Below are 72,089 nucleotides of genomic sequence, written 5' to 3'. Positions count from 1 at the left end.
GCCCCCCCCCCCGCACGACTGTAAATAGTATAATTTGTCTATAAAATTGTTATAAGTACACCTCTGCATAACATAGCACACCGGTCTTTCCTCGTCTCCCACCGTAGTCACATGCTTTCTTTCCTCTTTCCCTCTTACTTGTCTATCCTTCCTTCCACCCTCCCTTCCTCCTTCCCTTCCTTCCTGCCTCCCTTCCAGTTCCCTCCTTCCTCTTTCCCCCTGCCTGCCTGCCTTCTTTCCCTCCTGCTTATCTATGCTTCCTTCCTTCCTTGCACCTCCCTCCCTTCTGCCTGCCTGCCTTCTTTCCTCTTTCCCTATCCTCCTATCCTTCCTTTCTCCCTCCCTCCTTCCCTGCCTCCCTTCCAGTTCCATTCTTCCCTCCTTCCTTCTGCCTCCTTCCTGCCTGCTTGCCTTCTTTCCTCTTTCCCTCTTACTTGTCTATCCTTCCTTCCACCCTCCCTTCCTCCTTCCCTTCCTTCCTGCCTCCCTTCCAGTTCCCTCCTTCCTCTTTCCCCCTGCCTGCCTGCCTTCTTTCCTCTTTCCCTATCCTCCTATCCTTCCTTTCTCCCTCCCTCCTTCCCTGCCTCCCTTCCAGTTCCATTCTTCCCTCCTTCCTTCTGCCTCCTTCCTGCCTGCTTGCCTTCTTTCCTCTTTCCCTCTTACTTGTCTATCCTTCCTTCCACCCTCCCTTCCTCCTTCCCTTCCTTCCTGCCTCCCTTCCAGTTCCCTCCTTCCTCTTTCCCCCTGCCTGCCTGCCTTCTTTCCTCTTTCCCTATCCTCCTATCCTTCCTTTCTCCCTCCCTCCTTCCCTGCCTCCCTTCCAGTTCCATTCTTCCCTCCTTCCTTCTGCCTCCTTCCTGCCTGCTTGCCTTCTTTCCTCTTTCCCTCTTGCTTGTCTATCCTTACTCCCTCCTCCCCTTCTTCCCTCCCTCCCTGCCAGCAGCTCCTCCAGCATCCCAGCTGGAAGCAGCAGCACAACAGTCACCGTTACCAGGGGCGAAGGGGTGGCGGTGGCAAGATCGGGCGACCGCCGCCCCTTTGTCCCTTCCCCAACAGCGGCTGTTGCGCTTCCGCTTCCAGACGGAATGCTGGCGGTGGAGCTACTGGGGGGGAGGCGAGCTACCTGCATAAAGACGCCGCCGAGGGCATGGCAGAATATATCCCGACTTGAAGTGGCAGCGCTGGGGACTGCTCAGAGACTCATCAGAGCCGCGGGCTGGAGCTGTGCAAAAAGTCTGCTTGGGCTGGGTGGGGGGGGGAAGGGAGGGAAGCCTGGGACAGCCATGCTTCCCCCCCTCCCACCCCCGCCCGAGCAGGCTTCTTGCACAGCTCCAGCCTGCGGCTCCAATGAAAATCCACAGTGCGAAGTGCTGCCACTTCCAGGCGGGATATATTATGCCTCGCCCACGCCGCCGCCGCCGTTGCACCCAGATGGAAAGGGAGCCTTCGCGCCCCTCTTTACGGAGCCTCGCGCCCCCCCAGGGGGGCGCGCCCCACTATTTGAGAACCGCTGCACTAAAGTGAGAACAGATGCAGTTTAAGCAGAATGACCAGAGACTCCCTATAAAAGGTTCTTCATTACAAGGAGTGGAACAATTCCCCCATTAGAGCTAAATGCAGCTTTTATAGTCTCAAAAAAAAAGGTTTTTTTTCCCCCTTTTCAGATCAATCACGGTTTTGAGTCCCAGGTTGTGAGTGATGGAAATCCTTTCTTCTACCCAATGCTCCCTGCTGAGGGAGCCCATTACCCAGGGATGGTGAAGCTGCTCCTCGATTTCAAGTGGACCTTGGTGGGTCTCCTTGCTCCAGACACTGAGAAGGGAGAAAGGTTCATGAGGACGATGACTTCCATGCTGGTCAGGAATGGCATTTGCCCAGTTATATCACAAACCTTTTCTCCGGTTTCTTTGAAAGCGAGTGTAGACTTGTCTTTATACATGAGTTGGAGAAAGATGAATGTCTTTATTTTTTGTGCAGAGCTGACTGCAAACCTTAATGTAGGTCTTTTCACTTTACATCAGATATGTGAAATGATTGCTGAACCTCCTAGAGGAAAAGTCTTGATCACCACAATTCGCTGGGACTTCACTGCTTATATGTCAAAAGAAACCTTTCTTGTTCAATACATCCATAGCATATTTTCCTTTCCTTTGATGACTATTGGAATTGAAAAGTATGGCAGGATTGTGAAATTAGACTCTCTCATCACACACTTTTTAAAGACCTCCTTCCTTTGTTCCTACACCAATGATGCCTTTTCAGTGAAAGTCTGGAGATGGTGCAGGCAGAGAGAACAACTGGGAGCTCTCACGGAAGAGGAGATGGACATAATCCTGACAGAGGATGACTATTTCATTTACAACACAATCTGGGCTGTGGCACGGGCCTTAAATGCAGCCTATATATCCAGATCCAGGAGGACATTTATAGGTCGCAAAAATCTGGAAATTCCCATGCTGAAGGCTTGGCAGGTACTTATTTTCTCTTCTGACAATTATATTCTATTTTATTCTGATATTTTTATTGCATCCTGTATTCTGAATATAGAAATTAAATTAAACTCCAATTTTCCATTTGCTCTCCATTCTGCAATTCATTTCACCCTGCTAACTTCTTTCTTCTTTGGCTCTTTTTTTTAACAAGCAGAACCATTACCATGTCACACACAGTCTAAGGAAAGTGACCCATGTATATTAAGTTGTCTAACCTCTCTGTCCTCTCACTTCCTGGGCTGCTCTTCTGCTCCAGGGCAGCCTTTACCCAGAATGGGTCTCATTCTTTGGCTAAGAATCCCTTTGATTTTCCTTTCCCAGCACAAAACTCTCAGTAGAATCACAGATAATAATGGATCTCATCAAGCAGCAGCATATGGAGAAGCCTCTTTGGGCCAAGAAGCTAAGCAGGCTAAGGTCATGTGAGAAGATGAAGAGTTGGGTTGGGGAAAAGTCTAGGTTCAATAAAATGTAAGGAGATGAACTTCATTGGTACCAGAGATCATCTTTCATAATGAAGATCTGGGGTTTCTTCACTATGCCAAGTGACCCATCTTCCCCTCAATTTAGTTTCCTAAGCAAAGCCTGTCCCAAAGGTCCTTTGTCAAGAGACAACTGGACTTTCTGGTTTTTCTTTGAAGACATTTTGCTTCTAATCCAAGAAGTTTCTTCAGCTCTGACTGGATGATGTGGAATAGAAGGATTTATACCTCTTGCAGACAGTTCTTTAGGGAACAATTCCAATTCCTTTGTTGTGATCTTGAGCCAAATATCATCCACATACAGTGCCTGTAACACTGAGTGGGTGGAATTCCTGTGAAAAAGTCTAGGACTGTGGTTTCTACCTCTTCCATGTAGGGATTTGACACAATGGGGAACACAGGTGAACCCATGGTGCAGCCATTGTCTATAGAAACCTTCCTTGTATCTAAAATAGGTAGTGGTCAGGCTGAGGTCCAGTATGGCACGTATGTGGTTTGGGCTGAGGTTGGTTCTGTTACCTAAGGGGCTGTCCTCTAGCAATCAATTCCTGACAGCTCCAGTTGTTGGAATGCAGGTGAAGAGGGAAGTTACACCACGTCACAAACACAGGAATTGGAAGTGTTCACCAAATATATCAACTTGGTGGGAAGATACATCCATTTCACACAGGAAGATGCTAAGGAAACTAGTCTGGCCTTCCTGGACTATGAAGTACACATTGAGGAAGACAGAAGCCTTCACATTGAAGTTTACAGAAACCCCCCCACACACAGATCAATATTTACATTTTAATTCTCATCACCCACTGGAGCACAAAATGGGAGTCATTTGTGAAAATGGGAGTGAGAATCTCCATAGACACTAAACACAACTACTAACAGAGCAAAGCCCCCCATCTTGATCCTCAAAATGAGAACTTATTTTTCTCTTCCTCTGTCTGTTGACCTGTATAGCAGTTTGCAGCTTTGTTTCTGTGTTGAGCATCTGATTTCATTTTGGCTTCATTGGCAGAATTCCTTCAGTGTCTTTGTGTACAACATCCATTTCCTTTTGGATTTTAACTTTGGACCTCATTAGTTCACACTGGATGTAACCTTTGCTGCATTTCCCTTTGGCTTTCCAATCTCTGCAGTGACAGCCGTGAATGGAAGAGATAAAAAACATCATTGTTATTTTCCAAGTCATTCTTGCTTTTTCTAAGGTGTTTATTCTATATCACTCAGTACAGATCCTTTATGCCAGCTCAAATGGAGAGGTCTCGCCAGAGAGCTTCCTGTGTCTATGTAACATTGCCCATTTTCTCTTCCATTCCAGCTTCATCCTTTCCTTCGAACCACTCAGTTTTATAATAATTCCATCAAAGGGGTATATTTGGATGAGAATGGAGAGCTGGTAGAAGACCTGGACATTATGAACATGGTGCTTTCCCCCAATTTCTCTATCAAGAAACGTGCCGTTGGGAGGCTAGAAAGAGTGGGATCCTTGGATTTCAAGTTGATGATGAACCAGAGAGCTATTGCGAAGATGGAAATTTATGTATGTATTTATTTTTATTTGTTTATTTATTTCATCAGGCATGAATTAGATAACAGATATAAATATGATTATGAATACATGAAATGAATACGAATACAAGGAAATATTAGGACAAGGTTGGTTATGCATACCCCTTAAGGACCTCTAAGGAATGGGGTGAGGTCAATAGTAGATAGTCTAAGGTTAAAGTTTTGGGGGCTTGGGGAAGAAACCACAGTGTCAGGTAGTACATTCTAGGCATTGACAATTGCTGAAGTTGTATTTTCTGCAATCAAGTTTGGAGCAGTTTACCTTGAGTTTGTATCTATGGTGTGCTGTTGTGGTTGAAGCTGTAGTATTCATTGACAGGCAGGACATTACAGCAGATGATTTTATGTACTATGCTTAGGTGTAGTAGATGGTGAAGTTCTAAGTTGTCTAAGCCCAAAATTTCAAATCTGGTGGTATAAGGTATTCTGTTGCAAGCAGAGGAGTGGAGGACTCTTCTCGTGAAACATCTCTAGACTCGTTCAATTATATTAATGTCTGATATGCAGTGGAGTTTCCAGACAGATGAGCTTAACAAGGTGGGGAAAAGACTTTATTCTGCTCTTTCTGAAGGTCATTCCAAGATGATAGCAGAATTGGAGCAGGGACGGATTTGAGATGTCATCTCAGTTCTTCCAGAGAGGAAACATCTTCCCATTAGATGTCCAGGTGTCTATGAGGAAATATTGAACAGTTGATCAAAAGTCTACAAGGAAGCTATATTTATATCATTGGACAAAGTGATTGATTTTGCCAAAGCAGAAATCCATTCAACTTTCTCTTGAGTAGGCACATTAAGAACGTAAAATAAAAGTATAGTGGGAGAAAAAAAAATAGAAGAGAAGATAAATAGGCAAACAACAAGTAGCTTTGATGGACTCTACATTTCTTGTAGGCTTCGAATTTAGCAAAGCTAAAAATTTGGAGACGCCCAAATATTTCCTTTTCCCTCCTTTAGAAAATACAATAAATCATGTTGTGGATGTTATTTCTTTCCTTCTCCCTGCCCAGCCCCTGCCCTCTTCTAGGTGTGTGGAAAGCTGTCCTCCAGGGTTCATGAAGGTAGCTCAGGAAGGGAAGCCCATCTGCTGCTACAATTGTCGTCCTTGTGCAGAAGGAACCATCTCCACCATGGAAGGTGAGTGACAGCAGGAGAAATGGGCAGATTTGGGGAGAATCGGAGATCCTGAGACTTTCCATGAACGGGCACTTTGAAAGGCTTGGCCAGACCTCTTTGAGTCTTGATCAAGATATACCTGTTTGCCATAGTGAATTGTAAGAAACGATCTTGGAGGTTAATGTGATATATAGGTCAAGCAAACAGGGATACAGATCATGGATACAGGATGAGTCTCAGTTAGAGAGATGAGAGAGATGATGTGAGAGAGGTGACATCTCTTACTCTTAATCTTTTACAACACACCTTCCATGTTTCAAATTACTATTTATGTCATTGCTCTCAGTAGTGAGAGTTTCTACATTCCAGATATAATGATCAAAGTTTGATTGGGTATTTATAAGAGGATTGATCAGATTCTGGCAAGTGTCCGTGGCTGATGGGTATTTGAGGCAGCCACAGTTTCAGTTTGCAACCACCTGCCTTGAATCAAAGGATTTACTTCTTTGCCAAAGGAGCCTCATAGGGTGTCTTGGCTGTGCTCTCCATTCTACTTTCTGTGGGCAGGAAGGGCTGGGCAGCCTTATACAAGAATCATTTCACTGCCCTACAATAGTGTCCAAAATTGTGGAAACCTTTTGGGAAAAGCATATTTTTGAGGTTTGATGGCTAATAACACTACTTTGTTTGGAGTAGTACCGTAAATTATATATCAATGGAAAGATAATTTAATCAAAAATGTAATGCAACAGAGTTTGTTTAATTATCTGTATTCTATGAAAAGTTATAGCCAAATAGAGCCAGCAATAAAACCCAGTTAATGGAAGCAATCATTCAATCTTGGTTTCACATGATAACAGCTGCAGAACTAAAAGACTTGGTTCGCTCCATGGGAAGATGTTGTAAGGCGATAATTCATGCTAAACGTTTCCCAAATAAGTATTAACTGACATGGTGATAATTTTTGTATATCTCATCTTTTTCAATGGTGATAATTATTTTTATTTTTTTATTTTTTAAACATTAAAAAACATTAAAAAATCACATCGATTACGTACAGCATGTTGTTTGGTTGCAAGCTTTGTGCATCCGTATTTACAGTTACATATACAGTCATAAATTTTTCATCCAATATGAATAGGTACCTCACTTTCATTTTACATCATATGTTCAATTACAGTTAATATTTCTTCCTTTCAGCAAGCCTAATTCCTTTGCATTCTTAATTATCTATTTGATAACAATATACCTTTATATAATCACTTATTTTTACAATGTAAAAAGACTTTTCCAACGATTTATCTTTATACGTCACTACTTTCAATTATGCATAATCCCGCCAATCATCCATCAAGTTTGCTTATGTTCATTGTTGTCTTTGTACATCATACATTCAAAAAAAAAATGTTATTCCTTCATTTTTAAATAAAATATTCTAAATGCTCGCTTCATAAATATACCAATCTTTCATTACTTCCTTATTAAACTATTTATCAACAACAAAATATCTTTGTAATATACATCACCAATCACCAATCGTCTATTAAATGTACACAGATTCATTATTATCCTTATCCTTCATTTTAAAACAAAATATTCTAAATTATTCAATTCATATGTAAGTCGGTCTTTCATTGTATCATTATTAATCAATTTAACAACATAATTGTATTATTACTTATCTCCTTCAATTAAAACATAAGTAAAACATTTTTCATTTCCAGGTTTTTTTGTCCAACCACTGATAAAACAAGTCCCATATCTTATAAAATTGCTCATCTTCTTGTTCTCTGATTTCAAATGTCAATTAGCTCATTTCAGCACACTCCATTATCTTTCGAATCACTTCCTTTTGTTTTGGTATTGTTTCATTTTTCCAATTTTTTGCAAATACAATTCTAGCTTCTGTTAGAATGTTTATAATCAAATATTTCAAGTCTTTATTGTAAGTTTCTGGTATAATTCCCAATAAAAAATGTCTGGTTTAAGATCTATGTGTTTGTGTATCATTTTCTCCAACCACATGTGAATCTTAGTCCAGTATCTTTTAGCTTCAATGCAAGTCCACAACATGTGGTAGTAAGAACCAGGTATCTGATGACATTTCCAACACTTTTCAGATTTATCCTTAGACATTCTTGAAATTCTCGTTGGGGGTAGATGCCACCTGTAAAACATCTTATACAAATTTTCTCTATATGCAGTTGACATCGTCATTTTATAATTTTGTGACACAATTTCGGCCATTTCTCTAAATCAATCCCATGTCCAAAATCCCCCCCCCCAAGCTATCATAGTTTCTTTAACTTGTTCCTCTTGTAGTTTAACCTCTAATAGATATCCATATAAATTTTTAATTACTTTTTCATCAGTACCTGTTAAAATTTTGTCTAATTCAGTCATTTTGTTGTAAAGAACTTTTGATTTTCTATCTTCATTATATCTAGAGTGTATCTGCACATATGAATACCAATTCATTTCTATTCCTTCTTGTTTCGACTCTTGGATTGATTTGAGTTCACCCTCTGCATTCAATATTTCAACATATCTGTTTGTTCCTTTTTATATATTATTGGATATGAAAAAGCTTCAAGAGTTGATATCCAGACTGGTGTGTTTAAGTAATGTAATCTTTTAACCTTTTCCCAATTTAATAGCAAAGCCTCCCTTATATAATGTCTTCTAAAATAACCATGTGCTTTAGTTCCCTTCTACCATAAAAAAGCATGCCATCCCAACAGTAAATCATGACTCTCTACATTTAGTAATCTAGAGTTTTTTAGTGTTATCCACTCCTTAATCCACATCAAGTTTGTTGCTTGATAATATAACTCCCAGTCAGGTAAGCCCAATCCTCCTCTTGTTCTAGCATCTTGTAGCAACTTAAGTTTTATTCTTGCTTTTTTCCCTTGCCAAATAAACTTCAAAACTATTTTATTTAAATCTTCAAAAAAATCCTTGCCCAAGCTGATTGGAATTGTCTGGAACAGATATAGGATTCTGGGTAAAATGTTCATTTTAATTGTAGAAATTCTTCCTATCATTGATAGTTGTAAATTTTCCCATTTCATCAAATCAGTCGCAATTTGTTGCTTTAGTCTAATATAATTGTCCTTCTTAAGAGTACTACATAATTCATGCTAAACATTACCCAAATAAGTATTAAGTGACATGGTTATAATTTTTGTATATCTCAGTTTTGCTATGTGTTTCAAGTTTCTTCTTTATAACTGCTATTCTAATAGCAAATCCTTCATCAAAGTTATTCAACTACATTCTTGATTAAATTTCCATTGATATATAAATTTATGGTACTACTCCAAAAAAATGGTGTTATTAGCCATCAAACCTCAAAAATACTGTACATTTTTCCCAAACGTTTTCCACAATTTTGGCCAGTAGTGTATCTGTTCAGGTGGCCCCTCTTTTGGGTCAGCCTCAGGTGACTTCCATTCATATTTCTTGAGGCTGACATTCCACAGGTACTGCTGGAGGCTCTTCTTTAAAGTCTTTATCTGAGTCCTGGCCCATGATGAGGAGAGGAGAATTATACATTGAACACATTTTGATCTCCTCGCTCCATATCCAACTCATCTTCACCTCCAATTAACGTTTTTTTTCCGCATGGCAAAGGTAGTGTTTATCCACTTCAGCTGGCATAAGCCACACTAGGCAATCCTCCACATGTACTTCATTCCATTGTAGGCAGGATCTCATTGGTGCCTTAAAGCTTTGGCAAAAGGCTGGGCTCCAATTTTCAAGAGGCTCAGCAGTGAAAAGGTAACATGGCGGAACTGCCTTCCTTAAATTCCTCCTCCCTTCTTTTTCTCAAGAAGTTCATTGATGAAATGCTGACATCAAAAAAGAAAAGTAATGTTAAGATGTTCTAGATGGAGGGAAATGAAGAAACATTTTGATTTCAACTAAACAGTCATTCATACCAACAACTATTTTATCCAAAACTGCATTTTGATTAAAGAACATGTTAAAGGAAGATCCTTTTCTTTTTCAGATGCAGAGAAATGTACCAAATGTCCAGAAGATCAACATCCAAACACCAATCGAGTTCACTGTATCCCCAAGATTAAAAGTTATCTTTCTTACAAGGAAAATCTGGGGCTCATCCTGACTTCCATTGCTTTCCTCCTCTCTTTAACCACAGGCTTTGGCTTGTGGATCTTCATTAAATTCATGGAAACCCCAATTGTAAAAGCCAATAACGGGGACCTCTCCTACATCCTCCTGGTCTCCCTCCTGCTTTCCATCTTGACCTCCTTCTTGTTCATTGGCCGGCCAAGGAGGGTGACCTGCCTCCTCCGACAAACAGCCTTCAGCATTGTCTTCTCCATTGCCATTTCTTCCATATTGGCCAAAACGATCACAGTGGTGTTAGCCTTCTTGGCAACAAAACCAGGGAATAAGGTTCAGAGATGGTTGGGGAAGAGCTTGGCCAACTCCATTGTCCTTTCTTGTTCTGGTCTCCAAGTTGTCATTTGCATCATCTGGTTGGGCACTTTCCCCCCATTCCCTGACTCTGACATGCGCTCCCAACCTAGAGAGATCATCCTACAATGCAATGAAGGTTCTGTCACCATGTTTTATGTTGCCCTTGGGTACATGGGCTTCCTGTCTGCTGTCTGCTTCACGGTGGCTTTTCTGGCCAGGAATCTCCCTGGGGCCTTCAACGAAGCCAAGTTGATCTCCTTCAGCATGCTGGTCTTCTGCAGTGTCTGGGTGTCCTTTGTGCCTGCCTACCTGAGCACCAAGGGGAAGTACACGGTGGCTGTTCAGGTCTTCTCCATCTTGGCCTCCAGTGCTGGACTGCTTGGCTGCATTTTCATCTCCAAGTGCTTCATTATTATTTTTAGGCCAGATCTGAATACCAAAGAACATCTCATGTCAAAATAAAATTTAAAAAATGACGTTTACAAATTCATTATTTTTCAAAAATGGCATTTAGTAGTTTCAATTAACAGGTTTTGATCATTTAACATTTATGTATTGAACTTATACGATTCTCATCTTGTCTAAACTCAATGCAGCTTACAATCAATAAAAACAAGTGAAACTTTAAAACCTTCAAATAATAAATAGTATCACTAAAATTGCTTTACAATTGATAAAGGTGGTGAGTGGTGAGGAGGAAGATGCACAGGCGGAGCAGATATCCCTCCTATTCCTAAAGCTACTCCTGTTCCTGTTCTTCTGTATTCCTAAGCAAGACAATAACAAAATACCAAGTCTTATTTTTAGTCATGATAATGTGGGTAAAATGAGTTTCCAGATGAATCAGTTTTTCCCTTAAGCAAATGGGGGCCACACACATTTAAGAAACCTCCCAATAAGGAATGTAGCCTTGCAGCTCCTAGTGACCTGTGGGAAGTTATATCAGAACATTCCCACAGCAATTCCTGAATCTGAAGATGAAAAGGTGTCTTATAACTAAGGCTATTTTTCTTTGAAGATAAGAGAAGGGCAAGAAATAATCTGAGATTTCTTTTTTTTTCCAAAAAGTTTTATTGGTTTTTTAAAACATTTATAAGGAAAAGGATAAGTGGAATGGTTACAAATTTTGGCAGTTGCAAGTGTGGCAGATGCCCCCTCCCTCCAAACTCATAAGATATATCTAAGTGTAAAACATTAATACATAATCATAAAAAATCAGCATATTAGTTCTAGAAAAAAAAAGTTTTCAATCAATTTATATAGATATGATATATAGTCTAGATATGATTTCATTATTACTTTCGGTCTGTTTATAACATTGTGGTTTTCTTATTCATTTTTGTGATCTGAGCTTTCTTGGTGTTGCCCCTTCACCCCCCGCTGGCAGAGCTCCGGCCCCTCCCGTGTCCTGTATGACCGTTGTAGCGTCTTCTGTTTTTTCTAGGTTCGCTTTTTTTTTTCAATAAAGGCCTGTGCCTCTATGGGTGTAATGATTCTGATTCTTGTCTCCTCCCAGAATATCAGCATACCTTCAGGCATCAACCATCTAAACCACACCCCCTTCTGGTATAGTTTATTCGCCAATTGCGAATAGTTTTTCCTTTTCTCCCAAATTTTTTTGGGGATCTGCTTCAGGATGGTTATCTCCCTGTCATGATATGTCAATGCTTGCCCCCTTTGTACACCCAGAATTTCATCTCTTGTGCTTTTCCTAAGGAATTTAATATGAACCTCCCTGGGTACATTGTATGTTCTGGCATATGCTGAATTCACTCTATAAACCAGATCTATCTCCCATTACATCTGCTGTTGATCTTTGTGTATGTATTCAGCTAAAATATTAGTCATAATGTCCCTTATATTTTCCCCATCTGCTTCTATTACATTTTGAAATCTAAGATAAAAGGACATTCTCTCACTCTGTTTTCATTTGCTGGATATCAAGTTCTTTGTTTCCCTTCTGTAAAGCCTCTACCCCCCCTCTCGCCTCCGCCACCCCACCCTCCACAAGGTCCAGTCTCTGTGAGTTCTTATAAATTTGGACTTGATTCTCTTTAATTTCTTCCTTCATTTCTTTTAATTGTTTCTTAATTTCTTCCTGGCCCTGTATAAGTTGCTGGAGCATTTGTTGCAAATCCATCTCTGTACTCTTAGGTTGCATCAGTTCTGTGATCTTTGACTGTGTGGCAGGACTGGATGTTGCAGATGTCGGTGCAGAAGTAGCAAAGCCAGGTTTCCCAGGGGGTGGTCTTTTTGGAGACATGGTTTATAAAACAAAGAGATCAGTCAGTGTAGAGACTGGGCAGCTGGAGAAGTAGAGCAGGCAGATGAGTCCAGGAGGCAGAAGATCCAAACAGGTGGGAGTTTCTTTAATCAGTCTAGCAATAGATGAAAGTTTTTCTCCAAAGAGTTCAGGAAATAACAACCCACAAGAGATTCCTCTGGGTGACACGGAGACAAAGACCGGAAGCCTGAATTTTAAAGGTGGAGTCAGGTTTCACAGTTCATGAAGACAACGGAAGTGTGCCATCTTGCCCTGCCAGCTTTGGGCTCAGAGGCATAGGAGAAATTTTAAAAGTTCACAAAGTTCTCAGGTCATCCATAAGTTCTGGAACTAAGTCCAATGAAAAACACTTTTACTGGGGTGAGGCATCATTAGTTGGCTCTCCCCCCTCCTCCTTCCCCTGGGGACGAGAGCAGAGTTTTTTCAAGCCGCTTGTCCAAGGGGGGGGAAATCCCCCTCCCCTCTAGCCGCTCCTCCCAAAAAAATCCGAAAGATTAACTTTTAAAATTACTGAAAAGTCCATCAACTCAAAAGTAAGGGAATGAAGAGAGGAAGCATCTCACCGCACCGCCGCTGCTTCCTTCAGTTTTGCGTTCTCCGATCGGCATGGAGCGAGACGCAGGCGCGCCCTCCAAAATTGCTCCCCGGTGCCTGGAGCAAAGCGGAGAAGCCCCCACCAGCCGCCACCAGTGCCAGAGCCTTCCGCGAGCCGCTCCCTCTGCAGGACGCCTCTCCGGGGCGTCCTGTGCCCCCCCCCCCGAAGACGGGGGAAGCCCACCGAAGAGCGGGAGTGGGCAAAATTCTTGCCCGTCGCCGTAGCCGCCGGAACCGGAAGTCGCTAATCTGAGATTTCTTATGTTACCCCAGCCTAGTTGAAAATTACAGACCAATCTCACTATATTATGTCACCTGCAAAGTCATGGAATCAATCATTAATCAATCCATTACCCACCACATAGAGACAAACAACTTGCTCTCTAACAAGCAGTTTGGTTTCAGAAAAAGCTTGTCCTGTAATCTGCAACTCCTACAATCCAAAAACATATGGACTACGCAACTCAACCAGGATAAAGCAATAGATTCAATTTAGATAGACTTCTCCAAAGCCTTTGATTCAGTGGTACACGACAAACTACTGTTAAAACTAAAATCTTATGGCATTTCTGGTTCCCTACATAAGTGGATAGCTGCGTTCCCATCAAACGGGCAACAAATAGTCAAAATAGGGAGAGCCCTATCCAACCCTGCACCAATTAACAGCTGAGTCTCCCAAGGCAGCGTCTTAGGACCCTCGCTCTTTATACTTTACATAAATGACCTTTGTGATCATCTCAAAAGCAGCTGCATCCTCTTCGTTGAGGATGTAAAACTATTCAACACCACCGACAATGGTGTTGCCCTTCAAAACGACCTTGACTATGTGTCTGAATGGTTTAACAATGGGAAACTCCAAATCTCAACCAACAAATGCTCTGTCTTATACATTGGCAAACACCAAATACAAGCTAGGCGGATACGACCTCGTAGACTACCCCCACTCTGTCAAGGACCATGGAATACTCATATCAAGTGATCTAAGCCCCAGAGCTCACTATAACGGCATTGCCAAAAAGGCATTAAGAGATGTTAACCTAATCTTGAGAAGCTTCTTCTCTTGCAATATTATACAGCAAACTAGGGCATAAAAAACTTTTGCTAGACTAATCCTCAAACACACCTTGTTTGTCTGGAATCAGCACTATATATCAGACATTAACACAAGTGGGCGAGTCCAGAGGTATTTCACGAGAAGGGAACTCCACTCCTGTCATGCCTCCAAGCCATCTTTTCTTTTGGGACTTCAGGCCTGCCACACTATCTCAATTGTGTTAATGTCCGATACACAGTGTGGAGTCCAGGCAGATGAACTGTATTCAAGAATTGGTCTGGCAAAGATTTTGTATGCCCTAGTTAGCAATACAATGTTACTAGAGAAGAAACTTTGCAAAATTAGGTTAACAACTCTTAATGCCCTTTTGACAATGCTGTTACAGTGAGCTCTGGGGCTTAGATCTTTTGAGATGAGTACTCCTAGGTCCTTGACAGAGTGAGGATCATCTATGAGGTCATATCTGTCCAGCTTGTATTTGGTGTTCTGATTTTTGTTGCCAATGTGTAAGACAGAGCATGTCTTTTCTTATCACCAATTGAAAACTGCACACATGTAACAGAAATGGGCCCTGTCCCAATTCAATCACCCTCACCAAAGGGATGGTACTTGCTGTGTGGAAACTGTGTCTTCTCCTATTTTCTGCCAGATGCTTCAGGAGGCTCCCTGTGCCACAGGGCACTTGTTCTCTTTTCATGCAATGCCAGTTGATCAAAACTACACTCCTCACGAACCCAAGGAAGTGTGCAGGAACATCAACCTCATTGGGGGCTTTCCATGGGACAGTAGAATTGTGATGACCTTATGGGGTAATTAAATGCAGAGACTCTTATGGGCTTGCTATCTCCATAATTGGCTCAACAGTCATAGCAGCCCATTTCTACCTCAATAGTAGAAAACTGGCTTCTTTAGTAATAAAAAGTATGAACCAAACTTCAAATGCTCCTGCTCTCCTGAACGAAGATTAGGAATAGCCAAGAACAGCAATTTTGAAGAACATCTTGGCCATTGACTTTCTATTGTGATTGTGAGGAGTTTCCAGATCCTCAAACTACGGCCCATTGGCTGGATTCGGCCTTCAAAATCAAAGTATCCAGCCTGCAGAGTGGTGGGATTCAGCCCCTCCCCTTGCTCCGCCCCTCACCATTGGCTTTATCTACTGCATCTACTCCAGCTGCACTTCTGGTTAGTTATTTCACTGGTTGAGCTGCACTTCTGATCACACGGCGGCTGCCCGAAGGTAAGGCCGGAGGGTGCTGGGAAGGACCAGCTGACTGAGGGGGGATCTCTCCAGTGCAGCCACATGATCCAGGGCCGGTGTGTGAGTAGGAGAGGGGATGCTGCTGGCTTGAAAAGCAGTTCTGCTGCCAGCCTGTAAATCAGTGCTTTAAAAGTCTTTAAAAATGCTTTAAAAGCAGCCTTTTGGGATGTTTTTCACAGTCATATGATCCAGAGCTGGTGCGTGAGTAGGGGAGGGGCAAGTACAGCAGGGACAAAGGCAAATGGAATGCTAAATTTGCCATGCCCACCCAGTCACATGACCACCTAGCCACACCCACCCAATCACATGACCACCTAGCCATTCTTACCCAGCCGATCCGGCCCCCCAACAGTCTGAGGTACTGTGAATCGGCCCACCGGTTTGCAAAGTTTGAGGACCCCTGCTTTAAACTCACCAACTATTCCTTGCAAATAAAAGTTACCATGCAGGATTTGGAAGATCCAGCTAAGCGAATCACACAACAATCATTCCAGGAGTTTCTAGAATTGGATGATCTCAGCTTGCCTGGGACAGGTGGGCTATGAAACCTGGCTCTAGAATTCCCAATTCTCCTGGCTGCCATTATCCTATTACTCTGCTCAGGGCAATGTTTAGGACTTTTGAGTTATTGTTTCCAGGAGAGTGCAAGACTAAACCCTGTTCTCTTGGGAGATCCATATGGTGACCCCCTTGAGGTCAAATGGGGAGACAGGACTGTGGGAAAAATCAGGTCTTAGATAAATGGAATTGATTCAATCAAGTTGCCATAAAGCACTATAAGTCCAATGTTTCTTATCTCAATACAACAATCCCAAAGATTTGCAATGGAAAATGCTTTCTTCTTGGGGGGTTGGCTTTATCAAAGTGGCTCCTCCTTTTGATTTATGTTTTCTTCCCTGTTTTATTGCTCATTTGTTTTGCTTTTTGTTTTGCCTTAGTCCTTCCTTCCCAGAAGAAGGAACTTGAACTCAGTGACATATAGTAACTTGACACCCTTTACCTCTGAATACTTACATCTGTGTGCTTACATGATTTGCTTCTTATGTGTTAGTCTCTCCTGTCATTTTGAGATGATATGAATACAACTCTTTGTTCTGTGGGGCCTTCTCTCCATGTTATTTCAGGGACTCTCACCAGAGCATACAAATGAACAGTGCAGTAACAGTTCATTACTTGTTTTGTATCCTACATCCCATTCCACAAGTAGTAAAATGCTGAACACCGGAAGGTACCAGAGAATAGAGGAATTTCCCCTCCTTTAAGACAAATAATTTCTTTCCACTGTCAGCTGTCAGAGGTTACACTCTTAACTACATGCATCCAAGATGGGTGAGGATTTTCCCTTCAATCCTCTTCTGGTTCCCCAGAGTTCTGGATGGAGGAAGGGAGGGAGCAAGGAGAGCAAATTGGCCAATAGCTGCTCCCCCACAGCTGGGTCTCTTCAGAACTGAAGTAGCTCAGAGGAGGGGCAGGTTCGAACCTGAGGACACCTTTTCTATTATTATATAGTGGTAGAAGTTGGATATTGAACACTTGGGGGTAAATAGGGAATCAAGAGGTTTTTTCTTTTAAAAAATCATCTGACAATGAGCAAAGGTCAAATACCAACCACAGGTCTTTATTCCCCCCCCCCATCCGAAAAACTGCCAATGATAGACAGGCTAGGTAGTACTAGGAGAATCACACAGCTGAGAAGTGACAAAGATACTTAGATGCCAAACCTCTCAGAAAGCCACAAGCTATAAAGATATCTGCTACAGAAGATTCCTCACCAAAAGGCAGAAAGTCTGTTCAGCACCTCAGCCCAGAGAAGCTGAAATGGAAGGCTAAAAGAGAGGAAGCCACGAAGAGGGTGAAAGTAGATTTGGAGCTTAACTGAAGAGAGATTGCTGAGAAAGAGCATCAAACCCAAATAGAGCTCTGGAAGTTGCAACACTGATTCATCTACACTAAACCTTCTCCTCCTGACAGAACCAGACCTTGGGGGAATTGAAATACCAATTCTGAAAGAACCATGAAGGAGATGAGGCTGAGACCTTCCTAGCTAACTCTGAAGATACCTACCACGCTAAAAGCAGTCAAAAACTGAGGATATGGTTCATATATCTCCTCTCTTAAAGGATTCCTTAAGCCAAATATTGGCTAACTTGCATGCTGAGGAAAAGAAGGGCTACCAATTGGTTTAAAATACAAATAATAACTGTTAACTTATTTTATTGTTTGATTATTTATTGTTATATTACTATTACATTGATTAAAATAACTATTTTTATCGTCTTCAGTTTTAAATAACATCAGTTGTCAAACAGAGGCAAATGAAGCATATAAACCAACAACTGCAATCAAAAATTAAATGTTATAATCCAAAGAACCAATTTCAAAATCAGGTCCCTGCTTTTATCATTAGTTGTTCCTTTGTGTTTAAATCTGGTCTCAGGAGGATAATGTAGCACTTGGGGATGAAGATGCAGCCCAGTAGGCCAGCACCAGAGGCCAAGATGGAGAAGACCTGCACGGCTACCATGGACTTTCCTTTGGTGCTCAGGTAGGTGGGCAGGAAGGAGATCCAGACACTGCAGAAGACCAACATGCTGAAAGTGATCAGCTTGGCTTCATTGAAGGCCCCAGGAAGGTTCCTGGCCAAGAAAGCCACTGTGAAGCAAATGGCAGCTAGGAAACCCATGTAACCAAGGACAACATAAAACATGGTGGCGGAGCCTTCGTTGCATTGAAGGATGATCTTTCCAGGCTGGGAGTGCATGTCAGAGTCAGGGAATGGGGGAGAAACTCCCAGCCACATGGCACAGATGAAAATTTGGACACCTGAACAAGAAAGGATGATGGAGTTGGCTAAGCTCTTCCCTAACCATCTTCTCATCCTGTTTCCTGGTTTTGAGGCCAGGAAGGCCAGCACCACCGTGATAGTTTTCGCCAACACAGAAGACACAGCTACCGAGAAGACAATGCTGAACATTGTTTGTCGGAGAAGACAGCTGGCTTTCCTTGGTTTCCCAATGAAGAAAAAGGGGGACAAAAAGCAAAGTAGGAGAGAGATCAGGAGGATGAAGGAGATGTCCCGGTTGTTGGATTTGACAATGGGAGTTTCTAGGGATTGAAGGAATAGGATTAAAATGAACACTGTGGTTAGGAGCAAGAGTAGGGCAAAGGAGATGAGGATGATCCCCAGATGTTCTTCATAGGACAGGAAGATGGTTCTTTTGGGGATACATTTGACTTGATTCTTATTTGGATATTGATCATCTGGACATTTGGTGCATTTTTCAGTATCTGAGGGAACAAAATAATATTTCTTTTATAGTCTTTCAAATTTCAATAAAACCTTTGGGTGAGATGTTATACTGAAAGATAGGAATGCCTTAGTAAATTGTATATGCACTCCAGACAAAAAATCCCCTTATATAAAAAACTATAAAAACAAGAACAAGAAAATAAAACTAAAAGGAGGAGGAGCCAATGTCGCTACGAGACCAACATGCAATCTCAATGCTCTGAGATCGCTGCTGAAACTTTTATCGCTGGGTGGTCCAATCGGACCTAAACCTCCCAGCAGAGATGCTGAATGGGAAGAATACGTCCTGTTGATCTCAGTGACACCACAAAGTCCCTGATTGATCCAGGAGAAGTTCTTCTAGCTGACGATAAAAGCACAGCCCCTAGGCTGATTCAGTTGGGACGGAAGGAAATGGAAAGAGAAAGTGTTTACAACTGGTGAGGAATTTTTACCATTTTAAAAGAGACTGCCCACAAAAAACTTAAAATTAATTTAAATCTGAGAACAGAAGAAATAAGTGGCGGAATTAAACTTTGAATGGTTTTGGTCAGTGCGTTATCTTGCTTCTTAAATGCTATTTTTATGGATGGAATGTATGCAAGCCCTTTAAAACGAATGGATTAAGTTTTCTTCTTCTATCTTTTTTTATTATTTTTGCAAGCTATGGACTAAAATTTTCCTTCTTCATTACTATGTGTGTTTTCCTCTTTTTCTCTTCTGTTTTACTCAAGAATTTGATTTTTATTTTTTTAACTTGGAATATTAAAAAAAGGAAACAAAGAGAATTCTAACAACAGAGGGAAAGTTAGTGCTGCTGCTCGGAGGCTGGAGGCTTGTATATTGGGAACAAAGCACTTTCACTTTCCTCACTGAACAGTCTGGCTTGGCAATTCAAAGTCTCACAGTTGGTTTATAGAGAGTGATAAGACCAAAGGACGAATTGTTTACACAGGTGTCCTTTTGAACTATGTCTCTAACCAGAGAAAGTGAAAAGAATATTTTACTGTGAATTTATGTTTAACCTTGTAAAAATCCTTCAAGCCAGAGCAGCAGTATTTGTCAGCTGGAAATTATGGCACAACTTCAACAGCAGAAAGAAGCTTTAAGTTTGCAAAAGATAATGTTTGAAATTCAGAAATTATCAAACACATTTGAGAGGACGGAGAAGAAGTGGGAAAATCTAGAGCATCTAACAGTAAAATATGATGAAGAAGTTGGAGATGTTTATCAAGTGGAAAAAGTGGAGGTTAGAGTCCTAAAAATTGGTTTGTGGTTTGTGTCTGGAAATGGAAATAATGGAATACAGAAAGGGGAGTTAGATGGATGGGAACTCTACCTCAGATGGCAAGGCACAGAAGAAGAAAAAACAAAAGAATTTATGGAGCTAAAGAGACAAATTTTATTAGCAACATCATTGATAACACCAGGTTTTGATAACTATCTTTAAAGCGCTCCATGGCTCAGGACCTAGTTACTTGCGGGATCATATTCTGCCCCATACATCCCTGCGACCAATTCGCTCGCACAGAGAGGGACTCCTCCAGGTGCCGTCCACCAGACAGTGTCGAGGGGCGGCGCCTAGGAGTAGAGCCTTCTCTGTGGCGGGCCCAGCCCTGTGGAATGACCTCCCTCTGGATATTAGGACTATGTCTGACCTCCGCTCCTTCCGAGTTAAGCTCAAGACCCACCTATTCCAAGTAGCTGGCCTGGCTCAACCATGATCTAACTATATCGCTCCTGACGGGTTTTTATTAGTGTAATTTAAGTGAATTTATTTATTGGGGTTTTTAAATATTGTGATTTTAATTGTTTTATCTATCAGCTTACCTCCTCCTTGTATACGTCCTATACACGTCTTTGTTATATGTATGTCCTGTCCAGATATGTATTTTATATGTTTTATTGTACGCCGCCCCAAGTCCTTCGGGAGAGGGTGCGGTCAAGAAATAAATATTCATTCATTCATTCATTCATTCACGGACAATTAAATATAAACTGATCAAGGAAACAGAAGAAGGGCATCAAAATTATATGAGAGACTCAATAAGCAATGAGTTGCAAAGAGGAGTCCATGCAAATTTGATTAAGGAGGACTGATTAGAGGTCTGATACCACAAATGGCAGAAGACATGAGATCTTTTTGCTACTGGAAAGATGCAGGTTGATAGATGAACGTGTATAATCTAAACCTGGTTAAATTTAGTGAAATTTAGTGGCAATAGATATGGTTAAATAAACAACTGAGAATGATAATAATGTAGACATATATATTGGTATGACAAGTAATCATTGGATATGAATATTGAATGATACCTATGAAAGGAAGATTAGAAATTATTTGGTTATATATAAAGGTTAATAAAAAAGAACTAAGTTGAATTTAGCTAAGTTTTGATTATAAGGGGGGGAAATGACATGATAATGGATAGAGTTAAATGAAGGAGGGATAATGTTAACAATGTGTGTGTGTGTGTGTGTGTGTGTGTACAACATAAGGAAATTGGATATAAATTGTAAACAGTGATTTGGAAATAAGGATTAGAAATTTTTGTTACTAAATATTATTGATATTTAGCCAGAATAGGCCAGAAGGATATGGTGCTATTGGTGGATATTAGAAATAACAAATGAAATGCCAATATGTGGTCAGGTTTTAAATCTTGGTACATTTTATGATGAAGGACGATTAAACAATTATAGTCAAATGAAAATGGAGGCATGATGATAGTAATATGTATAAAAATATCTGATTTAAAATACCTGAGTTAATACGACTTTTGTGATGACAATGGAAGAGATGCACACAAGATTTTTGTAACCAACTGATACACTTTCTACAGTATGTAAAGAAGGAGGATTCTCTGTGTTGTGTTTGTTTTGAAAATTAATTTTTAAAAAAAAAAACTTTAAAAAAAACTAAAAGAAGAAATATGTGGTACCACAAACTCCCTTCTCTGAGGTAATCCTCCAGATTCTTATCGTTCACTGACTTTACTTTAGGTTTCTTTGTTTGTATTAAGTTTTAAATTTTTGACAGATGCTACACATACATTTTTCCCAGGAATATTTAAACTCAGTTATTGATGATTGACCCACCAACTATGCTCTCAATAAATTCTGTAAAAATCCTGGACACAGGGTAAAAGTTATCTAACATGGTTGGATCCATGGAGAGCCTCTTGAGAAGGCTTGTAATATTGCCAACTTCAGGGGAGATTGTACAGCCCCTTCCCATTAAAAATCATTCTCTACCCTGGATTAGGTAGTATCTCCAAGCTGTAGAAATCCCTGAAAATGTGATTCTGTCAACAGTCCTGGGAATCACTTGGTAATAGAGCCCTGCGTGCTTGTTGCATAGTTGGTAGCATCTTGAGGCATTCCTCTCTTGCTGTCTTAGCGTTTATTTCTCATTATATTAATTTTTAATTATTGCTTTAATTGTATGCCAACAAGAGTCACTTTGTATGAAATAAACAGCCACATAAATTCAATAAATAAATTTGAAAATAAAGAGATCTTAAGAAAGATTAATTCATGAAAGAATTCAAGAAGAGGAACTGAATCCATCCTCTCTAGATTTGGGCAGCAATTTTAAATAGAGAATGAATTCAACATTAGTATCAATGGATATTAAGTATATTCATCTTTTATTAGTTTCCCACCACCACCACTTTCTGTTATCTTTAATCCTAATACAGCATGTTCAACTTTTTTCCCTTTTTCAAAATCAGGACTATATTCCTCTTTTTTGTTCGGTGTTATAACTGTTCCTACATCTGAATATTTAACAAAAAAGAAAACTGAAAAGATAAGAAAAAGTGGGAAGGAAATATCCACTTGACGGTTTTATGATGAGACATCTCTTTGGTTTTTATTGTTCCTTCAACCCAAAATCTCTCCCTCAGTTGTTCCTCCCAATTAGATATTTCAACTTATTAGGATTTATGACCGGAAGTTGACCGGAAGTTCTCCAGCTGGACAGATGTGGGGGTGGGAGGGCTCTGAAGAGCCTCACATGGACCCTGTCTGACAAACCATCTCCAAGATCTTTTTTAGATCAGACCCCCCCCCTGGAGGGGGGCGAAGAAGTGCCAGTGTCTCATCAGACCCAGGGGGACGCAACAGGCCCATTGCATGTCGGTGATTTGCCTTTTGAATCAGAGTAGGGGCAGCAGCATGGCAACATGGCTGAATAAGAAGCTGACTTCCAGCCAAAGGAAATGAACAGGAGTGTGAGGAAGAGATGAAAGACCGGTAAGAAAATTCATCTAACCCACAGTCATAAATCAAACTTGGGAAAGGCAGAGAATCTTGAGAGCATAAATAATATTGATGGTCAGATCAGGATTTTTTTCAAAAAGAAAGAAAGAAAAGGAAAATGGAGGGTTGAAACATTAGTCCCCCCCCTCCCAAAAAAAGCCATTTGTTTGAAACAATTCAGACAGAAAGGAAGAAAGTAGAGAAGTGACAAACCCACTCAAACACAAACTCTAAATTTGGTTTTGGACTTGAAAAGATTGTGTTTTTAAAGTAGTCTAGGAGTGTGAAGATTTACTTCGTCCAAGTGTCTTTTAACTAACATATCTTAAGCAACCCCAATTAATGAGGGGTGGAATGTAACAAGGGAGAAAGATCAAGAAAAAAGCACTATCTCCTCACTGACAACTGATAACCTAATATTGCTGTGTGGGAAATTCTAATTAAACAATTGCCATAAATCAGAACTTGGAAAAGCAGGAGGCAAAGAAAAAACATATCTGAGTTTTGGCTGTATGCAAGCTGGTTCCAATTAATATATTTTGAGCAGCTATAACCAACGAAAGGTGAAAAGTAGCAAGAAAAATAATAATAACAAAATTAAGAACAGGGAAATACGAAAGGTTCCCCCCCCCTTTTTTCTGCAAAAGATTAAGATGGTTCCAGCTTCTCTTCCATTTTCACAGTAGTTGAATTAACTAAATTTAAGGTGGACCAGAACCTCGAAATAAGATTTGTATAACTAACTGCAATTTTGGAACAGGACATTAAGGAAGAACAAAAGACCAAGATGGCTCCCATTGCTCTTCCCCACAGCAGCTGAAGTAGATAAATTTTAGGTGGACCAGAACCCTGAAATAAGAACTGTATAACTAACTGTAACTTTCGAATTGGACATCATGGAAAGCTGGGAATTTGAAGAACTACATGAAATCATAAAAAATATGCATAAATCATTAAAATTATGCCTAAATAGAATTCTGAACCCAGAGAAGCAGGTATTTACAAAAGAAGGCGAAGAAGAAGGGGGAAAAGAAAATGAAGGGGTAGAAACGGTGGGAAATAAAAAGCAGACAAAAAACTCTATGGGCTTGGCAGTGGTATAGGGAAAATTGTAAAAGAGTGATGTGTCCCAACAAAAGGGAATAAAAAGCAGACAAAAGGTGTTTTGGAGGCTGTCAGTGGCATAAGGAAAATTGAAGCAAGAGGTTACGCCCAACAAAAGAAATATAAAATATTTTTTTGATGGTTGCTTAGGGAAAATTGAAGAGGGTGGACATGTCGAAACAAAGAAAAGGGAGAAGGCAGGAAAAGAGAACTGGGACAAAAGACTTACTAGGAAAAAATCAAACAACTAGAAATCGTTATATGGGTAAATATAAAGCTAAGATTATGCCTAAATATGATAATAAAATGGAGTTGCTAACTGGTTGAATATGATAATGGAAAGATAATTAAATAGAGGTTAATATATATGGAATATGGACAAATATGAAACTGATATGGGAAGATTGTAAAGCAGAGGTTTGTGATTCACTTTTATACATGATAATTAAACTGAGTTGCTAATTGATTGAATATGACAATAGAAGGACAATTAAGCATGGGTTAAAATATATGAAACATGGACATATATAGAACTTTTAAGAGGATGAACAAAGTGAGATACGTACTACTTGTTATTCTATATAGTAGATTAAGGGAATTGTAATAAACATTGAACAGCAAGGATTGCCAATATGGAACGACACATCCAAATTGGCAAATAAAAGAGAGATTTCCTAACCAATTCAAAACATCCTTCTTCCTACCTCATCCTTCAAAATCTTTTTCTTATCTCTCCCATTGTGGCAGTAATTGGACACCATGAAAATTAAGAACAAAACCATCAAACTTACATTTGTCTTTAAAATGCATAACGTCACCCACCTTCCTGAGTGGAGATGGTCCCCTCCGGACAAGCACCGCAGTCATAGCAACAAACTGGCTCTCCTTCTCGAGCCTTCTTGACAAATCCAGGCTGACATTTTCCCACACATTTGGACTGAGGCAGAGACTGAGAAGAGAAAGAAGAAATGCCAAAGGAAATATGTTGAGGTTCATTATTCATGAAAGATGGAGGTAGACATGAACATTACCAAAGTAGTCTCTGGGCTTCACTTAGGCCAGTGGTCTGAAATTTTAAGTACTCAAAGAACCATTTGGAACCATTTCCCACAGAAAACACTGGGACCCACAATACCTAGGTGGGTGTGGCCAACTCAATGTCACTCCCACCCAGTCACATGGCCCACACAGCCACACCTACCTGGGTTTTGTTGATCCCAGTTTTTCTGTGGGAAATGGATCACTCGCTCTCTCTTGTTTTTCTCTCCCTCCAACTCTGTCATTTCTGTTCCTCTCCCTTTCTCCCCCCTTCTCTCTTTCTCATTTGCTTATCCCTTTTTCCTCCCATTTTCTCGCTCTATCATTTTCTCATTTTCCTCTCTCTTTTTGTCCCCTTTTCTCTCTCCCCATCTCTCCATCTCTCTCTTCCTCCCTCTCATATTTGAGCATCATATTTGAGGGGCTTTCAAAGAGAAGAGGGAGTCAAGTTTTTTTCCAAAATACCTGAAGGACAGACAAGGAATAATGGATGGAAACTGAACAAGGAGAGATTCAACCTGGAAATAAGGAGAAATTTTCTGACAGTGAGAGCAATCAACCGATGGAACAGAAGTTGCCTTCAGAAATTGTAGGAGCTTATTCACTGGAGGTTTTCAAGAAGAGATTCAACTGCCAACTAACAGAAATGATGTAGGGTCTCCTGCTTTAGAGGGGGGTTGGACTAGATCGCCTACAAGGTCCCTTTTGACTCTTTCCCCCCCTGTTATTTCCCAATTGGACCAACAGAATTTCCATCAAATTTTGTTTTCATTTCATTGGATTCAATCCAAACCTGAAGTTAGGCTCTGGTTAACAGAATTGCCTTCATCCCTAATATTTGAAGACAAGGAACAAGTGAATCTGAAGCTATTAACCTGAAGTTCTTCAGTATATGAGTGTCTCTCTCACCAGTTTCATGGTGATAAATTTGAAAAGAGTCATTAATTGGCAATGATTTGTGTCCTAAATAATAATCTCCCCAAATCTCATTTTTCATATAGCTGAATCAGATCATAACAGCTTCAGCATTATAGTATCTAAAGGATTCTTAGGTCCATAGAACTGAAGGCCCCCCATCTATCTAATATAATTATTAGTTTTACTCCACATATTCAATTCTAAGTGAAGGTAACCACTTTTTTGACTAGGTTTACCACACTTGAAAAGGCTCCTACTTCTTTGGAAAAAAAATGAAAAAAAGACACCAAGATTTCCCCCACCTTGTTGACCAACTGTAGCTCTGACAAAGCATCGTGTTTAATTATAAGTCGCTGCCTTTCAAACGATCCCAAATGCTTGTTGATGGGATCCTCCTTGGGAAGAACCACTCTACTAAGGATCCTTAGATCTGCTGCTAGGTCTCCATTTTGATCCAAGTAGATTTTCAGCAGGGAAACATTGTACAATTCCTGATTCTTTAGAAATGGATGGAGCTAGAATGGAAACATCCAGGAATTTAAAAAGCAGAAATCTTGTTTTTTTTTTTCTTTCTCACATTAGTTTTTTACATTTGAATCTTCCTTCTGTGGTTGTTTAACTTCTAAGTATTGTGAGTTGGGAGAACAAGTGTTGCCACTAGCTTCAAAACTCAATAATAAAGTTTCAGTAATAGTTCTCAATCACTTAGTATATTGACCAAAAGTATAGTGAGAAGATATATGTCAACCTTGAAGCAAACCTGCTGAGGCCATCTTTTGGGCTTCAGGGTGGCCACAAGGCAGAAGAGGGGACAGGGAGGGGGGAAATTAGATATATGGGGTTTTGCCATCAAAAGAAAAAAGGTTTTCCTATGGGAACCAAGGTCATTCCAACTGGTGGCTTAGAGAGGAGGAGTGGAGTAACCAAGCAACCTGCCAGCACGTTTATTAGACAATGTGACTGATGACTTGGAGGACAGGGGGAACTTTCATTTTTATATTAGGTGAAATAAATATGACCTTTCAGAGTCAGCTATCAACATTTTGTCAATATGACCTATCCAATAAACTGTTCTTTGAGGAATCTATCTGCCTCGGAGTTCTGCTTTCAATGGGTGCATTACCTGAAACTTAGGGTACATTTTAGGGAAGGTCACCAATCAATTGAAGAAAAAACACAAATAAGTAGGGTATTCATAAACTCCTTGAAAACAACAAGGTGATTAGGAGAAAGCAAGGATTTGTCAAGAAAATAGTTGCAAGGCTATTCCTCATTCAAGTAGAGCAGGGGGGGGGGGGGGATGTTCAGATGAACCTACTTTATTGTAAGACTATATTATCAATGGGAATGTCCAAATCTTTTAATGAACTTTTTTAACGGTCAAAAAAATTAGGGAGGAACTTGTCTGACTTTCTTTTTCTGCCTGTTATGCAGCTGCTGGTTTCCTCCCCCACATCTTATCTGATTCTTCCCTAGCAGCATCTCTTTCTCTCATCCTCCAAATTCATTCCAACATCTCATCACACTTCCTTATTAACATGTGTGAATGGTGGTGATATTACTTGATTTTAGCAAAGAATCAACAAAATCCTTCCTTATGTGGTGCATGGGGATCTTCCTAATTGAGCAATGTATGACATGATAATTAAATGGATACAATTGTCTTTAAAATAATAATGTCAAATAATAATAACAATAATGTCATTAATGACCCAGTTGAATCATAAAAGTCCTCTTGAAGGAGCCACACTTGGAGAAGAAAAATTTGGGGTGAATGGGGATCTTCTTTATTGAGCAATGCATGGCATGATAATTAAGTGGATACAATTGTCTTTAAAATTGCATTCAAATAAATTTGAATCTTACTGATACAATTGGAAAGTTATGAAAAGCAATTAGACCTTGGTCATTGCTTCTGCTATATTTTCATTAAAAAAGGAAGTAGATGAATCATGATTTTGTGATGCAGAAATTATAAAAGCTATTTTGATCTCCTTTAAAAATTCCCATTTTCCAGAACATAAAATATGATTTTGAGATAGAGGGAGGTGCACATGTAAAATCCAGTTGGAAACTAGTTTTTAACATTTAGGACTTGATATATCATTGCATTTTGTATAACACAAACGAATGGCATCCATAATCTACATCTTTCTCTAAGATTCATTCGTTATTTTTCTCACATTATTCTACATGTGGAATGATTACTGATTATAATAAGCTAGTAGTAATATTTTAATGATATGATAATAACCATATTATTAACTTGAAAATAATGTCATTAATGACCCAGTTGAATCATAAAAGTCCTCTTGAAGGAGCCACACTTGGAGAATAAAATTTTTACCTGTTTTAGGGAAAGACAAAGGAGATGAGGAAGAGATCAAAGGAGCTGCTTTTAGCCTTGAGGAAAGACTACAAGGAGAAGAGCTATGCTGGTTTACAGAAGCTTAAAAATCAGAAAAAGGCTGGGAAGATATTTTTTTTTGAATATGCAAGACATCTTGATTGTAGAAGGGAGGGTGCAGAGCTCTTCTAGTAAGTATGAGATGTTGTGCAGAAGCTTAGGATCTTAAACAACTAAGAGGAAAACGCACCAAAGACTTTGAAAAGGAATTTAGTCTGATGGATCCTTGTTGGGACCCCTTACCTTCCATGGTTGCAGCCTTGGAGCCCTCAACCTCTCTTCTCCCTTCTCCCTTCTCCTCTTGGATTTGGATGCAGCATTTAAGGCATGAGCCAGAATCTTAATGACACTATAAGAATAGCTGTCATTTTCGATCCACATACTATTCTTTTTTTCTTGGGTCACCACTGGTGCTTTCTGGGTGCATTTTCTCCGGCCTTTGACAGAAATGACGTGTTTTGAAACAGAGCAGTGAAAATACTCCTTTTGAAATTCAGGTTCCACAAAGAAATATTCTTTATAGGCATCATCTGTGTGCCAATTCTTTTGCCACTGAAAAGGAAAGCTCCAAATACTATGAACATACTTGAGAAGATGGTAGTTACCCATGAAATAGACCCCAACCACTGTCATGATCCAGACTTTCCCTTCAATGGGTCTTGGGAAACCTTCAAGTATTGAATGGAAGGGAAGAATTCTGTCCCAAATGCCATCAAACTCTATGAAATGAACAAAGACATTAACTTGCCTCCACTTAGAGATGGCATTCCCAAGGGATGCTGTATGTGTAGTTGTTGAGAATTGTTGTGATATAACAACACAAATTCTATTCCGGACAAGCATAGGAGTAAAAGTTCTCATGAAATGCTCTCCCTTCTCTGTGTCTGGAGCAAAGAGGCCAACCAGGGTCCATCTGAAATGGAGGAGCAGTTGGACAATTGCTGGGTATTGGAACCCTTCATTGGGGAACATTGGATGGAAAAAAGGGAATTGACTTTTATCACTCAGAGCCTCTGAAGCAATTTTCCGACTGACCTGAAAAAAGCAGTGAAGAATTCTGTTACATTTAGGGTCTTACCAAGTTTCAATTTTTAGCTTTTAATGAATCCAACTTTTTTCTCATGCACATATTGGAACAGTTTTTTGCTGATTAGTCATAAGGACATATCAAGATACAGAACATAAAAGGCAGAGCATTAACAAAATAGCATGTCAATGTAGATTTTTTAAATATATAGTTCAATAGAAAAAGCATAAAGAATGAAAATAGTATTTTGTCACTCCTGAATTTACAACAATCAGACCATAATTTCCCTCCAAAAAGGGTTTTATTATATGTAATTTTTGAATTTTGAGCACCCAGTAAATACTTTTTTTAATATTAGGATCTCAATAGGTCATTTATCTAATGTGCAATCCAGGAAGTTGATCTCCCTCTTTCTTCTATAATTAACATTCAAGTAATAGAAGTATTACATCTTCTATCTCTGAACCTCCATAAATACAAGTATGTTCACTGAAAGGGATTTGGAAGGTTCAACTCAATACTTGGAAGGTACATTTGTAGCATCTGATGCATTTCAATATCCCAACCTGTTCTGACCCCCCTTCTCGTGTACCAAAGCATTCCGAAACAAGGTCTCTGCAAGATGTTTTATTTCCACACAGTTTAAACCTTGGCAGCAATCCAGGTACAGTTAACACCTTGGCAGCAATCCAGCCAGTCGAGGTACGACACAGATCTGAGAGCGTCTCCAACTCTACTGATAAGTTGATTCCTGCAAAAGGGGCGTGTGCACAAGCAGTCCATTTATAGTCTGGAGAGGAGCCTACTGACCACCAGCTGAGTACAATTACCTCTTCTAACTGTGTAGTTGTTCTTTACGTCTATTAGCTCTCCTCTGCCGAGCATCCAAAACCACCTCCCTTGTCTCCTCCCCACTAATCCAATGCATGACGTCAGGAGTACGCTCCCTTGTCTCCTCCACACTGCTCCAAGGCCTGACTTCAGGAGCATGCTCCCTTTGGCTTTCACCACTGCTCCATGCCTCGGTCGCCTCCTGGTGGCCAACCAGCCTCTCTGATCCCTGCTCGGAGTCGGAACCCTGTCCAGGGTCCTCCACATCCTCCAGAGCCAACTCATAGGGATCCTCACTGTCGGAGTCTGGTGGCAGCTCCAATGGCTCCTGCTGGGCCACAACACCAACCTTACTGAGTAGACCAATGATATTTCTCTGTTTTGCCAACCTTGATTCTTTGAAGTATTTTTTTAAATTTTTCTCCAATTGTAAAAAGACAGGAAGACCACAGTTTTTTTTATATTATTATTAAATTTGTTAGCCGCTCCCTCTCCACAAAGGGACTTGGGGCGGCGTACAATAAATAAAAACACATATTATAAAATTACACATTGTACGGAGGAGGTATAAAACACAATACAATATTATAATAACATAAAAATATTAAAATAAGTTAAATTCAAACCCCAATAGAAATTACAAGTTTAAAAATTAAAAATTGCCAGGAGGAATAAAATGAAACTACGGTTGAGCCAGGCCTGCTAGTTGAAAAAGGTGGGTCTTGAGTTTAGAACGGAAGGAGCGGAGGTCGGTGGTAATCCTAATATCCGGGGGGAGGTCATTCCAGAGGGCTGGGCCCATCACAGAGAAGGCCCTACTCCTGGGCGCCGCCCTCTGGCACTGCTTAGTGGACGGCACCCGGAGAAGTCCCTCTCTGTGAAAGCGGATTGGTCGTAGGGATGTATGGGGCAGGATGCGATCCCGCATGTAGCTAGGTCCTGTGCCATGGAGCGCTTTGAAGATGGTAATCAATACCTTGAAATGCACCCGATAGACCACAGGAAGCCAGTGCAGCTCACGCAGGAGAGGTGTTATATGGGAGTATCTCGTACTCCCCATAATCACCCGCGCGGCCGCGTTCTGGACCAGCTGCAGTCTCAAGGGAAGCCCCATGTAGAGAGCATTACAGTAGTCTAGGCGGGACGTCACCAGCGCGTGAGTGACTGTGCGAAGGGCATCCTGGTCCAATAGGGGGCGCAATTGGCGCACCAGGCGAACCTGGTGGAACGCCCCCCTCGCCACGGCTGCCACATGGTCATCCATGGACAGCCGGGCATCCAGGAGGATGCCCAAATTGCCCGCCTGTTCCATGGGGGCCAGTTGCTCGCCCCCAATGGCCAGTGTTGGAATTAACTGGTTGAACCGGGGGGCCGGAAGCCACAGCCACTCCGTCTTGGAGGGGTTGAGTTTGAGTCGGTTGTTACCCATCCAGACCCGTACAGCTTCCAAACACCGGGACATCATTTCATTTCAACGGCCTCGTTCGGGTGGTTCGGGGTGGAGATGTACAGCTGTGTATCATCAGCGTACAGATGATATCCCACCCCAAAACCACGGATGATCTCACCCAGCGGTTTCATATATGTGTTGAACAGGAGAGGCGAGAGGACCGACCCCTGTGGCACCCCACAAGTGAGAGGCCTCAGGGACAACCTCTGCTCCCCTGCCAACACACGCTGCGTCCGGTCGGAGAGGTAGGAGCAGAACCACCATAGAACGGTGCCCCTTACCCCCAGCCCCTCCAGCCGGTGCAGGAGGATACCATGGTCGATGGTATCAAAAGCCGCTGAGAGATCTAATAGGACCAGGATAGAGGAACAACCCCTATCCCTGGCCCTCCAGAGATCATCTACCAACGCGACCAAGGCCGTCTCTGTGCTGTGCCCAGGTCGGAAGCCGGACTGGCGCGGGTCTAGATAATCATTCTCCTCCGGGTGACGTGGGAACTATTGGGCCACCACACTCTCTACAACCTTCGCTAAAAAGGGAAGGTTGGAGACAGGACGGTAATTGGCTAGCTCCGTTGGGTCCAGGGAAGGCTTCTTGAGTAAGGGTCTCACAGCCGCCTCTTTCAAGGCGGCCGGTAAGAACCCCTCGCCCAATGAAGCATTCACTAGCACCAAGAGCCAGTCTCGTGTAACCTCCCAGTTTGCCAGTACAAGCCAGGAGGGACACGGGTCCAATGAACATGTGGTGGCTCGTAGTTGCCCACGTAACCTGTCCAAATCCTCGATGGCAACCGAGTCAAACTCCTCCCAGAATGGTCTCTCAAGACTCGCCTGGGGCATCCCTCCTAGCCCACTGAGTGGGACCCATTCCCTACGGATTTGAGCGATTTTATCCTGCAGATATTTCCCAAATTCCTCTGCCCTGCCCTGTAAAGGGGCTTCCCGCGGTCTCTGCGAAAGAAGAGAGCGGGTCACCCGAAACAGGGCGGCAGGGCGGTTATCTACGGACGCAATAAGGGCGGCACAATGTCGACGTTTGGCCGCTCCTATTGCCACAAGGTATGTCCTTAAGTAGGTTCGTACCTGTGTTCGGTCAAGTTCGGAACGGGAGGATCTCCATCGGCTCTCTAGGCGTCTCTTGTGGCGTTTCATCACCCTTAGCTCCTCGGTGAACCAAGGGGCCAGGGTGGTTCGTTGCCACAGGAGAGGCCGCAAAGGCGCCACCCGGTCTAAGGGCCCGGCAGCCGCATTATTCCCGGCGGCTACTAGGTCCTCTATCCGGGGGCAGGTCAGGTCTACAGGAGGTGGCCCAAGCTCCATCTGGAACCTTTCCGGTTCCATCAGGCGCCTGGGGCGGAACCATCTAGGACATTCCGGTTCCGCCTCCCCGCGGCGGGGGGTAGCACCAGGGAAGTCAAGTCGGAGAAGTGAGTGGTCTGACCATGACAGGGGAGTAATAGCTATGTCCCCTATTCCCTGATCACTTGTCCACTGGTCAGAGACAAAAACAAGATCCAGCGTGTGACCTCCCTCGTGTGTGGGACCCTGAATTAACTGAGTCAGGTCCATGGCTGTCATGGAAGCCATGAACTCCTGAACCACCTCAGATGCTTCTCCCACCGAAGGCAAGTTGAAGTCCCCCATGACCAAAAGTTTGGGGGTCTCAACTGCCATCGTTGCGATCAGCTCGAGGAGCTCAGGCAGGGCCGCTGATGTATAGCGAGGAGCCAGGTATACAATCAGCAGGCCCAACTGTCTCCCTGGGCCCCATCTCACGACAAGGGATTCACACCCGGATGTCTGTGGCACAGTGAACTCTCTCGGCTCCAGGTCTTCCCAGATAATTACCGCTACCCCACCGCCCCTACCCTGGGCCCGTGGCTGGTGGAATGCACGATAACCTGGTGGGCACATGTCCACGAGGGGTACACCTCCCTCGTGGCCCAACCAGGTCTCTGTTATTCCTGCGAGGTCCGGCTCCCCTTCCAAAATCAGGTCATTAATGAGGGGGGCCTTGTTAACAGCGGACCTCGCATTGCATAACATCAGCCTAAGGCCCTGGCTCTGTAGATCCTGGCCACCTAGCATGCGGGGATTGGTACGAGCGACCGGGCGTAACCAACAACCACGGTCTCCCAACCGACTGCAGGTTCTTAGTCTGTCCTCGCACCCACCCCTCCTCACGACCGTTGGTATAACAGAGCCCTGTACTGGAATGCTATTATCACTCTCCTCCCCCACTCTGCTCCCTCCCCTCCCGACCACATCTGTTTGCCTGGCTCTACTTTCCCTCCTGGCCTGAGTCCCCTTCCCCCCTACCCTGGAACCCCTTAAAACTGTTAAAAAATGATTAATTAAAAACCCCCTTAATTTCCGCTTCCTCCGCCTCTCTGGGTTAACAAACCTGTCATCAAGGTGGGACCTTGGAAGGTCTGAGGGCCATACCTGCGAGAGGGCGGACTCTCGCAGTAGTAGTAGGTCTGACCTGGAATATATAGAGTTCATAGGTAGTCATAGGGGCGAGCTCATTTTCGGGTGCTGTTGTTAAAATCATAAGTTTGTTCGTGAGCCAGGGTTCCCCCACAAAAGGGGTATGTAGATGGTGGTTATCCTTACCCTGGATGGAAAGGGTAGGTTGGTGAGCTAGCAGGCTAGCCAGAATGGTCTACAAGTGGAGCCTCAAGGGGGAACTGGGGAGCAGTTTGTAACACGGTGGCACTAAGGAGCAGTTTGTGGCAGGGCGTTAAGGTAAGCCTTGGTCAGATAGTAAATTGAATAGAGGAAGGAAAGTACCAAAATACTTTATCAATTGCACACTTCAATACATTTTAATTGAAATTTGTTTGTTCTTAAAGAGTTTCGAGACTCTGACAGTTTGCATATCATTAATTTTATAGAAATAAAAAGCATGCCCTTATCTTATCTTATCAATTGTATACATTCCCCATTCAGCTCTCAGGACAGCAGCTGAAATTCTTTTATCCATCCTTAAGATTCTTCTCAGAGGATGACTTTGATAATTTAGGTTAAGGAAGCTGCATAGTTGTGATTAAAAAAAAAAGAAATAACAGTACATTCACTTGTCCCTTTGGTCTAAATGACCTCCATCAATGTTGAGAGAGCCAAGATCCAGTCCAGAGAAAAATACTCCCAGGAAAGGAAAAGTGTGAACTTGCTCTATTGACTCATCATCAAATAGCCCTATATGGCAATGATACCATTTTCTAAAGATCATAACTTTTGACGTTGACTTATCAATAATCAGATAATTGTTACGAGAACAGGAGCCAAGTCTTAGCAGTATATGAAACCAAAGGTCATATAGGCAGCACCCTGGTCTTACCTTCTGGTAAGGATCAGTCCTACTTCTCAGGGCTTCATGGATCCTTAAACAGGGCTGACCAACCAATGAGCCACAGCTGACAAGTGGTCCATGAGGGGTTTGCAACGAGGCCATAGAAACGGACGGCAAGCATCCACGTGCACAAGCGCATCCTCACTTGCCTGAGCAGCGTGCAAGTATGTGCACACATGGTCTATTTAAATGATCCACTTGCACAGAAATGTCCCCTTTAACACAAACACACCCAATCTGCCAAGCTGGGAAACATTGAGGAGCTCTGTCCTAAAACACACTCTCAAACAAATGAATGTAGAACATGGAATAATTGGGACGGAAGGGATCTTGGAGGTCTTCCAGTCGAACCCTCTGCTCATAGAGCAGATTGTATGCCATTCCAATTATAAATGCCCAGCTCTTTTTGAAAACCTCCAGTAGTGGAACAAGATCAGCTTCATGAGCTTCTTCCACTGATTAATTGTTCTCACCCACCAGTGCTTGTAGAAAGGGCTTTGAGCAGGGTCAACATTCTGAGCTCGATTGCAAAAGCAATCAGTTTCCTCCATAATATTTCTTTGTTTACTGTGTCGAATGCTATAAAGGCATCAGAGGCATTCTTTCCTCTGTCTGATATTTTTTTTATAGTTCGATGGTTCAAGGCAACAGAATTACCAAGAGTGGATCAAATCTGCTTCTGGTTCTTCTACAAGGAATGCCCTTTTCATCTACCTACTCTCAACTCTATTCAAGGGGAATCTGGCATGTATTTTAAACACAATATCTGTAATTAGTGTCTTTTTTATTCCCCCTTTTTAGATATACATAGAATAAGACTACATAGAATAACAGAGTTGGAAGGGACCTTGGAGGTCTTCTAGTTCAACCCCCTGCCTAGGCAAGATTTCAGACAAATTGTTATCCAACATCTTCTTAAAAACTTCCAGTGTTGGAGCATTCACAACTTCTGGAATCAAGTTGTTCCACTGATTAATTGTTTCAGCTCTCAGGAAATATCTCCTCAGTACGAACTACAATTATACGAACTACAATTGCCATCTTTGACCCAAATGGGCATGGCGGTTATTATTTATATGTGTAAATGAACCTGCCAGTAGAATGTCCCACCAGTTGGGATATTTCTTGAACTGTCCAACTGTTAGAAAATCCCCTCCAGAGGGAATATTGTTCTCAAAAACATTGAACAATGAATTTGAACATGAGCATTTTAGGGCAAAATATAATTGACATTTTGCCTAACATATTTGTAATTCTTTTACAAAATGGTTAATTCATGTTTGAGAATGTCATTACTTTGGTAGTATCATGAAATAAATGTGAGTTTTCCTTCAGTGCTGCACTTTCCTTTTGTAGAAAGACCCTTTGATTGAACACAGAGCCTCTCTTCAGCTTCACAAGTGTGCAGCAGAAGCCCTCAATGCAAGGAGAAGGGTCTCATGAGTAGATATTTCTGTTTTGACCCATTCTCCTTACGCACTATTATCTCAATCCCCAACCATGAAACCTACAATGGCCATGGTGAAAAGCAGCTCTTAAATTCTATAGTGAAGAAATGGATCTATCACTCACACACCAATAATCCATTCACTTTACCAGATAGAGAAACACAAACACAAACCTGGGCGACTTTGTAGGGGCTGACTAATGTTGACATTTGGATGGAGATGTCTCTGTAAGCTCCATCAAGAATCACCAAAAGGTTGTCCTTTCTTCCACAGCTGTAGTTGGGAACATTGGCTTCTCCAGTAGACAGCATATCTAGGAGGGCGTCTGAAGTGCCAAGGGTGTTATCATAGTTGTCATAGAGGTTGTAGCCAAGTGTGTGATTGTGCAGGAGGTGGTGATATTTTTTAACCATTTCAATATTGAAAATCATCCATAGTATTTTTCTTTTTCCATAAGGTGGACTAGTGAATGACCAGACTCATATTTAATATTAGGATCATCAACAACAAAAGCTAAACAATTTTTCCCTATTTAATCCTATTTTTCTCTACAAGCTAACTGAGATATAATCCAATATTGACCCCAAACCAGAGGCAAATGATAGTCACCCATTAATATTTGTGTGTGTTGAGATTTTAGGATGGAGATAGTTCTCCAAAAGGAGAAAAAAAAATCAGAAATATATTATTATTTGTAGCCGTACTAATTTTCATCAGCCCAGTAAACAGGTTGTAGAATAATTCAGCCATTAAAGTAGAACAATCATAAAAGGAAGAAGATATTTGATAAGGGACACAGAAAATCTATTCTAAAAACAAATCATCCTCTATTCCTATAAAAATGATGGATAGCATATCAATCAGTGGGCATAAAAATATGGAAATGAACTTTGCAGGGGAAACTACAACAATCACTACTTTTTTTTAAAAAAAAAACTTCAATATGGAAGTCATGCATTGAGGATTGAATATAGAAAGGGAAATTATGTGGACTCCTTTCAGGTTTCTCCCAGAAAATAAGACAAAAGAGAGAGGCTGTGGAAATCAAAAGGATTCAAGAAATTAGTCAGGTCCTGTAATATAGGAGTAAGTGAAATAAGAAGGAAAAAAGAAGACTATTAGAACTGCAAATGGAGGGAATGAATCTCCATCACAAAGAATGACTTACAGCTGAATCCAACTAGAAGGAGCCATGTTGAAAGGTAATATTGCAGGTGTTATTTCTGATGGAGAGACAACTATACCAATGAGAAGATCTCCTGGCTTAAAATAGCTCCATGGCTTTTCCCCATCCTGGTGGTCCAAATTCAATGGGCATTTCCTTCTAAGTTTTCCAGAGACTGACTGGGGCATCAGCACCATCAGAAACAGAAGCAGGAGGTCCATAATTCATGGGGTTGAATCAATCTCCTTCCTGTTTCTAAAGAACAATGGGAAGAATTAGAAGCAGTCACACAGGATGGAATATCCAATGGCTTTCCTGGTTCAAACAGAGACAAAGCAAGATACACCTGGAAGAGAGAGAAAGTGCATTGAAGATCACAGCTCCTGCCTGTCCTGTAACTTCAGCCACAAAGAGCATAACCTCTGTTATTTATACTTTTCTAATGCAAGATCCCTTCCATGTTGCTTCAGTCTGATCAGTCACTGGAGAAGAAGGAGAAAAGATCTCAAGGCATGTATGAAGATAATTATAGTGAGAACAAACATCACTTGGGACCCTGAACTTCTTCCATGTAAGGGAGGGCAGCTGGAGAAAATCTTAGTGAAAATATTTTGTCAAGAGTTTTGGCAGCGTGACTATTATTATGAGATTAATGCCAGGAGCAAAACACAGCACACAGCACACAGAGCCTTTATACAGTTAATAGTGGTTTATATACAAATATATACAGACATGCAGATGGAGATAAATGCCTTACCACTCAGGTACGAACACAAGGAGAGTAATGAGATACATGAAGAGAGAGAGAAACGCCCTCTAATGGCCACCTGTATATAGACACCTCACCAGAGTCTCTACCCCACCAGAGTCTTAAAAAGGTGATGCAAGTATTGCTGAATCATCCTCATTGCATCAGCCTACAGATTACAGTTTACAACCTTACATCAGCTGGCAGCTATTAAATCCTCAGTACCTGACATATTTATATATTTCATATTAGCGGAAAACCACAGAGAGACCCCTTGGGGCATTCTTATGTAGTGGCCTTACTTCTCCCTGTTAGGATATGTCCAGAAAGTGATGCTGGAGCAAGAGACTTCCACATCCAGCAAAGTGACTTCTGCTGTTCTTCAGTGTGGCCTCTTCCCTCCAGGCACTGCTAGGGAAAGTCACTCAGAGCTATGGAGTTCGTTGCCACTCTAGGTTGGTGCCATTTAACTTTAGTGCTCCCTGTGCTTTCACTCCATGGAAGCAATCAGGTTACTTGAACCCAACCTAATGTTAAGAGTTTTTTTTCTTTTCTTTTCAATGAAATTTCCATGTGTTGATCCTAAATTAGAGCTGGCTTTATAATTCCTGGTTACTGAAGTTGAAATATCAATTTGCATGAGAGCTGACTGAGTGACAGGAAAGTGACAGCCTTTGGATTGCATCATTGGCTGAGAGAGAAAATTATGGTGTGGATGGAAGTTTTTGTTTTTGGTTTTCTTGACACTCTCTGTGTTGTCTTTCCATATTGATACAATGAGAGCCATTAAATGTTGATGTTTCTTAGTTTCAACAATAAAATTGTGCTGTGAGTTCTGCAGTTGAGATGGTGACAGATTTCTTTCCACAACCACACAGAAGTTGATTTAGGAGGACCTTGTTGCAATTCCTCTGGTTGTGTGGGTGCACTTTCTGTGGTATGACTATTGTGACATTCCTGTCTCTGAGGCTTTATTTGAAACTCCACCCCAGAAGACCTCCAAGTGCTTCAATGGTACAGTTCAGAATCTCTGTGTCCTGTTTTTCCTTTGTCGATTGTTAATGGATTATGTTTCCTATCTCCGGGGGGGATGTTAATATCTACAGCTCAGCCTGGAAGGGAGAACTGGGAGTTTGAGTGAGAGGGAAAGCTGATGAGATGGAGAGGTCCATCCTCACAATAAGGTGCATAGGAGGACCAATATCCCAGGTCCATTCCAGTAGTTGGGAACCTTCTCCTGTGCAAATCTTTGAAGCAGGTCATCATGCTAAAACCAGCATGTGGGGTATATATTTTGGCATGGTGCATTAGGCCTATGTAGCAGTTCTCTTTCCTTAACCTTTAAGTTAAGGGTGTTGTGTGAGCTCATCTGGATTTACCACAAACTATCTATGTGATGACCAATGGAGCATTTTTTCACCTAAGATTGAAAACTTTTTTTAGGATCTGGTTTTGGATTCAGGGTCCATGGCTATCCAGCATGGCAACGTTCACAAGACAAAGGATCAGCATCTCAGGTTTTGCCCCCCAATCCCTCTTTTCCCCAGCTGGTGCCTTGTCTTATGCATGATGTCTGGGGTTTTCCTTGGACAAGCATTCTTGACTACTTTTGCTTTCAGAAGCATTCTTGACCTTTCTTGCACACTAGCAGGTTACTAAGAATGAAGGCCTGCCTGCTTTAAGATTTTAGCTTCTTCATATAAATAATAATAATAATAATAATAATAATAATAATAATAATAATAATAATAATAATAATAATAATAATTTAATTTGTTAGCCGCTCCCTCTCCACAAGAGACTCGGGGCGGCGTACAATAAAAACATACATAAATACATATAAACATACACATACACACATACACATACATATACATACACGGAGGAGGTAACAATTACATATATCACAATAATAATAATAAAATTGACCATTAAAAAATACCCCAAATAAAATTACAAATTTAAAAGGACTGTCAGGAGGAAAGGATAAACTACGGTTGAGCCAGGCCAGATAATTGAAAGAGGTGGGTCTTGAGCTTTACACGGAAGGAGCGGAGATCGGAAGTAATCCTGATGTCAAGGGGGAGGTCATTCCACAGGGCTGGGCCCATCACAGAGAAGGCTCTGCTCCTGGGTGTCGCCCCCCGACACTGTTTAGCGGACGGCACCCGGAGAAGTCCCTCTCTGTGTGAGCGGATTGGTCGTAGGGATGTATGGGGCAGGATGCGATCCCGCAAGTAACTAGGTCCTGTGCCACTCTAAAGATGTTAGAGATATTTTTCAGTCTTTCCTTCAGTAGCAAACCACTTCCTCATAACTTTGCCAAAGTCTCTGGCTCAACTCCACCTGGGGTCTTTCTGACCACCTCCACACAGTTGTGAGCCTTGGCCTACCTGGCTTTGTCCTTCCAATCCCAGCCAAGTGGCCTCCAGCTCACTAAAATTGGCCTGATTTTTGTAGCTGGTTGTGCAGCAGGGAGGTGACGAGATGCTCCTAATCCTGACAAGGAGAATGGGTTTCCAGTCCTCATGAAGGCAACTTGGGGGCAATGAAGATTGAGGAGGAAACAGAATACTTTTAAACCTGGGAATTATTTTATCAAAGATTAGAAAATAGAAGCAGAAATTAGAAATTTAGAATCAAGGAAGATATGTAAATAAAAATGAAGCAAATGTGTAACTAAATAATGAATATCGAGCTGGCTGCTGCTGTCAGTGGGTTGACTGAAGTGCTGGCTGTGGTGGTGGATGTTGCTGCTCAGGCTCAGATTGTGGCTGGAGGTCATCAGGTTGCATGGCCCTGACTTGGTATTTACACACCTTTAGGTTCTTGAAAGCCCCCACGTGAACTTGATGGCTTTCTCCATCATCCAGTCAGCTTTATCGAATTCTTCACCCTCTTCTTCTTCTTCTTTCTCCAGCTCCACTCATTGTTCCTGCCAGCAACTGCAGCAGCTTCCATGGGTGAACGTCATCCCCATGGGCTTCCCCTCCCATTCCTCCTTTTGCCCAATGCCCAGAGACCCCCTGGATCTCATCAGATTGCCACAGCTTTCCACCTCTCCTGTCCATTCAGAATGATCCAGTCCCACTTCAAAGCCTCCCCCTAGCATTCAATCTCCATCTAATTTCTTCCTTGAGCTGATATCATGTGCATATGGTCCCCACAGTAGAGATGATGTTCTCTCCATGGTGACCACCGTATCAGATTCCACCTAATGTCAGTCCTGGCTCAGTCTGATCCCTTCGGAAAGTAAAACTCTCAACTCCATTTGTCTGCAGTGAAAAGAACTTTTATTTTAAAATGCTGCTGCAGTAAAGTCAGGAGGAATCTGAAGTTCCCATGTAGCAATACAAAAATGAAACACTCAGTTCCCCATCCCCCCCCCCCATGTCTAGTCCGTCTTTAGCCAATCTGACATCACTGAGATGTTTTGGGAAATGCTGGTGAAATCCACAGGGTGAATGACCTCAAAGATGCCTGGCATAATCTGTTCCCCAATTGCTTTGCACCCCTTCAACTGTCATTCTCCCCCCCTCCCATATTCCCACCATAGAAGCATATAGGTTTAATACCCAACTTCCCCTCTCCTTCTCCCTCTCCTTTGATGGCAGGATGCATGTGAATAGTTTGGAATAGTTTGCCTCCAGAGGTTGTGGGTGATCCAGCACTAGAGGCTTTTAAAAAGTTACTGGACAATCATTTGTCTGAAATGGTATAGGATCTCTTGCTTGAGCAGCGGGTTGAACTAGAAGACCTCCAAGGTTCCTTCCAACTCCATTGTTCAATGTTCCATGTCTAACAGAGGCAAATGAAACATATAAACCAACAACAAATTCCAATCAATAACTGTCATGAGCCTAAGAAACAATTTAATGATCATTTCCCAACTTTTATCTTTAGATGTTCCTTAGTGTTTAGATCTGGTCTAAGGACGATAATTTAGCACTTGGGGAAGATGATGCAGCCCAGCAATCCAGCACTGGAGGCCAAGATGGAGAAGATCTGCACGGCCATCATGGACTTTCCTTTGGTGCTCAGGTAGGTGGGCAGGAAAGAGACCCAGATGCTACAGAAGACCAGCATGCTGAAAGTTATCACTTTGGCTTCGTTGAAGGCCCCAGGCAGGTTCCTGGCCAGGAAAGCCACAGTGAAGCAAACTGCAGCTAGGAAACCCATGTAGCTGAGGACAACATAAAACATGGTGGTGGAGCCTTCGTTGCACTGAAGGATGATCTCTCCATGCTGGGCGTGCATGTCAGAGTCAGGGAATGGGGGAGAAACTCCCAGCCACACGGTACAAATGAAAATTTGGACACCAGAACAAGAAAGGATGATGGAGTTGGCCAACCTCTTTCCTAACCATCTTCTCATCCTGTTTCCTGGTTTTGAGGCCAGGAAGGCCAGCACCACCATGACTGTTTTGGCCAACACAGAAGACACAGCTACTGAGAAGACAATGCTGAACACTGTTTGTCGGAGAAGACAGGTGGCTTTCCTTGGTTGTCCGATGAAGAGAATGGAGGACAAAAAACAAAGCAGGAGGGAGATCAAGAGGATGAAGGAGAGGTCACTGTTGTTGGCTTTGACAATGGGAGTTTGTAGATATTTAAGGAATATGATTAAAACAAGAGTTGTGGTTAAGAACGAGACGAGAGCAAAGAACACAAGGATTATGCCCAGATGTTCTTCACAGGACAGGAAGGTTATTCTTTTTGGGATACATTGGACTCGCTTCTTAGTTGGATATTGTTCATCTGGGCATTTGGTGCATTTTTCAGTATCTGAGGAAACAAAGTAATATTTCTGTCATAGTCTTTCAAATGTCAAAAAATCCTTTAGATGAGATTTGATACTGAGGGACAAGAACGCCTCAGTAAATGATATATACCTACATTCCAGCAAAAAATTCCCCAATGTATACAACTGTACAAAAATAAGAACAACAACAAAATCAAATTAAAAGAAGAAATATCTGGTGCCATAAACTCCCTTCTCTGAGGTAATCCACCAGATTCTTATCTTTCACTGACTTTACTTTGAGTTTGTTTTAATTTTAATTTTTGACAGATCTACATATATGTTTCTCCCAGGAATAAACTTGGTTATTGATGATTGACCTACGAACTGTGCTCTCAATCAACTGCTCTAAAGATCCTGGACACAGGGTAAAAATTTTCTAACGTGGTTGGATCCATGGAGAGCCTCTTGAGAAGGGTTGCAACATTGCCTATTTCAGGGGAGATTGTACAGCCCCTTCCACTTAAAAATCATTAACTACCCTGGATTAGGGAGTATCTCCAAGGTGTAAAGCCTTCTAGAAACCCCTGAAAATGTGACTCTGTCAGCAGTCCTGGGAATCACCTGGTAACAGAGCCCTGCATGCTGGTTGTATAGTTGGTAGCATCTTGATGCATTCCTCTCTTGCTTTCTTAGTGTTTATTTCTCATTGTTTTAATTTTTAATTATTGCTTTATTTGTATGCCAACAAGAGTCACTCTGAATGGAATGGAATGGAAAGGAATGGAATAGAATAGAATAGAATAGAATAGAATAGAATAGAATAGAATAGAATAGAATAGAATAGAATAGAATAACAGAGTTGGAAGGGACCTTGGAAGTCTTCTATTCCAACCTCCTGCTTAGGCAGGAAACCCTACCCCACTTCTTAAAAACTTCCAATGTTCGAGCATTCAAGCAATATATTTCATTCTCTCTAGATTTGGCAACAATTTTAAATAGAGAATGGATTAAACATTGATATCAATGGATATTAAGTAGATTGATCTTTTATTTGTTCTCTCCCTCCACCCCTACTTTCTGTTCCTTTTAATCCTCACACAGCTTTTTGGGGTTTTTTCCCCATTCAAAATGAGGACTATATTTCTTTTTTATTGTTATAACTGTTTGTATCTCAATATTTAACAATAAAGAAAATTGGAAAGATAAGAAAAGGTGAGAAGGAAATATCCACTTGATCATTGTTCCTTCAACCCAAAATCTCTCCCTCAATTGTTCCTCCCAGTTAGATATTTCAGCTTATTAGGATTTATGATCATAATAAAGATTAAATGATTAAATGTATGATTGATGAATCTTTTGGCCTGTAATAAAAAGTTGGTTTGGATGAGCAAACTTCATTAAACTAAAACCATGACTCAAGTTATAAAGAACCCAAATGTTCCTAAGAAAGATAAATATGGAAGGACACATCCAAATTGGCAAATAAAAGAGAGATTTCCTAACCAATTAACAACATCCTTCTTCCTACCTCATCCTTCAAAATCTTTTTCTTATCTCTCCCATTGTGGTAGTAATTGGGCACCATGAAAATTAAGAACAAAACCCTCAAACTTACATTTGCCTTTAAAATGCATATTGATGAAAGCGCCCTGATCTAAGGTCTTATCTCTACCTTATATGCAGCTTTATCATTCCTCTCTAGTGTAGTTGTTTCCTGTATCACAATGGTACTGTAGGATTCATCTTCATTTTTCCTGTGATGCTTTTCCTATTGTATTTTACATTCTTTAACAAGATGGCTTCTGAACAATGATGGCTTGTGTAGCATTTTAATTACTCCACATGAAAAATGATCTTGCTGAATCCAGTAGTTTTCCCTGTGGTGCAGTGGTGGGTTTCAAAAAAGTTTTGAACCTCTTCTGTAGGTGTGGCCTGCTTTGTGGGAGTGGCTTGCCGGCAATGTGACCGGGTGGGAGTGGTTGCGGCCATATGACCGGGTGGGAGTGGCTTGGTAGTCATGTGACTGGGTGGGCATGGCCAACTTGTAAAATGTGGTGAACTCACTTAACAACTCTCTTGCTTAGCAACCAAAATGTTGGCTCAGAAACTCTGGCATTTGAAGCACAAAAGACTTAAAGCTGTCAAGTTATAAGATCCTTGAACCCCTAACCCTTTAGAAAAAAGAAACCCCAGGGGTGTTCAAACTTGACAGCTTTAAGACTTGTGGACTTCAACTCCCAGAATTCCTCCTCCAGTCATGTTGGCTCAGGAACTCTGTCATTGAAGTGTGCAAGTCTTAAAGCTTTCAAGTGTCAAGACCCTTGTTCAAACGTGACAGCTTTAACACTTGTGGACTTCAACTCCCAGAATTCCTCCTCTTGCTCTTCATCTTGATGATGTGCGGATGGGCTGGGGGGAGGGAGCTGGAACTGGTTCTAAACGGCACTCTAGATTTGTGGGACCTCTTCTATAGAAGAGGTTAGAACTGGCAGGAACTCACCCCTGCTACGGTGTCACCCACCTTCCTGAGTTGAGATGGTCTCCTCTGGACAAGGAACGCAGTCATAGCAGCAAACTGGCTGTCCTTCTCGAACCTTCCTGACAAATCCAGGCTGACAGTTTTCCACACATTTGGACTGAGGCAGAGACTGAGAAGAGAAAGAAGAAATGCCAAAGATGTTGAGATTCATCATTCATGTAAGATGGAGGTAGACATGAACATTACCCAAGTAGTCTCCGGGCTTCACTTAGGCCAATATGAAATCTCTGGATACTTCCAAATGGCTGCAGGAGATTTTCTCGGGACATATCAGATAGCAAAAAATGGACCTTTCTACTTAACAAAGTCTGGGGGGATGAAATTGAGAAAAGATTTAAGTATCAAGTGACAACCAGGGGGTTCAGCCTAACAGGAGAATTAACATGCATTCCTCTATTCTTCATATAAGAATGATTTTGAAATAAGATATCTCATTTTAAAGTAAACTTTACTGTAAAATATTCATTCCCTTAGATTTATTAAAATAAAACTGTAATGAAGAAACATCTGACCAGTAGGATCTGGAAAGGTTCTTTTCTGGGGAACATAAAACATTGCAAAGTTGTTTCCCTTTGAAAGCAATCCAAAACTATCCCCCACTTAAGAAACATTGGAAAAATTCCTTAGAAACAAGGGATGACAACCTTAAAGGATATGCTCTTTATTTGTATATTTATTTTTTCAATTCATACGGCTACAATGCTGGTGAACTAAAACTAAAACTTACTGACTAGTTTCTAAAACTATAGTGCACTCCTCAAAGCCAAAACTCAAATTAAAGTAATGTTTCCCTGGTAACAGTCCCTTATTACTTCTGATATCAGGATTCTTTTGCACCCAAGTCAGGCTTGAGTACTTCAGTTTTCAAACCATTATCATAATAAAATGGGCAGCTAATAAATTTAATCAATCAATGAATAAATAAGCTCACATCAGACCAGCCATTATTATTTCATGTGAACTGAAAGCCTTGGACCTCCTTCCTAAATTCCACTATCCCTGTGAGGTTAAAGAGAGACATGTATAACTATGGTCTCAGCTGACTAAAAATGTCACAGATTATGGGTCTGCAATTTTAGGAGACCCTGACTCTAACCAGGCAATGAAAGATTTAATCAAGATCCTGTGAGGTACTAATACCACTCTATAAAGCCTTAGTAAGGCCACACCTAATACCACACTATAAAAATGATGTTGAGACTCTCGAAAGAGTGCTTAGGAGAGCAACCAAGATGATTAGGGAGCTGGAGGCTAAAACAGTTGCAGGAACTGGGCATGACTAATCTAGTGAAGAGAAGGACCATATTTGAGCGGCTGCCACAGAGAGGAGAGGGTCAAGCTATTTTCCAAAATACCTGAAGGCCAGACAAGGAAAAATGGATGGAAACTGAACAAGGAGAGATTCAACCTGGAAATAAGGAGGAATTTTCTGATGGTGAGAACAATCAACCGATGGAACAGAAGTTTCCTTCAGAAGCTGTGGGAGCTTCATCACTGGAAGCTTTCAAGAAGAGACTGGACTGCCATCAGTCTGAAATGGTGCAGGGTCTCCTGCTTTAGAGGGGGGTTGGACTAGATGACCTACAAGGTCTCTTCCAACTCTGCTACTCTGTTATTTCCCAATTGGACCAACAGAACTTCTATCCAATCTTGATTCCATTTCATTGGATTCAATCCAATCCTGAAGTCAGGCTCTGGTTAATAGAATTGCCTTCATCTCTAATATTTGAGGAACTTAAGCTATTAACATGAAGTTCCTCAGCATATGAGGCCCTCTCTCACCAGTTTTAGGGTGATAAATTGCAAAAGAGACATTAATTGGCAATGATTTGTGTCCTAAATAATAATCACCCCAAATCTCATTTTAGATATAGCTGAATCAGCTTATAACAGCTTCAGCATTATAACATCTGAAGGATACTTTGGTGAATAGAACTGAAGGCCCCTCTATCTATCTAATGTAATTATAGATGTTTTACTCCCCACATTCAATTCTCAATGCAGGTTACCCACCATTTTGACTTGGTTTTGACTTGGTTTAGCCCACTTGAAAAGGGTCCTGATTCTTTGGAAAAATGAAGAAAAGACATCAATATTTTCCCCACCTTGTTGAGGAACTTTAGCTGTGACAAAGCATCTTGGTTGATGATAAGTCTCTGTCTTTCAAAAGTTCCCAATTCCTTGTTGATGGGATCCTTCTTGGGAAGAACCACCCTAATAATGATCCTCAGATCTGCTGCTAGGTCTCCATTTTGATCCAAGTAGATTTTCCTCAGGGAAACATTGTACAATTCCTGATTCTTTAGAAATGGATGAAACTAGAATGGAAACATTCAAGAATTTTAAAAGCAGAAATCTTGGTGTTTTTTAAATCTCATATTATCTTTTTACATTTGAATCTTTCTTCTGTGGTTCTTTAACTTCTAAACATTGTGAGTTGGGAGAACAAGTGTTGCCACTATTTTCAAAACTCAAGAACAAAGTTTCAGTAATAGTTCTCAATCACTTAGTATTATTGACCAAAAGTATAGGGAGAAGATGTATGTCAACCTTGAAGTGAACCTGGCTGAGGCCATTTTTTTTGGCTTCATGGTTGCCACAAGGCAGAAGAGGGTACAGGGAGGGGGGAAATTAGATAGGTGGGGTTTTGCTGTCAAAAGAAAAAAAGTTTTCCTGTGGGAACCAAGGACATTCCAACAAGTGGCTTAGAGAGGAGGAGTGGAGTAACCAAGCAACCTTCCAGAACCTTTATTTGACAATGTGACTGATGACTTGGAGGACAGGGGGAACTTCCATTTTTTTATTAGGTGAAAACCGTGGGACCTTTCAGAGTTGGCTTTCACCATTGTGTCAATATGATGTATCTAATAAACTGTTCTTTGAGGAATCAACCTGCCTTGGAGTTCTACTTTCAATGGATGCATTACTTGAAACACTGACAATATAATTGACTAAAATTGTTAATTATATGGTACATTTTAGGAAAGATCACAAATTAATTGAAGAAATAACACAAGTAACTATTCATAAACTCCTTGAAAACAAGAGGGTGATTACCAGAAAGCAAGTATTTGTTAAGAAGATTCATTCCCACATATCATCACACTTCCTTATTAAACTGTGTGAATGCTGGTGGTATAACTTTGATTTTAGCAAAGAATCAACAAAATACCTCCTGATGTGGTGAATGGGGATCTTCTTAATTGAGCACTGGATGGCATGATAATTAAGTGGATACAACTGTTTTTAAAATTGCACTGAAATAAATGTTAACCTTACTGATAAAATTGGGGAATTATGAAAAACAATTAGATCTTGGTCATTGCTTTAAAAAAAACAACAAAGTATTTTTGGTTTTTTTAGGAATAAAAAGGAAAGGGGTATTGGAATGGATTACAAATTTTGGCAGTTACAATGTGTGAAGGGTGTCCCCGCCCCCCGTACTCATAGTATTCATTTACACAAATAATTCAATATTACATAATAGTAATTTGTCAGTATATAAATTCAGATAATAATTTCAATCAATTTATATCAAACCGATTTCCTTATTCATTTTTGTGATCTGAGTTTTCTTGGTATTGCCCCTTCTCCCCCTGGCAGCAGGGCTCCGGCCCCTCCTGTGTCTTGTATGTCTGGTGTAGGATCATCAGATTTATCTAGGAGTGCTTTATTTTTTTCCATAAAGGCCTGAGGTCATTGCTTTTTTTGATATTTTCATTTAAAAAGGAAGTAGATAAATAAAGATTTCGCGATGCAGAAATTATAATAATGCTTCAACAAAGTTATTTTGATCTCCTTTAAAAAATCTCAGCTTCCAGAAAATAAAAATATGACTTTGAGATAGAGAGAGGTGCATATGTAAAATCCAGTTGGAAACTAATTCTAACCACCTAGGACTTGATATATCATTGCATTTTGTATAACACAAATGAATGGAAGCCACAATCTAATTTCTTTTAAGATTTCATTTAAAGTTTTTCTAATATTATTCTATATGTAGAGTGGTTGCTGATTATAATAAAGGAATAGTAATTTTTCAATGATAGATAATAATCATATTACTAATTTGATAATGTCATGAATCATACAGTGGATTCATACCAGGTCTCCTAACAGGCACCACACTTGGAGAAGACATTGCACAGAATTTTCATCCGCTTTAGGCAAGGACAAAGAAGGGGAGGAAGAGATCAGTTTTTAGCCTTAAGGAAAGAGAACAAGGAGAAGAGCCATGTTGGTTAACAGGAGCTTAAAATCAGAAGGAGTTTGGGAGCACTTTTTCAAATATAGAAAACATCTTGGTTGTAGAAGGGAAAATACGTCTCTCTTCCAATAAGTACAATAAGATTTTATACAGGAGCTTAAGGTCTTAAACAACTAAGCTCAGAGAGGCCCAAAGACCTTGAAAGGAATTTACAGTTTGATGGATCCCTGTTGGGACCCCCATACCTTCCATGGGTGCAGCCTTGGAGCCCCCAACCTCTCTTCTCCCTTCTCCCTTCTCCTCTGGGATTGGGATGCAGCATTTAAGGCATGAGCCAGAATATTAATGACACTGTAAACACCACCTGTATTTGTGATCTGCATCTTATTCTTTTCCTCTTGGGTCCCCACTGGTGCTTTCTGGGTGCATCTTCTTCGGCCTTTGACAGAAAAGGCGTGTTTTGAAAAAGAACAGTGAAAACACTCAGCATGAAATTCAGGTTCCACAAAGAAATATTGTTTATAGGCATCATCTTTTTGCCAATTTTTTTTCCATTGAAGAGGAAAGGTCCAAATACTATGGACATACTTGAGACGCCTGTCCTTTCCTACTCTATATCCTCCAGCCATTGCCATGATCCAGACTTTCCCTTCAATGGGTCCTGGCAAACCTTCAAATGTTGAATGGAAAGGAAGAATTCTGTCAAAGGGAGACTCATATTCCATGAAGTGAACAAGGACATTGACTTGTCTCCACTTAGAGAGGGCATCCCCGAGGGTTGCTGTGTGTCCAGTCGCTGAGAATTGTTGTGATATAGCAACACAAATTCTATTCTTCACAAGCATAGGAGTAAAAGTCCTCATGAAATGCTCTCCCTTCTCTGTGTCCGGAGCAAAGAGACCAATCAGGGTCCATTCAAAATGGAGGAGCAGTTGGACAATTGCTGGGTACTGAAACCCTTCTGTGGGGAGCATCGGATGGAAAAAAGGGAAATGATTTTTATCACTCAGACTCTCTGAAGAAATTCTCTGACTGATCTGAAAAAAGCAATGAAGAATTCAAGGTTATATTTGGGTTTATCAAGTCCAAATGTTTAGCTTTTGATAAACTCTTCTTTTTTTCATGCACATATTAGAACAGTTTCTTGTTGATTACTCAGTAGGCCATATCAAGATACAGAATATAAAACACAGAACATTAACAAGCTCGTATATAAAAATAGAATTTAAAACATTAAGTAGAATAGAACAAGCATAAAGAATAAAAATAGTATTTCATATCATCCCCAGAATTTACTGCAATCAAACCACATAAGAAGATTTCAGCTGAATTAATTTCCACCAAAAAAGGGCTTATATTATATATAATTTCTGAATTCTGACCACACATGAAATATGTTGTTTTAATATTAGGATCCCAATAGATTGTTTCTCTAAAGTGCAGTCCAAGTTATTAATCTCCTTCTTTCTTATATAATTGACATTATTTTATTTATTATTTATTTTATTATTCGTATTTATAGACCGCCCCCTCTCCCGAAAGGGACTCGGGGCGGTGTACAGTCACTAAAATGCGTAATAAAAATAATAGATATATTACATCTTTTATCTCTGGAGCTCCACAAAAATAAGTATATTCATTGTAAAGGATTTGGAAGATTCAACTCAATACTTGTCAATTTGGAAGCAGCTAATGCATTTCACTGCCCCAACCTTACTAAGGATGGCTATTGGCTTTCTCTGTTTTGAAAGTATTGGATTCTTTGTGCAGCAATTTTTAGCTTTTTCTACAGTTGTAAGAAAAACCGGAAGACCATAGATTGCAATATAATTTTCAGTTGTTCAATCCAAAAACTTTTTAATTGAAATGTATTTGTTCTAACGGAGTTTGGGGACACTGTCACCCGCCATACCATTAATTTTATTTAAAAATAATTACTGCTATATATCCTAATTATATGAATTTTCTTAGGGCAGCAGATGAAATCCTTTTATCCACCCTTAAAATACTTCTCAGATGATGTGGCTGAATTTGTTCTAGTGGTGATATAAATTAAATCCCAAAGTTCAGCTCAATATAAATGTATGGTGGTAATGTTGGCCTTTCATTCTTTAATAAACCAGGTTAAAAGAAAGTTGCACAGCTATGAGTTTTTAAAATTTTAACGGTGCATTTACTTTGGTCTAAATGAGCTCTTTTGATGTTCATGGAGCCAAGATAAATACCCCAGGTAAGGAAAGGTATGCACTTGCTCTGTTAACTCATCATCAAGTAGCCCTATATGGCAATGCTCTCATTTTCCAAAGGCCAAAACTTTTGACTTTGGCGTATCCATAATCAGTTAATTCTTACGAGAGGAGGAGCCAAGTCCTCTTAACAGCACATGCAGCCCAAATGTGATATCAGCAACACCATTATTGTCAGGTCCCTGTTGGAAGGCTGCCATTCTGAAGGGGGTGGAGGAGAAGAGGAGGCTTCAGGGGGAATGTTTTGTATGCTTTCTCTTTGGATGTAACTTCTTGGGAGCTTTGTGGGGGGGAGATACATAAGCCATCTGTGCCGGCTCTTTCTCAGGTGCTTCCAGCCTGGCATTCAAAGTCCTCGTGCCTCAAAGACAACTTCTTCTCACCATCACATCTCAGAGTTTTCAGGTCACCTTTGTGGCATTTTATTGACTGCTGATGAACACGAGGCATAGGGTTGGGGGTTGAAGGGGAAAAGTTAGCCCAAATGCACCATTTCAGATTCTGCCTGACTTCTCTGCAATCACTGTCTCTCAGTAAAAGTTCCTTTTGAAATGCAAACTACTTCAAGAGTTTTATTTTCTTGAGAAGGTAGCTGAGGCAGGTCCTTACGGTTCTCTTATCTTTTGGCAAATATCAATCCTATTTCTCAGAACTCCAATGAGCCCCAAACACACTCTCAAACAAATGAACAAAAATCATTGGGATGGAAGGGACTTTGGAGGTTTTCTAGTCCAACCGCCTGCCCATAGCAAGAGATCCTGTACCTATCCAGACAAAATGAATCTCCAGTCTCTTTTTGAACACTTCCATTAATGGAGCACCCACAACTTCATTAATTGTTCTCACTGTCAGTGCTTGTAGAAAGGGCTTTGAGTAGCATCAACATTCTGAGTTCCATTTTAAGGGCAACCAATTTCTTCCATAATATTTTTTTTTGTTTACTGTGTCAAATGCTTTAAAGGCAGCAAAGCTTTATTTCCTCTGACTGATATGTTTGTAGTTAGATGGTTCAAGACAATAAGTTTGTCATAATGGATCACATCTGCATAGAGACTGCTGGTTCTTCTACAAGGAATGTTTGTTTCATCTACCATTCCCAACTCTATTCAAGGAAAAGATGGCATATGTATATTTAAGCCACAATATCTGTTAGACAAATGGATCTGGAATTGATAGAATTTGTTGGGATAGAATTGTAATTGGAAACTACAATTGTCATCTTAAACCCAAATGGGTACAGCAGGTATTATTTATACTTGTAAGTAAACCTGCCAATGGAGGGTCCCATCAACTGGAATATTTCTTAAATTGTTCATCTGAAAGAAAATCCTGTCTGGATTAATATTGTTCTCCAAACATTGTGTAATGAATTTATCATAAGCATTTAGGACATAAAATAGTTAAAATGTTGGCTAACGTATTTGTAGGATTTTTAATATGATTTGACGCTTAGTCTCTCTTTACCATCACAGGTCTGCAGCAGAAGCCCTCAAAGCAAAAGGGATATTATCATGAGTAGATGTTTTTTTTTATTTTAATCCTTGCTCCCCCCCCCCCCCAATGTTACCTCAATTCCCAGCCATGAAACCTACAATGGCTATAGTGAAAAGTGGCTCTTGAATTCTATAGAAAAAGATATGGTTGGATCTACCATCAAACACTACCACCCCTTTCACTTTGCCAGATAGGGGAATACAAACACAAACCTGTGCAACTTTGTAGGGGCTGGCCAATGTTGACATCTGAATGGAGACATCCCTGTCAGCTCCATCAACAAGTGCCAAAAGGTTTTCCTTCCTTCCACAGCTGTAGTTGGGAACATTGGCTTCTCCAGTAGAGAGCACATCCATCAAGGCATCTGAAGTCCCACGGGTGTTCATATAGTTGTCATGGATGTTGCAGCCAAGTGTGAGATTGTAGGGGTGGTGGTGCTTTTTATTAACCATTTCAATATTGAAAATCACACGTGGTATACAATTTTTCCGATAAGATAAACTAGTGTAAAACCATGCTCATATTAGTATTAGCATCATCATCAGCAACAATAAAATACTTTTTTTCTCTATTTAATTCACTTTTTCTTCACAAGCTAAGTCTTAAGCTATTATTGATCCAAAGCCAGAGGCAAATGATAGTCAATCATCACCCTTTAATGTTTGTGAGTGTGGAGAAGATAGAAGGGACATAGTCCTCCAAAAGGATTAAAACCAGAAATTCACCACTATTTGTAGCAGTACTAATTTTCTTTTTTTTTAAAACAAAGTTTTATTGGTTTTTTTAGAAATTTACAGGGAAAAAGGTAGTGGAAAAAGTATACAAATTTTGGCAGTTGTGAAGTGCAGTAGGTGCCCCCTCCCTCCATACTCATAATATACATCTAAACAAAAATCATTAATACATAGTAGTACATAGTCAGCATGTTAATTCAATTGGTAATTTCGATCAGTTTATGTCAAAAAGATTTTCTTGTTTATTTTTGTGATCTGAGCTTTCTTGGTATTGCCCCATCTCCCCCCGCCGACAGCAGTACTAATTTTCATCTACCCAGTAAACAGGCTGCAGAATAATTCAGTCACTAAGTAGAACAATCCTATAAAAGGAAGAGGATTTTTGATAAGCAGCCAGGAAAAGCTGTTGTAAAAACAAGTCATCCTCTATTCCTATAGAAATCAGGCATAGAATATCAATCAGTGGTTATAAAAATATGGAAACGAGCTAGGTGGGGGAAAGTACAACAATCACTACTTTCAACAAAACTCACTACTCAAGTCATGAATTGAGGATTGGACAGGGAAACATAAATAATGTGGACTTTTTTTCAGGTTTTATTTGCCTCATGTTTTCATTTGAGCCTCTCCCAGATAATAACACAAAAGAGAGAAGCCCTAGAAATTAAAAGGATCCCAGAAATAAGTCAGGTCCTGCAATATAGGAGTAAGTAAAATAAGAAGAAAAAAGAAAAGTGTTAGAACTGCAAATGGAGGGACTGAAACTCCATCACAAAGAATGACTTACAACTGAATCTTAGAAGGAGCTATGCTGAAAGGTAATATTTTATGTGCTATTTTTGATGCAGAGACAAGTATACCAATGGGAAGATCTCCTGGCTTATAATAGCTCCATGGCTTTTCTCCATCCTGGTGGTCCAAATTCAGTGGGCATTTCTTTCTCAGCTTTCCAGAGACTGGCTGGGGCACCAGCAGCATCAGAAGCAGAAGCAGGAGGCCCATAATTCATGGGGTTGAATCAATCTCCTTCCCGTTTCTAAAGAAGAATTAGAAGCAGTCACACAGGAGGGAATATCCCATGGCTTTCCTGATTCAAACAGAGACAAACCAAGATTAACTTGGAAGAGAGAGAAAGTACATTCAAGGTCACAGCACCTTCCTGTCCTTCTACTTGAGCCACAAAGTTTATAACGTGTTGTATTTCTCCTTTTTTGATGCAAGATCCCTTCCATGTTGCTTCAGTCTGATGTTTACATGAAAGGCAGTCACTGGAGAAGGAGGAGGAGGAGGAGAGGTCTCAGAGACAGGGATGGTGATAATTGCAATGAGAAGGGACTTCTCCTCTTGGGGACCTGAACTTCTTCCATGTAAGGAAGGGAGCTTGAGAAAAGCATGTTAGTGAAAAAGCACTGTCCTTTAGCCCTTCCTGTTAGGACAAGCCAGGAAGTGGTGCTGGAGCAAGATACTTCAGCAGCCAGAAAAGTAACTTCTTTTCAAGGGATCTCTTGCCTCCAGAGACTCCTAGGGAAGGTCACCCAAAGCTATGAAGTTTGGTGCCACTCTAGGTTGGTGACAGTTAATTTTAGTGATGCCTGTGCTCCAATGCCATGGAAGCAATCGTCATCCTTGAACCCAGCCTAAGGTTAGAATAACAGAGTTGGAAGGGACCTTTAAGGTCTTCTATTCCAACTCCTTGCTCAAACATAAGATTACACCATTTCACACAAGTTACTGTCCAGTCCATCCATTGGCGATGATGTCTATTCCAAATTTTTACTAGCTTATCAAGAAGTAGGTTGTGGTCTATTTTGGTTTAGTTTCCTTGAAGCTTTCTGTTATCTTTCCATTCTGATAAAAACACTGAGAGCCTTTAAATTTTGAAGTTTCTTGTTTTCTTAAATACAGTGTGATGTGAGGTCTGCAGCTGATGTGATGGCAGCGCCCACACTATGGTGGATGGTGTGGTCTGATTTCTCTCCACAACTACCATAAATTGGTTTAGGGGACCTGGTGGCAGTTCCTTTGGATGTATAGATGCACTTGGTGTGGTAAAACTCCTGTAACATTCCCGTTTTGGGGGCCTTGTTTGAAACCCCACCCCAGATGACCTACAAATGCTTCCAAGGGCTAGTTCAGAGTCCCTGTATTTTGACTTATCTTGGTTGATCATTAATGGACTATGTTTCTTAATTAGAGGGGGAATGTTAATATCTACATCTTGGCCTAGAAGGGAGGACTGGGAGTTTGACTGAGAGGGGAAGCTGATGGGACGGGCAGGTCCATCCTCACAATGAGGAGCATAGGATGACCAATATCCCAGGTCCATTATTTGAAAGTTGTCCCCCTCTATGGTCTTCAGCTTTCACTCTTAGTGCCTGGCTACCAGATCTTTGGTGGCTCCAGGTTCCAGCTGTTGTTTTTGAATGCCAAGTGGATGTGTAACATGGCTTCTCCTGTCCATGATGTTACCTGCCCTATCTAACGGAAGCCTAGTTGTGCCCAGCGGCGAGAAAACCTCTTCTCCATTGGAAATGTGGCCATGTATTTTGTGGGTTTGCCTCAGGTGAGAGCCCAGAGAAGTGGGAAGAGGTGGCTGTGGTCATCCATGGTTTATTATAGGCTCTCAAGAGGTTGCATCTAGTCCCTGCTGAATTAATACACATAGTTCACAGAGACATTGACCAACAGGTTCAACCTCTGAATATAAACCATGAATGTGGTCATTGGTGAAGTGACCAGGTTAAGAGGGTTGCATGGGCTATGATCAGAGGCAGTCTGATGTAGTGGTCAAGGCATCAGGCTAGTTTGGAGACTATGAGTTCTAGTCCTGCCTTGGGCACAAAGCCAGATGGGTGAACCTGGGCCATCCAAACTCTGAGTGTGCTAGAAAAGAAGCAATAGAAAACCACTTCTGAAAACCCTTGTTATCTATGCCCTTTCTGATAATTTTCATGCACAGCAGGCTGAGACTGTGGCCTTTCTGAGTCTGGCTTCAGTTTTGCAAAACCACCCAAATGGACTGCAACTTGCTAAGACCTACACGGGTTGGTCTATGTAGAAGCAGCAGGAAAGCTCCAATCTTGACCACAAATTTCAAATACTCATGAAGGCTGCAGGCAGGTTGATAAAGCAGAAGTCCCAGAAGGCCAGGTAGGCTGCAAGAGGTGGATATCCCTTCCTGTCAAGGGAAGGGAGGGCATGCTGGAAAAGAGGAAGGCAGATGGAGCTCCCTACTTGATCTTGCTCAGTAAGCCTCAGGCATGGTTGGGAAAGGTTGAGGAAGGAGCCTCCTAGCACATGACAAAGGTGGGAGAACAGCAATACATCACAAAAATTGGGGCTTCATGCAATGGAGGTCCCATGTCAAAGCACCCCCTTCTGTTGTCAGCACAATGCAGCACAGATGGTCAGCCAGAAAGCCCTTCAGGGGGGGAGTCTCAGGCACTTGCAGGCTAGCAGAGCTCACCAGAGTCTAGTGTCAGACCTGGAAGCCACCTTTTACCTTGGGCCTTCAGGCCTGCCACATTTTCTACTGTGGGAAAATGGGAGAGGGGATTATATGGCCTATGGGAGATGCATATAGTCAAAATAACATTCTTTTCTCAGAGAGTCAAGGCCGTCTTGCCCTGCAGCTGCGATTGTATAAATGGAAGGTATCTCCAGTTTCGGATGGTGCCTCATTGGATCATGTGATGGACATGTGGGTGCTGGGCAGGGACTTGAATTTTTGGGTGGGGAAAACCTGGAAACTTTCAGATTTGTGTTTTTCCAGATGTGTCAATATGACATCTCTAATAAAATGGAACTTTGAGGAAACTCAAGCCTTGGAGTCTTCCTTTGTTTTTGTTTTTTAAACTGCCAATAACTACAGATAGAGACTCCATACTCCAAAAGGACTGGAAACTTGAACGAGTGATTTGGCTTTTCTGTCCACCGTTGCTAGAGGGACGTTTTCATTTCTCAAAAGGAAAGCTTGCACATTTCTTCAAAAAGGAATTGCAAATTATAAATGCTCTCAACTAACACCAAAATTAATCTTAACACTAACACTGTTTTCTATTTCAGCTCTTGAATCATTTAAGTAAGTCCTTTATCCACACGATTATCCTCTTTCAATTCTGCCAAAATCTAGAATTTTCCCTTCGTTTTAAAAACATTTTTTTAAATATTCTTTCATTGGGCTGCCTCCGATCAGAGTTTCCCTGAAAGAGAGAAGATTTTCCCCTTCAGCACTTCTGAGGGAAGAACAGAAGCCCCGCCCCTCTCTCTCCCTAGTGGCTGCCTCTGTTCCTGTCCTGCCCCTGTCATCACAGCAACAGAGCAATAGCCAATCAAACAGGAGGGGAGAGACAATGGTTGCCTGGGAACTCAGCCACCAATCAGCCTCCTGGAGAAGTGGTTGAACAGACAAAGACAAGGGGGGGGGAGGGGAGAGAATTTCAAATGAGGATGGAATAAAAACGGTTTTAAGTGGGATGAGAAAGAGAAGGAAAAAAACAACAACTGAGAGAAATGCAGAGGGAGGGGAGGCTGAAGTCCTGGAAGAGCCTTTCCCCTCCCCCACCTGGAAATGGCTGCCCTGGAGAGCTTCTCCTCCAGTGGAGGCTCTGGGGCAAGTGTTGAGCAGCGGCTGCCCAGGAGAGCCCGGCCGGAGGGTCTTGAGGGACCCCCAGGGACCCCCAGGATGCCCCTTCCTCAGAGCCCCAGAGGGTCCCTCCAGGGAGACCCCCACCCTCAGCTTCTCCTCCCCAGCAATGCCGGATCCCCCTTTGGAGACCAAGGCCCTGCATGGCTTCCCCCAGACAGGAGCCTTTCCTGCAAACACACGGTGGGAAACCGGAGCTTCACAAACCCCCATTGGCTGCGTTCCCCCTTATATGCAACTCCAAAGCCCATAAGCCATGTCAGTCTCTTCCCAGAATGAAGGGGGTGAAGGTTCCCCCAGATCCCCTCCTCCTTCCTGGGCCTTTTCTATGGGCAACATGAAGAGTCTGGGCTCTGCATTACCCCCTCAGTGCCCTATGTGTGGAAGAGAGGTGGCAGTGGAGCATGGGTCCCCCTTCCCTCCCTTTCTTCCTTACATCGGGTGAAATCCTTTATTTCTCTAATGTTGCTTTCTCTCTCTCTCTCTCTCTCTCTCTCTCTCTCTCTCTCTCTCTCTCTCTCTCTCTCTCTCTCTCTCTCTCTTTCTCTCTCTCTCTCATTCTCTGTCTCTGCAGGTGTGATATTATTTTTAACTATGCAAATTCCTGATGACTAGTTTTTCACATAGGTCAATTTTGTCCTTGTGGACTGGTAGTCCTTGAGTTATGACCACAATTGAGCCCAAAATTTATGTTGCTAAGTGAAACATTTGTTTGTCCCATTTTATGACTTTTCTTGGCATGTTTGTTAAGTGAATCCCTGCGGTTGTCAAATTAGCAACACTGTTGTTAAGTGAATCAGGTTTCCCCATTGACCTTCTTGGTCAGAATGTCGCAAAGGGGATTACAAGATTCCGGGACCGTCATAAATGTGAGTCATCTGTCAAGCATCCAAATGTAAATCAGGTGACCATGAGGTCCCAGAACAGTCATAAGTGTGAAAATTGGTCCTAAGTCACTTTTTTCAGTGAATTGTCACTAAGCGAATGGTTGCAAGTCGAGGACTACCAATATTGAATCAACCTTCTGTGGTGGAGCCTTTCAGCATTAACTTTCAAAACAAAATAAATTTTGGCTCTAACTCAGTAAGAAGCCATTTCAGTTCTGTGACATGTTCAGGCGTTAAATAATCCCCAGGGTTTTCTCTTTAACCTCCATGCCAACAAATATCCCACTTCTTCTCCTTCTTCAGCGACAGGTGCCGTTTATTCCCTCTGGGCCAATTTCAAGCATGGAGCTTTCAAACCTCTCAATTCTTGGTGGCTGATTTAATTCCATCTCTATCTTATCATTTTGAACCCTGTGGGGATTCTTTCCCTTCCGTTTCTCTCCAGAGAAAAGCCCCACAAACTCTTGAGTCAAAGAACTGGTTGAATTAGCCAGGGATCTCTAGTGAGAAGGAGAATTGTTATCCTCAGAGTTTCATCTCTGCTCTTTGGCCGAATCCTCCAGGGGAGACTTTGGGCAGAGACAGAGGGAGTCAGCTGCAGTTCCCTTCTCAGACTCACCCAGAAGGCCCTAAATGGAAAATCTTTCCTGGTGAAGAACTTGGCTTTAGGCAAAAAGTGTCACTGGATGATTTCAGACTTTGGACTTCCCTCCCCACTAAAGATCAGGGCTCTCTGTCTTCCTTCACATCAAAGTGTTTTAGCTCTGAATACAAATGCAGCCATGTTTCTCCTTGCAGGGGTCACCCACCACCACGAGAGCCCCCTTTGCCATCTCCTTCCCCCAAATGTGAGCTCTGTCTTCAGGGGGTGCAAGCCTCCCCTTGACGTTCTTGCACCCCCATTGAGCTCTCTTCTGGTGTAGAAGTGTTGGGGGTACTGTATCTATTCAGATGTGGTTTGGTGACATCTTCCCCTATGGCTGGAAGCCTCTCCTCCTTCGATCATGCCCCAATGGGACCCTCGAGTGCTTGGGCCTGATCTCCGATGCCTCCTGAAAGTGCCCACCATTTTCCATACTCTGACAAGATCTTGTAGAAATGGCATCTGTTTTGGAAGCTTTCTACCCTGATCCTCAGGCTTTTGGGAGACTGCAAACCTCTCTTGGCTCTTTCTAGCTTTGGGAATGCAGACAATGAATGCTAACGTGGCAGGTTCAGAATGAGCTTCCTAAAAACTTTCCCTTCCTCCTTTTACCCACTTCCTCTTCCCAAAACCCAAATTTCTTCAATAAAGTAACACAAAGGAAACCTGGGAGAGACAAACATGTTCATATTTCACTTCCCCTCCACCCCAGAATTAGGTGCTAAAACTAAACTCTCCACCTCTGTTTTTAAATCTCCATCCCCCTTAACAATTTGCTAAAAATACAGCATGCCTGAAACAGAATAACATAGGTGGAAGGAACTTTGGAGGTCTTCTAGTCTAACCCCCTGCTCAAGCAGGCAACCCTGCCATTTACCATCTCAGACAAATGGTTCTCCAATCTCTTTGCAAAACTCCCCAGTGTTGGAGCACCCATAACTTCTGGAGGCAAGTCCTTCCACTGATTAATTGTTCCCGCTCCCAGTAAATTTCTCCTTAGTTTTAGGTTGGTTCGAAGTTACTCACTTTGATTCCAGAGAGTCAAAGTGAAAAGGAAAGAACGAAGCAAAGAAAATTTTTGTTCTCTGTTGGCAAAGCTAACTCTGAGTTCAGTGTTGCCTCAAGTGCCCCACCACATGTGAGGAGGTCCCCTCCCTCAGAAGAGAGGTTTCTAAACACACCTAAGGCTGCCCTGACTGGATGGGTTGGGGGGCTCCATCCACCTTCCTCTTTTCCAGCATGCCCCCCCCTTCCCTTGACAGGAAGGGACCTCCACCTCTTGCAGCCCACCTGACCCCCTAGGACTTTTTCCTTATCAACCTCCCTGCAGCTTTCATGAGTATTTGAAATTCATGGTCAAAATTGGAGCTTTCCTGCTGCTTCTACAGAGACCAAATTGCCTGGGCTTAGTAAGTTGGAGCCCACTTGGCTGGTCTTGCAAGACTGAAGCCAGACTCAGGAAGGTCAGAGCCTCAGCCAGTTGTGTGTGAAAGCTATCAGAAAGACCATAGGGGAAAAGGTTTTTCAGAAGTGGTTTGCCATTGCGTCTTTCCTGGGGCATCAGAGATTGGCTGGCCCAGGTTCACCCAGCTGACTTTGTGCCCAAGGGAGGACTAGAATTCATGGTCTCCTGGTTACTATCCTGAAGTCTTGACCATAGACAGACTCTGATCAAAGCCATACAAGCCACTTAACCTGGTCACCTCACCAATGGCTGCATTCACACTTGCAACTTTTAACTGTGGTTTATTTTCTGAGGTTGAGAACTTGTTGGCCAATGGGTTAGTGAATCATGTGTATTAATTCAGCAGGGAACAGCTCAACAATCATTTATAACAGAAATAAGCTGGAGACAGTTTTCTTCTTATAAGGGCCACATTCACACAACATAATTCACCAGCTGAGGAAATGTTCTTGCAGCCACCCTGGGACAAAAGACAGTTCTAGGTGTGGCCTTCTTAAAGGCTATAATAAACCATGGATGACCACAGCCACCTCTCCTCCACTTCCCTGGACTCTCATTGGATGCAAATTAGGTGGCCACATTTCCAACTGAGGAGAGTTTTCCTCCCCTCTGGGCTAGGCTTCAGTGAGACATGGCAGTAATATGATGGACAGGAGAAGCCATGTTACACATCATCCTGGCATTTCAATTCACAGACAACAACTGGAACCTGGAGCCACTAGCAGACACTGAGAGTGGACACTGAGGACTCTACAACAGACAACTTTGAAATAATGGAGCTGGGATATTGGTCATTCTGTGCTCCTCATTGTAAGGATGGACCATGCTAATCCTTTTGCTTCCCCTCCCACTCAACCCTCACCCCCCATTTCTCTCTTCTAGGCCAAGCTGTAATATTAACATTCCTCCTCCAGATAAGAATCATAATTTATCAACAGTTAACCAAGTTAAACCAGAACATAAAAACTCCAAACTGGCCCTTTGAAGCACTTGGAGGTCTTCTGAGGTGGAGTTTCAAATAAAGGCTTAGAGATGAGAATGTCACTAGAGTTGCACCAAGTGCATCTACAAAACTATAGGAACTTCCACCAGGTCCTCCTGAACCAACTACTGAGTGGTTGTGACAAAAAATCAGGTTACACTATCCCCCACACTCTGGGTGCTTCCACCTCTTCTCAGCTACAGACATCAAAGCAAATGGTGGATGTTAAGAAACCGTGAAACTTGAAAATTCAGAGGCTCTCAGTGTGGAAGAGACAACACAGAAAGTGAAAAGGAAACTAAACCAAAAACCTCTATCCATTATTCTACTGTATAATCATCTCTCTATTAGCCAATGATGGAGTCAACAGGCCATCCCTTTCTTGTCTCTGAGTCTACTCTCATTGAAAAAAAATGATATTTCTAGAAAAAATGGCAAATTAAATTTCTCTTCAGTTACAAGGAATTCAAAAATCACCTCCCATTTGGAATGAATATATGGAAATCCCATTGAAAAGAAAATCCCAAAGTCCTAACATTTAGTTGGGTTCAAGGATAATGATTGTTTCCATGGCATTAGAGCACAGGCAGCACTAGAGTTAAGTGGCACCAAACTCCTCAGCAGTCTCTGGAGGCAAAAGCCCACATTGAAGGACATCAGAAGTCACTTTTCTGGCTATTGAGGTATCTTGATCCAGCATCACTTTCTGGACATGTCCTAATAGGAAGGACTGTGACCACTACACAACACTGTCCCAAGAGGTCTATCTGTGATTTTTCACTAATACGATTTTCTCCACCTGCCCCTCATCAGATGGAAGAGGTTCAGGATCCCAAAAGGACAAGTTCCTTCTCGTTGTAATTATCATCTCACAGGCCTTGAGACCTCTCCTCCTCCTCCTCCTCCTCCTCCTCCTCCTCCTCCTCCAGTGACTGCCTTTGATGTAAACATCACATTGAAGTGACATGGAAGGGATCTGTTGTAGAGTCCTCAGTGTCCACTCTCAGTGTCTGCTAGTGAAGGGATGGAAGGGATCTTGTGTTAGAAAAAGATAAATGCCACAGGTTATGCTTTTTGTGGCTCGAGTTACAGGACAGGCAGGAGCTGTGATCCTCTATGTATTTTTTCTCTCTTCCAGCAGAATCTTGGTTTGTCTCTGTTTGAATCATGAAAGCCATTGGATATTCCCTCCTGTGTGATTGCTTCCAATTCTTCTAATTGTTCTTGAGAAACAGGAAGGAGATTGATTCAACCCCATGAATTATGGACCTCCTGCTTCTGCTTCTGATGCTGCTGGTGCCCCAGTCAGTCTCTGGGAAACTTAGAATGAAGTGCCCACTAAATTTGGACCACCAGGATGGAGAAAAGCCATGGAGCTATTACAGGCCAGGAGATCTTCTCATTGGTATAATCGTCTCTGCATCCGCAATAATCCCTACAATATTACCTTTCAACGTGGCTCCTTCTAGTCAGATTCGGTTGTAAGTTATTCACTGTGATGGAGATTCATTCCCTCCATTTGCAAGTCTAAAACCTTCTTTCTTTTTTTGTCTTATTTTAGTTACTCTTATATTGCAGGGCCTGACTAATTTCTTGAATGCTTTTGATTTCTGCAGCCTCTCACTTTTGCCTTATTTTCTAGGAGAGGCTCAAATCCAAATAGGATACAAAAAATGTGAAAGAAGTCCACATTATTTTCTTCTCCCTGTTCAATCCTCAGTTCATAATTTGAGTAGTGAGTTGTCTTGAAAATAATGCTTGTTGTAGTTTCCAGATCATTTCTATATATTTATGACTATAGATTGATATTCAATCCCTTATTTTTGAGGAATAGAGGATGACATGTTTTAAAACAGTTTTTCTGAATCACTTATTAAAAATCCTCTTCCATGTATTATGTTTTTGTTTTCATGACTAAAATATTCTCCAACTTGGTTACTGAGCTGATGAAAATTAGTTATGCTACAAATAATAACACATTTCTAAATTTTAGTCCTTTTGGAGAACTATCTCCATCCTATCTTCTGAACATTCAAAGTATTAAAGAATGATGGGTGACTATCACTTGTCTCTGATTTGGATCAATATTGACTTACGTCTCGGTTAGCTTGAAGAGTAAACAAGGATTAAATAGAGAAAAAGTGTTTAATTTTTACTATTGATGATCCTAATATTAACATGGTTTTACACTAGTTTACCTCAATACAAGAATAGGATACTACGCATGATTTTCAATATTGAGATGGTTACCAAAAATCCCCGACTCCTACACAATCTCACTCTTGGCTACAACATCCATGACAACTATGTAAACACACTTGGGGCTTCAGATGCCTTGCTGGACATGCTGTCTAGTGGAGAAGCCAATGTTCCCAACTACAGTTGTGGAAGGAAGGACAACCTGTTGGTTCTTCTTGATGCAGCTTTTGAAGACATCTCCATCCAGAAGTCAACATTAGTCGGACCCTACAAAGTTGCCCAGGTGTGTGTTTGTGTTTCTGTATCTGGTAAAGTGAGTGGATTGTTGGTGTGTGAGTGAGTGAGTGAGTGATAGATCCAACCATTTCATCTCTATGGAATTCAAGCTTTGCTTTTCATCATGGCATTTTAGGTGTCATGACTCGGGATTGGGACAACAATGGGGGGGAGCAATGTGGAAAAAAGAAATATTTATTCATGGCAGCCTCCCCATTGCTTTGAGGGCTTATGTTGCATGTTTGTAAAGGTGAGGAGAGGCTCTGTGTTCAATCAAAGGGTCTTCTGTACAATAGGAAGGTTGTGGAATGGAAAGCTCACATTTATTTCACAATATTACCCAATGTAATGATATTATCAAATATTAATTAATCATTTTATAAAAGAATTATAAATATGTAATTCTACAAGATGGCAATTGTAGTTTGTACATATAAAAAGGGAATAATAAGGACCCTAATTCTCTAACAGATGTTGTGTGTAAAATACATGCCATCTTCCCCTTGACTAGAGTTGACAGTGGCAGATAAAAAGGGCCTTCCTTGTAGAAGAACCAGAAGCAGATTTGATCCACTATTGGTAATTCTGTTGCCTTGAACCATCTAAGTATATAAAAAAATATCAGTCAGAGGAAAGAATGCCTCTGCTGCCTTTATAGCATTTGACACAGTAAACAAAGGAATATTACAGAGGAAACTGATGGCTTTTGCAATGGAACTGAGAATATTGACCCTGCTCAAAGTCCTTTCTACAAGCACCAGCAGTGAGAACAATTAATCAATGGAAGAAGCTCATGAAGCTGATCCTGTTCCACTACTAGAAGTTTTCCAAAAGAGCTGGGCATTCATAATTGGAATGGCATACGATCTGCTCTATGAGCAAAGGGTTGGACTGGAAGACCTCCAAGATCCCTTCCGTCCCAATTATTCCATGTTCTACATTCATTTGTTTGAGAGTGTGTTTTAGGACAGAGTTCCCCAATGTTTTCCAGCTTTGCAGATTGGGTGTGTTTGTGTTAAAGGGGACGTTTCTGTGGAAGTGGATCATTTAAATAGACCATGTGTGCACATGCTCGCACACTGCTCAGGCAAGTGAGGATGCGCTTGTGCCCGTGGATGCTTGCTGTCCGTTTCTATGGCCTCGTTGCAAACCCCTCATGGACCACTCATCAGCCTTGGCTCATTGTTTGGTCAGCCCTGTTTAAGCATCCATGAAGCCCTGAGAAGTAGGACTGATCCTTACCAGAAGGCAAGAAAGACCAGGGTGCTGCCAATATGACCTTTGGTTTCATATACTGTTAAGAAGACTTGCCTTCTGTTCTCGTAACATTTATCTGATTGTTGATAAGTCAACATTAACTGTTACAATCTTTAGAAAATGGTATCATTGCCATTTAGGGCTATTTGATGATGAGTCAATAGAGCAAGTTCACACCTTTCCTTACCTGGGAGTATTTTTCTCTCTGATTGGATCTTGGCTCTCTCAACATTGATGGAGGTCATTTAGACCAAAGGGACAAGTGAATGCACTGTTATTTCTTTTTTTAAAAATCACAACTATGTAGCTTTCTTAACCTAAATTATCAAAGTCAAAGTCATCCTCTGAGAAGAATCTTAAGGAGGGATAAAAGAATTTCAGCTGCTGCCCTCAGAGCTGAATGGGGAATGTATACAATTGATAAAGATAAGGGCATGCATTTTTTTCTATAAAATTAATGATATGCAAACTGTCAGAGTCTCAAAACTCTGTTAGATCAAACATATCTCAATTAAAAAGTTCTTGAAGTATACAACTGATAAATTATATTGGGAACTGTCTTTTTACAATAGGATAATTTTTTTTTAATGCTTCAAAAGAATCAAGGTTGGCAAAACAGAGAAAGATCATAGCTCTACTCAGTAAGGTTGGCATATTGAAATACATCAGGTGCTACAAATGAATCTTTTAAGTATTGAGTTGAACCTTCCAAATCCCTTTCAGTGAACATACTTGTATTTATGGAGGTTCAGAGATAGAAGATGTAATACATCTATTACTTGAATGTTAATTATAGAAGAAAGAGGGAGATCAACTTCTTGGACTGCACCTATAGGGATCCTAATATTAAAAAAATGTATTTCCTTGGTGCTCAGAATCCAAAAAATATGTATAATGAAACCCTTTTTGAAAGGAAATTATGGTCTGATTCTTGTAAAGTAAGGGGTCCTAAAAATACTATTTTCATTCTTTATGCTTTTTTATTGCATTATTTTATTTAAAAGAAATCTACATTGATATACTATTTTGTTAATGTTCTGCCTTTTACATTCTGTATCTTGATATTGTCAGAGTTCCAAGTAATACCTCCCCAATGGAAGAAAGTTCTGATGCCAGTAATTCCTCAAAGCTCCATTTTATTAGAGATGTCATATTGGCACATCTGGGAGTTCTAGGTTTTCCCCACCCAAAAGAAAGTCAAAGATCCCTCACATGGTCCAATCAATCCACTGTCCCAACTGGAGGCAGCCATCAGCCACACCCATCCTGCTGCAAGTTGGACGTCCTGGACTGTCAGGGGGAAAAAAACACCCTGGAGAAATCTGAGATCAATGGACCGGGCTGATTCCCTTCAGCATATCATTTGAGATATTAAGACAAATAAAATAAAAGTCTTTGAGAAGTATATTCTAATTAATAAACAAACTTTAATAATAAAATAATAAAAGTAAATAAAACAGAAAGTTAACTAAATTGTTACATTTTGATAATGAAAGCTCCGTCTGCCAAGTTCTGCTTGGCAGCCGGACAAAGAACAAAGGAATGAGAGTTCTGGAATGTGTGACGCATGCGCAATAAATCACTTTCAGATAAGAACTTTTATGACCTGCGCAATAACTCTTTCTTAGTTTAACTCTTGAATGTCAGTTCATGCCTAGCAAACTTTTTAACATCGTGACATGGACTCCCAGAGAAAGGAATGTTGTTATGGCTATATATTTCCATGACTCCTTGTAGCTCCCACCTCCTGTTTTCCCAGGCTCTAAATGTGGCAGCCCTGAAGCTTGAAAAAAAAAGAAAAAGAAGGCTTCCAGAGCTGGCAGATGTGTCCATATGACTAATCAACAAGAAAGTGTTCTAAAATGTGCATGAGAAAAAAGTTGGATTCATTAAAAGCTAAAAATTGGAACTTGGCAAGACCCTAAATGTAACAGAATTCTTGACTGCTTTTTTCAGGTCGGTGAAAGAATTGCTTCAGATGCTCTGAATGATAAAAGTCAATTCCCTTTTTTTCATCCAATGCTCCCCAAAGAAGGATTTCAATACCCAGCAATTCTCCAACTGCTCCTCCATTTTGAATGGACCTTGATTGGTCTCTTTGCTCCGAACACAGAGAAGGGAGAGCATTTCATGAGGACTTTTACTCCTATGCTTGTCCGGAATAGAATTTGTGCTGTTATATCACAACAATTCTCAAAAACCATACACATAGCATCCCTCAGGAATGCCATCTCTAAGTGGAACCAAGTTAATGTCTTTGTTCACTTCATAGAGTTTGATTCCATTTGGGTCAGAATTCTTCCCTTCCATTCAATACTTGAAGGTTTCCCAAGACCCATTGAAGGGAAGGTATGGATCATGACAATGGTTGGGATGTATTCAATGGATAACGAGCGTTTTCTCAAGTATGTCCATAGTATTTGGAGCTTTCCTTTTCAGTGGCAAAAGAGAAAAGATGATGCCTTTAAAGATCCTTTCTTTGTGGAACCTGAATTTCAAAATGAGTATTTCCACTGTTCTGTTTCAAAACACGTCTTTTCTGTCAAAGGCCGAAGAAGATGCACCCAGAAATCCCCACTGGAGACCCAAAAGAAACAGAACCATATGCAGATTTTAAATTCAGGTGATGCTTACAATGCCATTAAGATTCTGGCTCATGCCTTAAATGCTGCATCCAAATCCAAGAGGAGAAGGGAGAAGGGAGAAGAGAGGTTGGGGGCTCCAAGGCTGCAGCCATGGGAGGTATGGGGGTCCCCAACAGGGATCCATCAAACTAAATTCCTTTTCAAAGTCTTTGCTGCTCTTTCATCTTAGTTGTTTAAGATCCTAAGCTTCTGTACAACATATTGTACTTACTGGAAGAGCCCTGCATCCCCCCTTCTGCAACCAAGAAGTTTTGTATATTCAAAAAAAGTATTCCCAGCCTTTTTCTGATTTTAAGCTCCTGTAAACCAAGATGACTCTTCTCTTTGTACTCTTTCCTCAAGGCAAAAAGCAGCTCTTTTGATCTCTTTCTCGCCTTCTTTGTCCTTCCCTAAATCAGATGAAAATTTTCTTCTCCATGTGTGGTACCTTCAAGAGGACTTTTATGATTCAACTGGGTCATTAATGACATTATTCTCAAATTAATAAAATTGTTGTTGTTATTATTATGTCATTAAAATATTACTGCTACTTTATAATAATCAGTAATCATTCCACATGTAGAATAATCTGAGAAAAACTACGAATGAAACCTTAAAGAAAGATAGATTGTGGCTGACATTCATTTGTGTTATACAAAATTCAATGACATATCAAGTCCTAGATGGCAAAAATTGGTTTCCAACTGGATTTTACGTATGCACCTCTCTCTATCTCAAAATCATATTTTTATTTTTTGGAAGCTGGGAATTTTTAAAGGACATCAAAATAACTTTGTTGAAGCATTATTATACTTCTTCATTGCAAAACCATGATTTATCTACTTCCTTTTTAAATGAAAATATCAAAGAACCAATGACCAAGGTCTAATTGTTTTTCATAACATCCAATTTTATCAGTAAGATTTAAATTTATTTGAGTACAGTTTTTAAAGACGTTTGTGCCCACTTAATTATCATGACATCCAGTGCTCAATTAAAAAGATCTCCATTCACCCCATCAGGAAGGATATGGTTGATTCTTTGTTAAAATCATACCAACAGCATTCACACAGTTTAATAAGGAAGTGTGATGATATGTGGGAATGAATTTGGAGGATGAGAAAAAGAGATGCTGCATAGGGAAGGATTGGACAAGATGTGGGGGAGGAAACCATCAGCTGCATAACAGGCAGAAAAAGAAACTCAGATAAGATATGTCAAAAGAGTTCATTAAAAGATCTGGACCTTCCCATTGTTAAAATGGTCTAAGAATAAAGTAGAATTAGTTCATCTGGTCGTCATCCCCCCTGCTCTACTTGAATGAGGATTAGCCTTGCAACTATCTGCTTAAGAAATCCTTCCTTTCTGCTAATCACCCTGTTGTTTTCAAGGAGGTTATGAATAGTCTAGTTATTTGTGTTTTTTTCTTCAAATGATTTGTGTCCTTTCCTAAAATGTACCCTATAATTGACAATTTTGTCAATTATATTGCCAATGTTTCAAGTAATGCATCCATTGAAAGTAGAACTCCGAGGCAGAGAGATTACCCAAAGAACAGTTTATTGGATACATCATATTGACACAATGGTGAAAGCCGACTCTGAAAGGTTCCACGGTTTTCACCTAATATAAAATTGATATTTTCCCCCTGTCCTCCAAGTCATCAGTCACATTGTCCAATAAAGGTGGTGGCAGGTTGATTAATTACTCCACTCCTCCTCTCTAAACCACCTGTTGGAATGACCTTGGTTCCCACAGGAAAACTTTTTGTTTTAATGGGAAAAACCCAGCTATCTAATTTCCCCCCTCCCTGTCCCCAATTCTGCCTTGTGGCAATCATGAAACCAAAAAAATGGCCTCAGACAGGTTCGCTTCAAGGTTGACATGCATCTTCTCACTATACTTTTGGTCAATATACTAAAGGATTGAGAACTATTACTGAACCTTTGTTCTTGAGTTTTGAAGATAGTGGCAACACTTGTTCTCCCAACTCACAGATATTTAGAAGTTAAACAACCACAGAAGAAAGATTCAAATGTGAAAATATCACGTGAGAAAGGAAAAAAATCACCAAGATTTCTGCTTTTTAAATTCCCGGATGTTTCCATTCTAGTTCCATCCATTTCTAAAGAAGAAGGAATTGTACAATCTTTCCCTGTTTAAAGTATACTTGGATCCAAATGGAGAAGTAGCAGCAGATCTGTGGATCATTATTAAGTTGGTTCTTCCCAAGAAGGATCTCATTGACATGCATTTGGGGAATTTTGAAAGGCAGAGACTGATAATCAACCAAGCTACTTTGTCACAACTAAAGTTGCTCAACAAGGTGGGGAAAAAAGTGTTTTTTTTAATTTTTCCAAAGAATTAGGACCCTTTTCAAGTGGGCTAAACCAAGTCAAAATGGTGGGTATCCTGCATTGAGAATTGAATATGGGGAGTAAAACATCTATAATTACATTAGATAGATAGGGGGGCCTTCAGTTCTATTGACCAAAGTATTCTTCAGATGCTGTAATGCTGAATACTGTTATAAGCTGATTCACCCATATCTAAAATGAGATTTGGGGTGATTATTATTTAGGACACAAATCATGTCTCTCTTGTAATTTCTCACTGTAAAACTGGTGAGAGAGGGCCTCATATGCTGAGGGACTTCATGTTAATAGCTTCAGGTTCACTTGGTCCTTGTCTTCAAATATTAGAGATGAAGTCAATTCTATTAACCAAAGCCTGACTGCAGTTTTGGATTGAATCCAATGAAATGGAATCAAGATTGGATGGAGGTTCTGTTGGTACAATTGGGAAATAACAG

At 41.1% G+C, this 72,089-nt stretch overlaps 2 protein-coding genes across 2 annotated transcripts; one reads left to right on the top strand and one right to left on the bottom strand.

Moving 5' to 3' along the window:
* Positions 1-3,362: 3,362 nt before the first annotated feature.
* LOC309382648 (vomeronasal type-2 receptor 26-like) lies at positions 3,363-10,657 on the top strand (the record flags this gene model as incomplete). Its single annotated transcript, XM_081934373.1, has 4 exons — positions 3,363-3,479; positions 4,290-4,511; positions 5,550-5,676; positions 9,668-10,657. 4 exons carry the CDS (start codon positions 3,363-3,365, stop codon positions 10,561-10,563), a joined length of 1,362 nt encoding a protein of 453 aa, XP_081790499.1. The 3' UTR covers positions 10,564-10,657.
* A 4,595-nt stretch (positions 10,658-15,252) lies between these two features.
* Positions 15,253-38,045, bottom strand: LOC309382640 (vomeronasal type-2 receptor 26-like; the record flags this gene model as incomplete). Its single annotated transcript, XM_081934361.1, has 6 exons — positions 37,935-38,045; positions 37,592-37,843; positions 36,597-36,885; positions 28,557-29,348; positions 26,209-26,421; positions 15,253-15,405 (listed from the first exon to the last, which is right to left on the bottom strand). Exons 2-6 carry the CDS (start codon positions 37,807-37,809, stop codon positions 15,253-15,255), a joined length of 1,665 nt encoding a protein of 554 aa, XP_081790487.1. The 5' UTR covers positions 37,810-37,843; positions 37,935-38,045.
* Between the last annotated feature and the right edge of the window lie 34,044 nt (positions 38,046-72,089).

The sequence above is a fragment of the Natrix helvetica genome (assembly GCF_964273705.1).
Source record: "Natrix helvetica genome assembly, chromosome: 1".
In the NCBI taxonomy this organism is placed as follows: Eukaryota; Metazoa; Chordata; class Lepidosauria; order Squamata; family Natricidae; genus Natrix; species Natrix helvetica.
This window is presented reverse-complemented; position numbering and strand designations above follow the sequence as displayed.